Below are 72089 nucleotides of genomic sequence, written 5' to 3' on the forward strand. Positions count from 1 at the left end.
CCACGTCTCTTCTGAGGGGCATTAAAACCGTCTTGTTAAGTTACTGTGACCTCCACGTCTCTTTCGAGGGGCATTAAAACCGTCTTGTTAAGCTACTGGGATCTCCACGTCTCTTCGGAGGGGCATTCAAACCATCTTGTTAAGCTACTGTGACCTCCACGTCTCTACTGAAGGGCATTAAATCCGTCTTGTTAAGCTGCTGTGACCTCCACCACTTTTCCAAGGAGCATTAAAACCGTCTTGTTAAGCTACTATGACCTCCACGTCTCTTCTGAGGGGCATTAAAACTGTCTTGCTAAGCTACTGTGACTTCCACGTCTCTTCCGAGGGGCATCAGAACCATCTTGATAAGCTACTGTGACCTCCACCACTTTTCCAAGGGCCATTTAAACCGTCTTGTTAAGCTACTGGGACCTCCACGTCTTTTCCGAGGGGCATTAAAACCGTCTTGTTATGCTACTGTGAACTCCACCACTTTTCCATGGGGCATTAAAACCGTCTTGTTAAGCTACTGCGACCTCCACCTCTTTTCCAAGGGGCAGTAAAACCGTCTTGTTAAGCTACTGTGACCTCCACGTCTCGTCCGAGGGGCATTAAAACCATCTTGTTAAGCTACTGTGACCTCAACATCTCTTCCAAGGGGCATTAAAACCATCTTGTTAAGCTACTGTGACCTCCACGTCTCTTTCGAGGGACATTAAAACCATCTTGTTAAGCTACTGTGACCTCAACGTCTATTCCAAGGGGCATTAAAACCGTCTTGTTAAGCTACTGCGACCTCCACCTCTTTTCCGAGGGGCATTAAAACCGTCTTGTTAAGGTACTGCGACCTCCACGTCTCTTCCAAGGGGCATTAAAACTGTCTTGCTAAGCTACTGAGACCTCCACGTCTCTTCCGAGGGGCATTTAAACCGTCTTGTTAAGCTACTGTGACCTCCACGTCTCTTCCGAGAGGCATTAAAACTGTCTTGTTAAGCTACTGTGACTTCCACGTCTCTTCCAGGTGGCATTAAACCATCTTGTTAAGCTACTGGGACCTCCACGTCTCTTCCTCGGGTCATTCAAACCATCTTGTTAAGCTACTGTGACCTCCACGTCTCTACTGAAGGGCATTAAAACCGTCTTGTTAAGCTGCTGTGACCTCCACCACTTTTCCAAGGAGCATTAAAACCGTCTTGTTAAGCTACTGTGACCTCCACGTCTCTTCTGAGGGGCATTAAAACTGTCTTGTTAAACTACTGTGACTTCCACGTCTCTTCCGAGGGGCATCAAAACCATTTTGATAAGCTACTGTGACCTCCACCACTTTTCCAAGGGCCATTTAAACCATCTTGTTAAGCCACTGGGACCTTCACGTCTTTTCCGAGGGGCATTAAAACCGTCTTGTTATGCTACTGTGAACTCCACCACTTTTCCATGGGGCATTAAAACCGTCTTGTTAAGCTACTGCCACCTCCACCACTTTTCCAAGGGGCATTAAAACCGTCTTGTTAAGCTACTGTGACCTCCACGTCTCTTCCGAGGGGCATTAAAACCATCTTGTTAAGCTACTGTGACCTCAACGTCTCTTCCAAGGGGCATTAAAACCATCTTGTTAAGCTACTGCGACCTCCACCTCTTTTCCGAGGGGCATTAAAACCGTCTTGTTAAGCTACTGCGACCTCCACGTCTCTTCCAAGGGGCATTAAAACTGTCTTGTTAAGCTACTGTGACCTCCACGTCTCTTCCGAGGGGCATTAAAACCATCTTGTTAAGCTACTGTGACCTCCACCACTTTTCCAAGCGGCATAAAAACCATCTTGTTAAGCTTCTGTGACCTCCATGTCTCTTCTGAGGGGCATTAAAACCGTCTTGTTAAGCTACTGTGACCTCCACCACTTTTCCAAGGGGCATTAAAACCGTCTTGTTAAGCTATTTTGACCTCCACCACTTTTCCAAGGGGCATTAAATCAGTCTTATTAAGCTGCTGGGACCTCCACATCTCTTCCGAAGGGCGTTAAAACCGTCTTGCTAAGCTACTGGGACCTCCACGTCTCTCCCGAGGGGCATTAAAACTGTCTTGTTAAGCTACTGTGACTTCCACGTCTCTTCCGAGTGGCATTAAACCATCTTGTTAAGCTACTGTGACCTCCACGTCTCTTCCGAGGGGCATTAAAACCGTCTTGTTAAGCTACTGTGACCTCCACCACTTTTCCAAGGGGCATTAAAACCGTCTTGTTAAGCTACTGTGACCTCCACGTCTCTTCCGAGGGGCATTAAAACCGTCTTGTTAAGCTACTGCGACCTTCACCACTTTTCCAAGTGGCATTAAAACCGTCTTGTTAAGCTACTGTGACCTCCACCACTTTTCCAAGGGGCATAAAAACTAGAGATGAGCGGTGTTCGACTCGAACTGTTCGCCAATCTCAAATTAGAGCTGTTTTGAGCGGTGTTCAAGCAGTTTGGCGAACACGAACGATTGGAAAAAAATCCGGCTGTTCGAGGTTATGTTCGATAACTTTTCGTGCACCAAAATCATAACTGGATTTTTTCACACTAATGCTGATAATCAATCTTAATACGCAGTTTGAGTTTACAGCGGGGCAGGGGGAGGGGCAGGGGATGGATCTCTGCAGAAATAATGAAGATCTCCATTTTTTTTTCTCTTTCCCGCATTTACAGTGGAGAGGTGCAATCTGTCAGCCTATCAGCAGCGCACACACGGAGCGAACTGCTTTTTTTCACACAAGCAAGGGCATGTGTCATTGGCTGTGTATGTCACATGTCCTTGCCCTATAAGACCCAGCCATTTTCCCTGTCGCCACCATTTTCTCACTGCTGCAGCTGCGTGTTAGACGGCACCGCTGTTGCTGTGTGCGCTATACTTTCAGTGTTAATTTCAAGCCAATTTTCTCTGAAATATACAGATAGCTTGGGAGTAGAGAATAGTTGTGATTGCAGTCCTTTTGAGGACTAGGTTACAGCATTTCCTACGACTTTTAGCAGGCAGGTCTGTGCTATTAAATAGATAGGTTGGGAGTAGGGACTAATTGTAATTGCAGTACTTTTGAGGACTATTTTACAGCTTTTCCTAGGACTTTTTGCCAGGCAGGTCTGTGCCAGTGCTGTGCTACTGTTTTTCACAGCATTTGGCTAAATCTAGCTAAGCAAATCATTTTTGGCCTCTTGCAGTGTGTGTTAGTCAGTGGAGTAGCGTATCTGTGTTGCAAGCTACACCACCTGTGTATAGAATACAATTTTTTTTACTGCACCTAGCCAAGTAAAACCTTTTGGGCATAGCATAATTCTATTAGGCCATCTATACTAAGCTCCACCAGTTTGCAAATTAGTAATAATTTTTATCTGCATCTAGCTCGGAAAATAATTTTGGGCTTTTAGCAGTGTGTGGGACTTATTCTTAGTCCATCTATACTAAGCTCCTCCAGCTTGCAAATTACAAATAATTTTTATCTGCATCTAGCTCGGAAAATAATTTTGGGCATAGTAGTAGTGTGTGGTACTCATTGTATTAGGCCATCTATACCAAGCTCCACCAGCTTTGAAATTAATAATAATTTTTAGCTGCATCTTGCCTGTAAAATAATTTTGGGCATATTAGCAGTGTGTGCTACTCATTCTATTATGCCATCTATACTAAGCTCCACCAGCTTTCAAATTACTAATTATTTTTAGCTGCATCTTGCCTGGAAAATAATTTTGTGCATAGTAGCAGTGTGTGGTACTCATTGTATTAGGCCATCTATACCAAGCTCCACCAGCTTTGAAATTAATAATAATTTTTAGCTGCATCTTGCCTGTAAAATAATTTTGGGCATATTAGCAGTGTGTGGTACTCATTCTATTAGGCCATCTATACTAAGCTCCACCAGTTTTCAAATTACTAATAATTTTTATCTGCATCTTGCCTGGAAAATAATTTTGGGCATAGTAACAGTGTGTGGTACTCATTGTATTAGGCCATCTATACCAAGCTCCACCAGTTTTGAAATTAATAATAATTTTTAGCTGCATCTTGCCTGTAAAATAATTTTGGGCATAGTAGTAGTGTGTGGTACTCATTGTATTAGGCCATCTATACCAAGCTCCACCAGCTTTGAAATGAATAATAATTTTTAGCTGCATCTTGCCTGTAAAATAATTTTTGGCATATTAGCAGTGTGTGGTACTCATTCTATTAGGCCATCTATACTAAGCTCCACCAGCTTGCAAATTGCAAATAATTTTTATCTGCATCTAGCTCGGAAAATAATTTTGGGCTGGTAGCAGTGTGTGGGACTTATTCTTAGTCCATCTATACTAAGCTCCTCCAGCTTGCAAATTACAAATAATTTTTATCTGCATCTAGCTCGGAAAATAATTTTGGGCTTGTAGCAGTGTGTGGGACTTATTCTTAGTCCATCTATACTAAGCTCCTCCAGCTTGCAAATAACAAATAATTTTTATCTGCATCTAGCTAGGAAAATAATTTTGGGCTTGTAGCAGTGTGGGGACTTATTCTTAGTCCATCTATACTAAGCTCCTCCAGCTTGTAAATTGCAAATAATTTTTATCAGCATCTAGCTCGGAAAATAATTTTGGGCTTGTAGCAGTGTGTGGGACTTATTCTTAGTCCATCTATACTAAGCTCCTCCAGCTTGCAAATTACAAATAATTTTTATATGCATCTAGCTCGGAAAATAATTTTGGGCTTGTAGCAGTGTGTGGGACTTATTCTTAGTCCATCTATACTAAGCTCCTCCAGCTTGCAAATAACAAATAATTTTTATCTGCATCTAGCTAGGAAAATAATTTTGGGCTTGTAGCAGTGTGGGGACTTATTCTTAGTCCATCTATACTAAGCTCCTCCAGCTTGTAAATTGCAAATAATTTTTATCAGCATCTAGCTCGGAAAATAATTTTGGGCTTGTAGCAGTGTGTGGGACTTATTCTTAGTCCATCTATACTAAGCTCCTCCAGCTTGCAAATTACAAATAATTTTTATATGCATCTAGCTCGGAAAATAATTTTGGGCTTGTAGCAGTGTGTGGGACTCTTTCTATTAATCCATCTATACTAAGCTCCACCACCTGTGTATGTAATAAAATTGCTTTACTGCATCTAACCCAGCCAATCTTTTTGGTCTAATACCACAATTTGGCCACTCAGCTCTGCTCGGTTCCCATCCATCATTTTTTGTGCAAACAACTCCAGAGTTGTCAATTAGTTAACCACCAAAATGAGTGGAAAAAGGCATGCTGCTGGTGGAAAGGGGAATAGACATGTTAGGAAGGGAAAAAAAAGTTCTGTCCGTGGGGTAGGTGTTAAAGCAACAGTAACATCTGCAGAAGAAAGACCATCTTCCAGCCAAACTAAGATGTCTACTCCTTTTAGCGGACAATGTGATACGATCCCTTTCTTACGGCCACGCCAATCGCTACAAATTCCAGATGAGGCACAAAAACAGCAGGTGCTTCAACGGATATCAAGTGCTCCTTTAAGTGGGCTCTCCTCCACCTCAACTTCAACATCACAAATACTCCAGTCCTCAGAAGTGTCACCCCAATCGCACTTGCTTCCTCACAGCTCCCAAGTCTCCAGCTGCCCGTCTGAGTATGGGGTAGAACAGATGGTTGAGTCTGCAGAGCTGTTTACTCATACTATAGCCTGGGAATCAGAGGTCAGCTCCAGAGCTTCTGTGAATCCAGACGAGGAAATGATCTACACTGATGCCCAGAATCTTTATGAGTCGGATCCAGGACCAGACGCAGAAGGTTCTGACCATAATGTAGACCCTCGTTCCCAAACTGTAACTCCTGTTGGTGGAGACAATGAGGAAGACGATGATGAGACTCAAATACCTGATTGGAGCGACAACTTTAGTTTTTTGTCAGGGCAGGAAAAGGTTGGCTCTGAGGACAGCGGGTGTGATAACACACAGGGTGATGATGACGAGGTTGGAGATCCCACTTACTGTCAACCCACAGTCAGCCAGTAGATGAGGTCAGCAGAGGAGGTGGAGGAGGATGCTAGTGACGACGAGGTCAGGTTGCGCCTTCCTGGACAGAGAGGTAGTACTGGAAGCACATCAACAACTGCATCCTCAAACACAACTCTGCCTCTGACCACAAGTCGTGGTGGCTCTTCAGGTCGCATGGGTGCTAAGCCTTGCATAGCCTGTGCATTTTTTCAGATCGATAAGGATGACCCAACTCGTGTTATCATTAACATTTGTCAGCAAAAGCTAAGTAGAGGCCAAAAAATACATAGTTTGAGTACTTCATGCATGAACCGGCACATGGATATGAAGCATAAGTTGCAGTGGAAAGCTCACTGTGCTACAATGCGGCCTAGCCGGCCGGGCCAACCACCGTCTGCCACATCTTGTGCATCCGCGGCCTCTTCATCCTCTGTGACTGGGGGGACAGCAGTCACACCTGTTTTGGGACGCAGACCTGCCACCTCTTTACCCGCAACAGCCAGCGTGATTGGCAGGTCATCATTGTCTTTGGAGGTGGAAACACCAGCTGGTGTTCAGCGCTGTCCGACATCGATAGCACCACCTTTGGATCAAGGCAACCTAACATGTCCGCCTGCATCTTCCTCACAGACCAGTAGTTTGCCGGGGACACCCTTCTCAACCCCGTCTAATCACAACAGCCAGCCCTCGGTCCCTCAGATGTGGACAAGTAAAAGACCATTTCCTCCTAGCCATGAGAAAGCTAAGAGGTTGAATTTTACCATCTGCAAGCTCTTGGCTACAAAAATGCTGCCTTTCCGCCAGGTGGACACAGAGGATTTTCGAGACCTTATGTCCGCCGCAGTGCCCCAGTACCAGATGCCCAGTCGGCACTACTTCTCAAAGAAAGGTGTGCCTGCGCTCCACCAGCATGTCGCACACAACATCACCGCTTCTTTGAGAAACTCTGTGTGTGACAGGGTGCATTTCACCACAGACACTTGGACGAGTAGGCATGGACAGGGGCGTTACATGTCGCTGACTGGACACTGGGTAACTATGGTGACAGCAGGACAAGGGGCTGCTGTCCAAGTCTTGCCGTCCCCACGAGTTGTGCGTCAATCCTCTTTATCTCGAAGTTCCTCCACTGCTTCTGCCTCCTCAACATCCTCTCGGTCCTCCACCTGCACCCAAAGCCTGTCTAGTCATGCCACAAGCTTTCTAACAGCGCAGAAGGGATCCTGCACACCTACTTACTATGCTGGCAGCAGGGCTCAACGTCATCAGGCGGTTTTTACTTTGAAATGTCTGGGAAATGTGAGTCACACAGCTGAGGAGTTGTGGTCAGCTCTGGAAAACCAGTTTCATGAATGGTTGTCTCCACTGGCCCTGAAACCAGGGAAGGCAGTGTGCGACAATGCTGCAAACCTGGGTGCTGCCCTTCGCCGGGGCAATGTCACACACGTGCCTTGTATGGCTCACGTGTTGAACCTGGTTGTCCAGCAATTTTTAGCCCACTATCCCGGACTAGATGGCCTTCTGCAGAGGGCACGGTCGCTGTGTGCTCACTTCCGCCGTTTGCATCCTGCAGCTCAGCGACTTACATCTCTACAGAAGTCGCTGGGCCTGCCACTTCACCGGCTAAAATGCGATGTGCCTACCCGGTGGAATTCAACTCTGCACATGTTGCAGCGACTGTGGCAGCACCGACAAGCCCTGGTGCAATACGTTCTGACGTATAGCCTGGGCCAACGGGATCCAGAGGTGGGGCAAATCACGCTGGAGGAGTGGTCTCAGATCAGGGACCTATGCACCCTTCTGCACAGTTTTGAAATGGCGATGAAGATGTTTAGTGCTAACGATGCCATTATCAGAATGACTATTCCGGTGATTTACATGCTGGAGCACATGTTAAACAGAATTCGGAGTCAGGTGGTGTGACAAGAGGAGGTGGAGGAAGTAGAGGAGGAGGAGTTGTATGCGGAAGGGCTAACATCTGCAAGGTCCAGACGGTCGGCAGCACCAAGGTGGCAGGCATGTGAGGGTGGGGGAGATGGTTTTACCAGGGCGCGTGGTAGCAGCCAAACTAGTGAGGAAGGTGCAGGAGCCCAGGAAGAAGTGGAGGACGAACTGATGGAAGACTCATCAGATAAGGGAGACCTTGATCACATTTCTGTTGTGCAAGGTTGGGGGGAGAGGGCAGAGGAAGGAAGCATGATTGTTACCTCGCCACCAACACAACAGGGACTTGGTGCTCCTAGATGCGCAAGACACATGAGTGCCTTCTTGCTGCACTACCTGCAACATGACCCTCGAATTGTGAGAATTAGAAATAATCCTGACTACTGGGTTGCCACACTCTTAGATCCCCGGTACAAAAGTAAATTTGCAGAAATTATTCCTGCCATAGAAAGAGATGCACGCATGCATGAGTATCAGCAGAGACTGTTGCAGAATCTTACATGTGCTTTTCCACAAAACACCAGTGGTGCATGTAGTGAATCTCACAGTTCTAACTTGCCAACCGTGGGACTGTTGAGTGTTCAGCACTCAAAACGTAACAGAAACTCAGTATCTGCTGGTAACAGCAATTTTGCGGAATCATTTCACAGCTTTTTTAGCCCATCCTTTGCAAGGCCACAGGAGACAAGAAGTCTGACACATAGTCAACGCCTAGAGACGATGGTACAGGAGTATCTCCAAGTAAACATCGAAGCCATGACTGTGTCACTGGGCCCTTGCTCTTTTTGGGCTTCCAATCTGGATTAATGGCCGGAGCTCGCCACTTACGCCTTGGAGATCTTGTCATGCCCGCAGCCAGCGTTCTCTCTGAACGTGTGTTCAGCGCTGCTGGTGGTGTGCTGACAGATAAGCGCACGCGGCTGTCCACTGAGAATGTAGACGGACTCAAGTTCATAAAGATGAACAAATCATGGATCCGCAAGGACTTTTCTACCCCTGTGTCATCCTGGGGAGAGTAAAAGCTTGAGGATTTCGTAAAATCACCTCACCAACTGTTTTAAGCTTTCAAATTACTAATAATTTTTAGCTGCATCTTGTCTGGAAAATAATTTTGGGCCTGTAGCAGTGTGCTGTACTCATTCTATTATGCCATCTATACTAACCTCCACCAGATTGCAAATTACTAATAATTTTTAGCTGCATCTTGTCTGGAAAATAATTTTGGGCCTGTAGCAGTGTGCGGTACTCATTCTATTATGCCATCTATACTAAGCTCCACCAGCTTGCAAATTACTAATAATTTTTAGCTGCATTTTGTCTGGAAAATAATTTTGGGCCTGTAGCAGTGTGTGGTACTCATTCTATTATGCCATCTAAACTAAGCTCCACCAGCTTGCAAATTACTAATAATTTTTAGCTGCATCTTGTCTGGAAAATAATTTTGGGCATAGTAGCAGTGTGTGGTACTCATTCTAACCAACCGTTTTAAGCAACTCTGGGGCAATTGATGCCACTTAAGTGGTGTCTGTGCCACAAATTTTTGGAAAAAATGGAGACTCTTTTTGGAGTCCCCTTGCTTTGTTTTACCTGACGTTGCCATCGTCAATTAGAGGTGGGTTGGGTCTCCTCCCCCCTTTTAACCGTAAGAAAATACATACACTATGGCTTGGGGTAACACAGATGGTTGAGTCTGAAGAGCTGTTTACTCAGAGGTCTGCTCCAAAGCTTCAGTGTCTGCTAGTCAGCGTAGTAACCCAGCTGCGAAGCAAGCTGCACCGCCTGTGTATCTAATAATGATTTTTAAATGCATCTAGCCTAGGCAGACTGTGGGGACCCCTAACCAAACCCAGACGCTCAGCCCCCTAACGCCCCCCCTTTCATTGACAATACAATCATGTAACTCTTACAACTGGATGGGTGAGGATCGGTCACAGCTTTATTAACTGTTTATACTCATTCCATTAGAAATGCATTTTATTTCTAAAATAATTCAGCTTATTGCAGCATGCCCTGTGTCTCCAGTCTCCACAACGGCAAGTTGGCCAACAAGTGAACTCTCCAACATGTCCTTTATATTTCCAGGCCACGGAGGATCCGGCTTACTCGTATGCAGGACTCCAACCCCCATCCATCACTCTTAACGCTTGTTCCACTCCGTCCTGGAGTCCTGTCAGGAATATGTCCAGTCCAATATCCATTAAGTGAACACCGTCGGGCTTTATGAGGCCTGCTTTATCTCCTTCCAGTTGTCGGTGTCGTATCACTACACAGCCTCTGTCTCTTACAAATTTTGCCATCCGAATATTTATTACCTGCCTTGTCCATTCGATGGCCGTGATGTCTCACGCACCTTGCCATACCGTTCTCGGCACAATCTCTGACCATACTATAGTTAGTTTTGTGAAAAATTCTCTGAGGCGCTCAGTGTCTAGTTTCATTATTGCCATTAGTTATGCGCTCTTGTGATAAGCTATGTCGTTTCCCCCGGCCTGTATAACTAAGATGACAGGACCTCTTGCCTCTCTCCCTACCTTGATTACCTCCATTAGTACCTGTGGCCATTGCAGGCCTCTAATACCTCTCCAGTTCAAATATATATTATGAAACTCCAATTTCCTCCCGCCTGGGCGGACTTTCACCCTTCTTTCTGCATAATATATATATGAGTTCTTAATCATTGCATAGCAAAAAAACAGCAAGGAAGTGGTATTTATATGTCATGTCCTGCTATGCACCTGTTCAAGGTTGAGTTAATCAGAAATTTAAACACACATACCATGTTAAAATCATATAGCATAGAAGCAATGCATATAAATGTAAATAATCAAAAAGAAAAGAAGAAAAAAGGAACATATATAATAATGATCTATAAATGATCACTCATAATGATACATCAAATCCATGTCTGATGTTTAAACCCCCTGATACACATCTATTTAAAGTATAAATCCACCAACTTTCTCTATTAAGGAGCTTTCTCCTATAATCATCCACCAAATCTCCACCACGGCTTCCTTATTTGGTATAGAGTCTACCAATACTTTGGGCGTATTAGCCCAGCTGCGAAGCAAGCTGCACCGCCTGTGTATCTAATGAGAATTTTTAACTGCATCTAGCCTAGGCAGACAGTGGGGACCCCCAACCAAACCCAGACGCTCTGCATCTAACCCAGTCAATCATTTGATAGTATTGCTAGTAGCAGAGTCGCATGGGCTCTAAACCTTGCATAGCCTGTGCATTTTTTCAGATCGCTAAGGATGACCCAACTCGTGTTATCTGTAACATTTGTCACCAAAAGCTAAGTAGAGGCCAAAAAATCCATAGTTTGAGTATTTCATGCATGAACCGTCACATGGATATGAAGCATAAGTTGCAGTGCGAAGCTCACTGTGCTACAATGTGGCCTAGCAAGCCGGGACAACCACCATCTGCCCCACCTGTGTCATCCTGGGGAGACTAAAAGCTACTGCGTAGTCTTTTCCAAAAATTTGAGGGAATTACCACGGGAATGGTTTGAAAGAGGTTTAAGAGTTTAGGTAGGACGTTCATTTTTAGTATACTTATTCTGCCGAACCAGGAAAAATCCTTCACCGTCCAAGAAGTAAGATCTTTATGGAGTTGTTCAATAAAGGGCCCAAAATTAAGATAAAATAGACGTGAGAGGTCTCTATGAATACAAATTCCTAAGTATTTGATACCCTGTGAGGGCCAGGCAAAGGGAAAGTTGGACTGGACGGAATCCTGTATGGATTTGGGGAGGGAGACATCGAGGGTCTCAGACTTCGCTGCATTGATTTTAAAATTTGACCATGTAACAAAGTGATCTATTTCAGCCATAGCAGCAAGGATGGATAGATGTGATTGAGTGATATATACTAGGACATCATCAGCAAATGCAGAGCACTTGTACTCGGTGCCTCCCACCTCAATCCACCTAATATTGGGGTTATCGCGAATTGATGAGTGCAGGTGCTCCATCACTAGGATGTATAAGAGAGGGGACAGAGGACATCCCTGCCTTGTCCCATTGGTGATTATGAAAGGTGATGAAAATGTTCCATTTATCTTCAGTCTAGCTGACGGATTGCGATACAGGGCCATGATTTTGGCTATAAAAGGGTCCCCTAGACCCCTACCCCAAGCTTTTTAAGAGAATAATATATGGTGTGCCAGGAGACTCTATGGAATGCTTTCTCAGCATCCAACGAGAGTATCTAATTACAAATTTTTAACTGCATCTAGCCCAGGAAATACTTTGGACCTAGTAGCAGTGTCTGCTAGTCAGCGGATTATCCCACCTGTTAAGCAAGCTACACCACCTGTAGTTTGGACACTTAATTTTTTCAAAGGAAATGCTTCGGGCCCCCGGGACACTCAGTGAAGAGCATCGGGGAGGCACCCCAAGGCACAGGGGCTGGGACTGGCGGTAGGACGCCTTGCGGTGGACCGCCAAGCTTGATCCTTATAAAAGCTGTTTAACTGCAGCAGTTTAGTGGACGCTACTGGAGCTGGAATTCCCACGGCTGCTGGCATCAGACTTGCCCTCCAATAGATCCTTGTAAAAGGATTTAATGTGTACTCATTCAAATTACAGAGACAATTTAAATTAAAAAGCTTAGACCTGCCTCCACCACAGGGGGGCTCGCTCGATCCACCAGCGGTCAGGCACCAGTATTGGGAGAGGGGGGCTGGCCGTCAGGGTCCACCGCAGCTCTGGCACAAACCCGGCGACACGGAGGTCGCATGGGCAGGAACGGACTGGACGTGTCAGCTTCGCACTTTTTTGGTTTTAGATGGGCATGACATGCCTATATCTGTGTCTCCCCCTCCTTTTACTCCTCCACCTCTTTTCTTTTCGCATGACTATATGTACTTGTCACTTTTCCATGTCTTAGTTGTGTCTTCTAAGCAGTTTGTCAGCTTTTTGACACCTTTGAAGGTGTTTTCTATGTGTTTCTATATGTTTTTTTGCCTGCCATTGGTTTTAACGGTGTTCAACGGTGTTCGACGAACAGTTCGACGAACAGTTCGATGAACATACGGATGTTCGACGAACCGAACCGAACTCGCCCACTACGGGGGTGGCTCAACTCTAATTAAAACCATCTTGTTAAGCTACTGGGACCTCCACGTCTCTTCCGAGGGGCCTTAAAACCGTCTTGTAAAGCTACTGGGACCTCCATGTCACTTCCGAGGTGCATTAAAACCGTCTAGTTAAGCTACTGTGAACTCCACGTCTCTCCCGAGGGGCATTAAAACCGTCTTGTTAAGCTACTGTGACCTCCACCACTTTTCCAAGGGACATTAAAACCGTCTTGTTAAACTACTGTGACCTCCACGTCTCTTCCGAGGGGCATTAAGACCGTCTTGTTAAGCTGCTGTGACCTCCACCACTTTTCCAAGGGGCATTAAAACCATCTTGTTAAGCTACTGTGACCTCCATGTCTCTTCCGAGGGGCATTAAAAGAGTCTTGTTAAGCTACTGTGACCTCCACCACTTTTCCAAGGGGCATTAAAACCGTCTTGTTAAGCTATTGTGACCTCCACCACTTTTCCCAGGGGCATTAAATCAGTCTTGTTAAGCTGCTTGGACCTCCACGTCTTTTCCGAGGGGCATTAAAATCGTCTCGTTAAGCTACTGCGACCTCCACCACTTTTCCAAGTGGCATTAAAACTGTCTTGTTAAGCTGCTGCGACCTCCACCACTTTTCCAAGGGGCATTAAATCAGTCTTGTTAAGCTGCTGGGACCTCCACGTCTCTTCCGAGGGGCATTAAAACCATCTTGTTAAGCTACTGGGACCTCAACGTCTCTTCCGAGGGGCATTAAAACCGTCTTGTTAAGCTACTGTGACTTTCACGTCTCTTCCGAGGGGCATTAAAACCGTCTTGTTAAGCTACTGTGACCTCCACGTCTCTTCCGAGGGGCATTAAAGCCGTCTTGTTAAGCTACTGTGACCTCCACCACTTTTCCAAGGAGCATTAAAACCAACTTGTTAAGCTACTGTGACCTCCATGTCTCTTCCGAGGTGCATTAAAACCGTCTTGTTAAGCTACTGCGACCTCCACCACTTTTCCAAGTGGCATTAAAACCGTCTTGTTAAGCTACTGCGGCCTCCACCACTTTTCCAAGGGGCATTAAAACCATCTTGTTAAGCTACTGTGACCTCTATGTCTCTTCCAAGGGGCATTAAAACCGTCTTGTTAAGCTACTGTGACCTCCACCACTTTTCCAAGGGGCATTAAAATCGTCTTGTTAAACTACGGGGACCTCCAAGTCTCTTCCGAGGGGCATTAAAAGCGTATTGTTAAAGCACTCTGAACTCCATAGCTCTTCCAAGGGGCATTTAAATATTGTTTTTAATTAACTCTAACCTCCATGACTCTTTGAACGGGCATTGCATTTCCTCTTAATTTTTGGCAGCTTTTGCTTGGAAGGCATAAGCAAAGACTATGGGAGACCCACTCCCCAATAATGGGAATAATGTTTGTAATATACTGTACTGCATGGCTCTTTTAAGGGGCATTGCAAGTTCCTCCATCCTAATTTTTGGCAGCTTTTGCTTGGAAGGCATAAGCAAAGAATATGGGAGACCCACTCCCCAATAATGGGAATAATGTTTGCAATATGCTGTACTACATGGCTCTTGTAAGGGACATTGCAAGTTCCTCCGTCCTAATTTTTGGCAGCTTTTGCTTGGAAGGTATAAGCAAAGACTTTGGGAGACCCACTCCCCAATAATGGGAATAATGTTTTTAGGATGCTGTACTGTATGGCTCTTGCAAGGGGCATTAAAACCATCTTGTTAAGCGTCTGGGACCTCCACGTCTCTTCCAAGGGGCATTCAAACCGTCTTGTTAAGCTACTGTGACCTTAACGTCTCTTTCGAGGGGCATTAAAACCGTCTTGTTAAGTTACTGGGATCTCCACGTCTCTTCCGAGGGGCATTAAAACCGTCTTGTTAAGCTTCTGTGACCTCCACCACTTTTGCAAGGGGCATTAAAACCGTCTTGTTAAGCTATTGTGACCTCCACCACTTTTCAAAGGGGCATTAAATCAGTCTTGTTAAGCTGCCTGTACCACCACGTCTCATCCGCGGGGCATTAAAACCGTCTTGTTAAGCTACTGGGACCTCCACGTCGCTTCCAAGGGGCATTAAAACCGTCTTGTTAAGCTACTGTGACTTCTACTTCTCTTCTGAGGGGCATTGAAAGCGTCTTGTTAAGCTACTGTGACCTCCTCGTCTCTTCCGAGGGGCATTAAAACCATCTTGTTAAGCTACTATGACTTCCACCACTATTCCAAGGAGCATTAAAAGCGTCTTGTTAAGCTACTGTGACCTCCACGTCTCTTCCGAGGGGCATTAAAACCGTCTTGTTAAGCTACTGTGACCTCCAACACTTTTCCAACGGGCATTAAAACCGTCTTGTTAAGCTACTGTGACCTCCACCACTTTTCCAAGGGGCATTAAAACCATCTTGTTAAGTTACTGTGACCTCCACCACTTTTCCAAAGGGCATTAAAACCATCTTGTTAAGCTACTGCGACCTCCACCACTTTTGCAAGGGTCGTTAAAACCGTCTTGTTAAGCTACTGTGACCTGCACCTCTCTTCCGAGGGGCATTAAAACCGTCTTGTTAAGCTACTGTGACCTCCACGTCTCTTCCAATGGGAATTAAAATCGTCTTGTTAAGCTAGTGTGATCTCCACCACTTTTCCAAGGAGCATTAAAACCGTCTTGTTAAGCTACTGTGACTTCCACGTCTCTTCAAAAGAGCATTAAAACCGTCTTCTTAAGCTACTGGGACCTCCACGTCTCTTCCGAGGGGCATTAAAAGCGTCTTGTTAAACCACACTGAACTCCACAGCTCTTCCAAGGGGCATTGAAATGTTGTTTTTAATTAACTCTAACCGCCTCGACTCTTCGAACGGGCATTGCATTTCCTCCTAATTTTTGGCAGCTTTTGCTTGAAACGCATAAGCAAAGACTAGGGGATACCCACTCCCCAATAATGGGTATAATGTTTGTAATATGCTGTACTGCATGGCTCTTTTAAGGGGCATTAAAACAGTCTTGTTAAGCTACTGGGACCTCCATGTCTCTTCCAAGGGGCATTCAAACCGTCTTGTTAAGCTACTGTGACCTCCACGTTTCTTTCGAGGGGCATTAAAACCATCATATTAAGCTACTGTGACCTCCACCACTTTTCCAAAGGGAATTAAAACCGTCTTGTTTAGCTACTGCGACCTCCACCACTTTTAAAAGGGGCATTAAAACAATCTTTTTAAGCTACTGTGACCTCCACGTCTCTTCCAAGGGGCATTAAAACCGTCTTGTTAAGCTACTGTGACCTCCACCACTTTTAAAAGGGGCATTAAAAACGTCTTGTTAAGCTACTGCGACCTCCACGTCTCTTTCAAGGGGCATTAAAACCGTCTTTTTAAGCTACTGGGATATCCATGTCTCTTCCGAGGGGCGTTAAAACCGTCTTGTTAAGCTACTGTGACCTCCACCACTTTTCCAAGGGGCATTAAAATTGTCATATTAAGCTACTGTGACCTCCACCACTTTTCCAAGGGGCATTAAATCCATCTTGTTAAGCTGCTGGGACCTCCAACTCTCTTCCGAGGGGCATTAAAACCGTCTTGTTAAGCTACTGGGACCTCCATGTCTCTTCAGAGGGGCATTAAGAACGTCTTTTTAAGCTACTGGGACTTCCACGTCTCTTCCGAGGGGCATTAAAACCATCCTGTTAAGCTACTGTGACCTCCACCACTTTTCCAAGGAGCATTAAAACCGTCTTATTAAGCTACTGTGACTTCCACGTCTCTTCCGAGGGACATTAAAACAATCTTTTTAAGCTACTGTGACCTCCACGTCTCTTCCAAGGGGCATTAAAACCGTCTTGTTAAGCTACTGTGACCTCCACCACTTTTAAAAGGGGCATTAAAACCGTCTTGTTAAGCTACTGCGACCTCCACGTCTCTTTCAAGGGGCATTAAAACCGTCTTTTTAAGCTACTGGGATATCCATGTCTCTTCTGAGGGGCGTTAAAACCGTCTTGTTAAGCTACTGTGACCTCCACCACTTTTCCAAGGGGCATTAAAATTGTCATATTAAGCTACTGTGACCTCCACCACTTTTCCAAGGGGCATTAAATCCATCTTGTTAAGCTGCTCGGACCTCCACCTCTCTTCCGAGGGGCATTAAAACCGTCTTGTTAAGCTACTGGGACCTCCATGTCTCTTCAGATGGGCATTAAGACCGTCTTTTTAAGCTACTGGGACTTCCACGTCTCTTCCGAGGGGCATTAAAACCATCCTGTTAAGCTACTGTGACCTCCACCACTTTTCCAAGGGGCATTAAAACCGTCTTGTTAAGCTATTGGGACCTCCACGTCTCTTCCGAGGGGCATTAAAACCGTCTTGTTAAGCTACTGTGACCTCCACCACTTTTCCAAGGAGCATTAAAACCGTCTTGTTAAGCTACTGTGACCTCCATGTCTCTTCCGAGGTGCATTAAAACCGTCTTGTTAAGCTACTGCGACCTGCACCACTTTTCCAAGGGGCATTAAAACTATCTTGTTAAGCTACTGTGACCTCCACGTCTCTTCCGAGGGGCATTAAAACCGTCTTGTTAAGCTACTGTGACCTCCACCACTTTTCCAAGGGGCATTAAAACCATCCTGTTAAGCTACTGTGACCTCCACGTCTCTACCGAGGGGCATTAAAACCATCTTGTTAAGCTACTGTGTCATACACCACTTTTCCAAGGGGCATTAGATCCATCTTGTTAAACACTCACTGCACTGAGACGCCTCGCACAATCACCGACATCATTCACCTGCGCTGCCCTGAAGCTACACTCTTCCTGTGGGGAGTTATACTACACTTGCTGCGCATATCACCGGCTTCAGTGGATTGCTCCGTCGTGGCGGTTACCAATAACCTCAATCCACAGGTGGCGTAGTCGGACATTTAAATCAAATACACATAGACTGCCACTGGTTTGACCGCCCTGGGTCACGGACCGGGTCGCCGCCACGGTGACTACAACTCCCAGCCATATACAGCCCGGTTCCTGGTATCCCCACGGCCCAGGGGGCGCGTCAACTTTGGCGTAGTCGGCAGGATGCGTAACTCACCCGTTACCTTCGGGTATTGTGTGCCTAAGAGACTGTGTTTTCTACTGAATGTGGCGCCCATCCCTGAAGAATGGACGCCATTATGTGTAAGCCAAACAACAACCAAAGGTCACCTCCCATCGTGGGCCAGGTCCCAGAATGGCGCCAAAAGCGGAGCCAGCCCCCACCAGCAGTGATCATGTATGTGGATGTGTCCATTGACGTGGGGGTGCTGCCCTTGGAGGTGACCGACAGCAGACTGCCCTGGGACCGCTCCCGAAAGGGGAGGGGAGGCAAGAAAACTGAGAGACAAGGTGTGGTCTGGACCAGTCCAGGCAGGCCGCACCCGGGAAAGGAGATGGACCGTGGCAGCTCCGGAGACTCTGCCAGCGCCATGCTGCCGGTCGACGCACCTTATACCCTGGAGGAGCTAGTGACCAAGCTTCCTCGGGAAGATACCAAATTCCTCCGCGCCGGCATGAAAGATCTGGGCCGGAGGATGGCCAGGGCACAGCGAGATGCCATTGCGGACTGGAAGAAGGAGATGGAGCAGAGGATGGCGGCCCGGCAGCCAGCGACGCTGCCCAGCACCGGCAGCGCCCCAGCCTCCGAGGACAGGGATCGGGATCAGGAGACCGCGTCTGACGCAGGAGCGGCCGCAGGAGCAGGTAGGAGAAGTTCTCCTGTGCCGGACGCTGTAAGCATCGACCTGCCCCTGGGCCCCCTGGTGGAATCGCAGATCCCAGGCGTCACCGAAGCAGCCCCACTCCCGACCCCAGAGCCAGGCCCTTTAAACCAGGGCGAGACCGCCACGTGCCCACCATGCGCGTACCAGGATGCTCAAAGTCCAAATGCCCTCCAGACCCCGGAACCAGCTCCAGCCACCAGCGACGCCGGCCCGCTCCTCGGCCCGTTGCAAAAGCCGCCCCCTCCGACGCCCGAACGGGTGTGGGGGCGCTCCCCCTGGGACTGGTCCGTGGAGGTGGAGGACCAGCGGCCTTCACTCCTGTCCGCTCCCAGCCCGCCACCGCCGCTTCCCAGGTACCGGATGAGGAGGCCCAATTTGAGTGGGAGCACTCAGGGGAAGATCTAATGGGGTTCTCCCAGGAGACCAGGGTAGCTGCAGCACGCCGCAAGGAATTCTGCCGCCAACAGCTGCTCAAGTTTGAGAAGGAGCGGAAGCAACGGCGTGAGCGATGGGCGCGACTTGAGGCCAGCAATCTGGAAGAGAAGGCCCGGTCCCGCCATGACAAGCGAGCGGCTCATGGTCCCAGAATTACTGGGACCGTGGTGAAGTTCGACTTTGACGCAGGATGGGGTTTCGTCTGGGACCCGCCATCGGACACAGACCTCTTTGTAAACAGGAGGGATGTGGAGTCCCGCCTGCCAGAGGGACACCCAGATTGAGACCTGTATCCCGGGGACACTGTGTCCTACACCAGGCACCGAGGAGTCAGGGGCTGGTATGCCCTCAATGTCCACTGGGTGGAGCCAGAGTCCAACCGAGCTGAAGACACGGCTGTGTCAGCCAGTGATGCACCAGAGCCTCCCCGCAGGGAGCACCCTTACTAAGTACTGCAAGAGGAACTGAGCACCTAAAATGTAAATAAGTTACCCGTTAGGGTATGCAGGGACACTGCAAAAAGTTAATGTTTTCTTGTGTGCGGTTAGTTGCCCGGAACGGGTCCAGAGACTAACTGGCTGAGGACTGGGAGCAGCCACTTCTTGTAAATAGGTGCCCCTTATTGGTTTTATAAGAAATACAACGAGCACCGCAGAACAAAAACCCATTGGAGGTGGCCGAAGACGAGGTCCAGCATCTGGATCATCTAAGCCCTGCAGCCACCCGAGGGCCTCTGTTGAGGGTTTGGGACGGGTCCCTCATGTTCCTGTTTGCAAGTTTGCACCTTGTTACAAAATGGACACCTGGTTGCAGACATCAATGTGACCAGTTGACCAAAAGTTTACTTGAAAAGTTTATGTGAAAATTGTTTTTGATATGACAAATGTGTTGATATAAAGAATGTTTATGACGGAAGTGTTTTATACGCAAAAGAAATGTTTATAATGTTTAATATATGTGAAGAAATGTTTTATATGAAAAGTTTTATATGCAGAAAGTGTTTTATAAGATATCAGAGAAAAAGAGTTCCAGAATGCCTTATGTGTGAAAGAAAAATGTTATTAAAAGTGCATTTATAATGTTTTGATAACTAGTAACGTTAAAAGAAAAAGAGCCTCCCATAAAGGGAAGATGTGTTGTTTACAATCTTATATGTGGATGCATCCTAAAAGTTCTGCATGTCCTAATTTACCCTGTCTTTTACTCTGTTCCAGCCCGCAGACGTGCTGTGTTTTACCAGGGTGGTGTGTGGCGCCCCTGAGGGTTCGGTCGCCACAGAGGTATTGCATCTCACCCAGAAATGTGGTATCTCACTCTCAGGTAAGGAAGGAGTAAAGCTCAGGACCCTAATACTGCATCCACTACACCACATTTCCGGGGGACAGGGCGACAATGCTCCTATGGGGAAGCACAACTGTCCCTGATCCCTGGCTGGAGTGGGGAGGAACCACCTAGAGAGGGGGAACTAGGTAGTGGATGGGTGGAGGACGTAGATCCTGGGCGCACTGAGCAGGAGTATATAAAAGTAAAGAACCATTTTGGTTCAATGGAGAAGGGAAGAGAGAAGAGTGTGGAGAAGTGACAGGAGCAGGGGCTCTGTACGAGCTCTGCTCCACAGGCAGGCCTAGTCAAGAGGACTGAGCCTGAAGGAGGAAAGAGGGAGCAGGAAGGCTCCAGGAAAGGAACAGAAGGGACCCCAGGGGTACGGGCCGTGCAGCTGCCACCCGTAAGCCCGCCGCTGCCAGGAGGTAGGGGGGTCAGGCCAGAAGAAAGGGAACCGGATTCCTCAGCCAGCAGAGACTACAGGGCTCAACTGGGAACCGGAGGCTGCAGCACTTTAAGTACAGCAGGCCGCCCACACCAGCCATCAGGAAGGTAGCCACATAGGGCCAGGGGACGGAACACACGTCGCCCGCCAAGGCCCGAGGACACTGGACAGAGGTGCCGCTAGGTGTGAGGTACAAGGAGAGAGGCCAGAAAAAAGGTACACAGAACGGGGTCCTGAAAGTGCTCTGGACATACCTGATGGTGGACTGAGCCCCTCACTGAGTACGCACAGCACGAAGTGGGAAGTTATGATCTGCAGTGTAACTTGGAAACTGATAACCGTGAGTAAAGACCCTGGGACTGCATCATTTTGTCTCCGTGTTTCTTACTGCACCAGCACTCACTGCACTGGGACGCCCCGCACAATCACCACCATCATTCACCTGCGCTGCCCTGAAGCTACACTCTTCCTGTGGGGAGTTATACTACACTTGCTGCGCATATCACCAGCTTCAGTGGACTGCTCCGCAGCAGCGATTCTCCATAACCGCAATCCACAGGTTTCGTAGTCGGACATTTAAATCAAATACACATAGACTGGCACTGGTTTGACCGCCCTGGGTCACGGACCGGGTCGCCGCCACGGTGACTACAACTCCCAGCCATATACAGGCCCGGTTCCGGGTATCCCCACGGCCCAGGGGGTGCGTCAAATACACATGCAGACTTGCACATATACGGGTCGCAGAAATGTGCGCACACAAACATATACAGACATATACAAAGACACATACAGACATAAACATATTTGAAGACATACAGAAAAATACATGTAAACAGACATATCACATATTACAACTGTGCTGGTCTCAGAGATGGTCTGATGCTTACATTCATGTGATAATTTACCCCATACTGTAAATTATACTAATATTAGTGGTTTCCCTGGAAAGAAGCTAAACCACCCTAGCCACCGGTCTGAGGGTCCTTGGGATACTACAGTTTAGGGTAAGCGGTCATAGGCCCTTTGGTCCATTATTCTGATACTTATACATTTGTTGATGGTGACCCTGGGAGTTGGTATTTTAGTGGCACACTTAGTGCTTATACTCTCACCACTTGCCCTATATAGATTACCTGGGTCAACCTGTTACCACTAGCCTAAAACACTCCGCTTTTCCCAGCCTATACCTTGCATAGAGCTATATATAATCTCTGATTGGTTTTCCCCTGGGGGGGTTTCCTTACACTTACCCCTATGCACACTGTGTCTTTATTGTCTATTTGCTATTATGTATACATGTGTATTTAATAAAGATTTTGTCATATTTTTGCATAAGAAACTCCTAGTTTCTCTGTTTTTTTCCAAATTATACTAATATTAGTGGTTTCCCTAGGAGCATCAGGACCTAAGATGTTATTATACAGATGAGGGAACACTGCGAAAAATGTAATAATCTATAGTAAGGGGTATATTGGGCCTCATTTACCACAAAAATGGCCTTGTTACCCATCCCAAGAAGTCAGAGCTCAGTGTAATGAGTACAATTCCGCACGTTACTAAACCATTGTGACGTCTATAAACATGGACCAGTGCGTCCTACTGTAAATCCTAAACATATTAGCTGTCATCCAAAGAGTACCATGACCTAAAGAATCATGGCAATCTTGGGGTGATGGCTGATAAATCTGCTTTTTAAACATAAAATTAAAAAAAAAAAAAAATGAGGTTTTATTACTATTGATAACAAAGCCAATTTTAATATTAGACAGTTTTTCTGAATAAGACCTAATGTTACCCCTACTATTGTTAAAATATTAGCTGTCACCCCAAAGCCAAAACCAGGTGAGGAACAATCAGAAAAAAGGTGTAATAGAAACAAGTCACCAATTCTGCATTTATCACCCACTCCTGGTCTTGGCTCCCACTCCTGAGAAAAAATACTGACCGAATACTGACCAAATACTGATAGTGGGGCCGTGGCCTAAGAGCTAAAGTCGGTCTCAGGGGGTAGGTAAGCCTTTTTATCATGCTCTCCCACTGCTAACTTTTAAAGGACGCAGAAAAGCGTTTGCCGACATATGATGTAATAGCTCATCCAATGTCAGGTCTCTATGTATGGAGCAGGTTCAGGAGCTGAGCCCGCATCATACTTGGCAGATGCCTGTACACATAACACTGACAATGAATGGGGTATAGCTACACATTCAGGAAAAAGAATAGATGTGTATAATCATTAATGTCCACTGGACCACAATTCAAGTATGAAATGACCTACAACAATCCAGTAAGGATTAAATAATACAGCAGACATAAGTGGAGTAAATTCTTTATTTGGATAAATCAGTGATCAGACATGAAAAATACGTTAAAAAACATGTAATTGACAACTATACATTAAAACACATGTGGGGTGTAGAGACACGGCCTATGTATTGAATAGTGGTTCTCCCTAGGATGCACATATATTGAATTTCATGCAGTAAATACATGAATACAAGTAAACTAACACCATCGATATATTAAATACATAAAATGCATGTGCAGATATATATATGTATATACCAGAATAACATCAAAGAGAAAAACAGTACATCTAATATAATAAATAGGAAAAATCTCATTTAATTCATGTGACACATAACTTGAATATATGGCCGTAATAATGTACATAGTGCAAAAGTCATTGGCCAACATAAGAATAAATATCAGGATATAATGAAAAATTAAACATGGGATTAGCCAAATACAGAGGCAGTATGGCATGAGCAGGTTAGGGCTGTGTGACCTCCACCCCACGCGCGTTTTGCTCACGGTTCTACAGGGAGATGCCTGTACATAGCCTGCATCTGTAACCGCAGCCATCAGAGATTGTTCTGATCGCTGCTGTTACACTGATCACTGGGTGCGGATGGGTTATCATGGCAGCTGACTATGAGAACTACTAGGATGAGTTTAAAAATAAATGTTCCTGTGCTGAGATAATCTTATAAATGTGCCCCTGCTGTGTACTGTGTAATGGCCGTGTCTGACCGTGCAGGAAAATGGTCTGATCATACCAAAGCTCCTGGGCAGGGGAGGAAACAAAAGACAGGATACAGACAGGATCACAAAGGATTATTTCTTTCAGGAAAAATATTGCTTAAAAACAGACAGCAAAATGTTTTGCCTCACAAAATGAATCAGCTGTGATCCCGTGTTGTAATGTCTGTATACTCTTTTGCGTCCTCCCCTGCCCAGGAGCTGTGGTTTGATCAGTCCATGGCCCTGTACGGTCAGACACAACCATTACACAGTACAAACCAGGGGCACCTTTATAAGATTATCTCAGCACAGGAACATTTTTTTTAACACATCCAATTGTAGAACTTATTTTTACTCCAAGATCTCTTAGTTAAAATGTACTTTGTTTGTGGGAAAACCCCTTTAAATTCCATAAGAGGACTACAAAAATAAAGTAAACATACATAAAAACGTGTTAAAAATATAAACCAAATAAAAAATTATAATAATTTGAATCAACCCTTTTCCTTTATTAAGTATAAAAAAAATAATTATATTAATATCAAAATATTCAATTAAGTGTGTTTTTGGCTGACACACTTTCCTAACAAAATGCAATAAAATGTGATCAAAACATCTCCCCACCTCACAAAAAAAAGAATAAAACATTTGCAGGTCTTAGAAAATGGACGCACAAACCCAATGTTTTTTTATTTACAAATGTTCACATTTTTTTTCATCACTTAAATTAAAAAAAAAAAATAGACAAGTTTGGGATCTTTGTAAATGTTCAAACCTGGAGATTCATTTTACCCCGTCATTTTTATTGCACAATGAATACCACATGAACAAAAGAAAAAAATCAATGGTGGAATTACTTTTTTTCTTCTTTCTTTTTTTCACCATTTCAATGAATTTGGAGTTTGAAATTACAACTCATCCTGCAAAACGCAATCCCTCATACGCTATGTTGATGGAAAAGAAAAAAAGATATGGCTCTTGGAAGAAGGGGACGGAAAAAAGTAAAGTGTAAAGATGAAAATTGGCAGTGTTGGGAAGGGGCTTAAGTAATGGATATCTTACCTTGGTCTGGAATGCAAAGTCTGCGCGGACAAGGAAGGGGCTCCCAGATGCCAGCTGTAAAACTCGTCGCTCCACCATCCCAGAAGCATCACCGGAAGCAAGCAGGGCTCTTTTGCTGATGATCTTAGTAGCAAAATATTTGCGGGTAGATGTATCCTCCGCCAGCACGACCATGCCAAAAGATCCCCGACCGAGCACATGATGGAACAGTAGTCTCCTTTTGAAGTTATCAGAGACTGTGGCTTCACTGCTATCCTCTTCTTTCTTCAGATCCATGGCTTTCTGTCCTGATGAAATCCTTCATCGTTTTATACCCTGGATCTCCTTTGAAGATGTCTCTTCATCTCCCAATGAGCTGAAGATGGCTCCTCGCTTCTTGGCTCCCATCTTCGGATGTGCCTTCATCTCTTCCTCTCCATCTTTCTTCTGGACAGGTTGTTTTGTCCTCTTGACTGAAGACTTCCTCACATCATCAGATGTGCCATAGGTAGGTCTTCGTCTCTTCACTCCTTCTCTCCTAAAATTCGATTCCATTTTGTCGCTCTGCTCAGCAGACATCTCCTCAACTGTCGCCAGTCACCTCCAACTGTCACTCACTGCCGATCAATTGTAAGCATCTCAGCTAGCGCACGGCAATCCACTGGTCATGTGATCAGCCACTGACCAGTGACATTTATAAGATGCATAGCCTTTCACTGAGATTTAATACATGGGTATTTAAAATTATGCCAGGTGATCTGTGGAATACAAGGTGCAACTGTTACTAATATTACTAAATCTGCACCAAGTGCCCAATTTGACTGATGTTTGTTAATATAGATATGAGATATATATACATATATATATACACATACAAACTATATATACATACAGTATATATATATACAGTATATATATGTATATATATATATATATATATATATATATATATATATATATATATATATACAGTTAAAACCAGAAGTTTACACACATTATATAAAAAGACACATATGCATGTTTTTCTCAATATCTGACATGAAATCAGAATAAACCTTTCCCGTTTTAGGTCAATTAGGATTACCATAATTTTTAATATTTGCCAAATGCCTGAATAATAGGAGAGAGAGAAAGTTTTATAAACGTATATATACGTTTGTTCAAATTTTTTTTTCTTAAGGGGAATCTGTCACCCAGATTTTGCTACTTCATCTGAGAGCAGCACGATGTAGAGGCAGAGACCCTAATTCTGGGGATGTACAGGTGCATCTCACAAAATTAGAATATCATCAAAAGTTAATTTATTTCAGTTCTTCAAAACAAAAAGTGAAATTCATATATTATATAGAGTCATTACAAACAGAGTGAAATATTTCAAGTGTTTATTTCTGTTAATGTTGATGATTATGGCTTACAGCCAATGAAAACACAAAAGTCATTATCTCAGTAAATTAGAATACTTTATAACAACAGCTTGAAAAATGTTTTTAAAATCTGAAATCTTGGCCTACTGAAATGTATGTTCAGTAAATGCACTCAATACTTGGTCGTGGCTCCTTTTGCATCAATTACTGCATCAATACGGCGTGGCAAGGAGGCGATCAGCCTGTGGCACAGCTGAGGTGTTATGGAAGCCCAGGTTGCTTTGATGGCAGCCTTCAGCTCGTCTGCATTGTTGCGTCTGGTGTCTCTCATCTTCCTCTTGACAATACCCCATAGATTCTCTATGGGGTTAAGGTCAGGCGAGTTTGCTGACCAATCAAGCACAGTGATACTCAGGGTCGGACTGGGGTGCCTAGGGCCCACCAGGGGAACTGACTCTAGGGGCCCACACTACAGCCCACCTAAACGGTTTTATTACTTGTTATGTTTTTCTATAATGTACTATAATTACATGTTTGGCCGCGCTGTGGAGAACCAAGCGGCAGGACTTTCTTCGAACAGTCATTCCGTACTGCCAGAGTCCCTTTAATGGTAACTTGTCACCTTGAAAAATGCTATTTATCTGCAGATATAGGGGTAATCTGCAGGTAAATAGGGTGTAAAGCCTGGTTAGACGGCTTATTGGAAAAGCATTGGCTACACGGAGAAAATTACATTTTATTCTCCTTGCCGCCACTCGCTTCCTGTCATAGGGTCGGTGAGGGTGCTGCAATAACGTCCGGCACCTTGATTGTGACATCTTCCATGGATGCCAACCTCAGGCTGAGCTTCACTGAATGACTAACATGGCAGCAGCACCTGGCAACTAGTGCTGAGCGAACGTGGTTGGATAAGGTGTGATCCCAGCATGCTCGGGTGTTATCCAAGTATCTTGTAGTGCTCTGCTACTATGCTCGAGTCCTCGGGGTAGCATGTTTTACGGAGGTAGACAGACGCAACACATACAGGAATTGCCGGTTTGTTAGGTAATCCCTGCATGTGTTGCTTCTGTCTATCACCGCAAAACATGCTACCCCGGGGACTCGAGCATATTAGCAGAGCACTACAAGATACTCAGATAACACCCGAGCATGCTGGGATCACACCTTATCCGACCAAACTCACTCAGCACTAGTTGCCAGGTGCAGCTACCATGTTAGTCATTCAATGAAGCTCAGCCTGAGGTCTCATTTGTGAGACACAGGCAGGATCACAAATGAACATTTACATCCAGGTATCTTACCTGAGACGCCTTCTCTGATTAGAGTCGTTCTCTTTCTTTTCATCTCCATCTTGTCCAGACCCCTTGAGGACTTTTCTCATCCACAGCTCGTCTCTGCAGACTTCCATCTTCTCTGGTATTCTGCAGCACATCCCCACACAATGCCCTTAAAGATAGCAGTGTCATTATAATGCTCCTGAATAAAAATATCTACACTGAGCCCCTGAATAAACCTAACTCTTACAATGCTCCCTGCACAAAACATGACATACACTCTACCCCTCTTATGGTACCTGCTCTCCACACTGTCCTCTCCTTACTATACTGGGCCCCCTGTTCACATTGTCCTCTCACACTGTGTCCCCCCTATACTGCCCAGTCTCTATACTGTGCCCTTTCATCACACTCCCCCTCCTCAGCATACTGTTCCCCCCTTTCTGTGCCCTCACACTGTTTCCCCCATACTGCCGCATCTCCATACCTTCCCCCACACTACCTAGTCTCTGTGCTGTGTCACCTCACACTTTTCTCCCTCCATACTGTCTCCTCACACTATTCCCCCACTCTCAGTACTGTTTCCTCATACATCCCCCTTCCCCATTCTGTTCCCGCACCCATTCCCACACCTCCCCTAGTTATTTCACACATCTTCCCATTCTGTCTCCTAAAATTTCTCTCCCATCTCTCCCCAAATATAATAAATCTTTGGAAGAGCACACAGACATGCAGAAGCGCGCTTACACACACGAAAACAAGCGCACACAGACACATACTAAGGGCTCTTTCACACGTCAGTACATGCGATGACAGTTTCCACACATACCAGAGACATTGGTACACGTAGACCCATTCAAATGAATGTTTTTACCTGCTGCACCTCCCGCAAAACGTCCCGCACACTGATGACAGCGCTCTTCCCAAGCACCGGGTGCTGAACGCTGCTCTCATCATAGATCCCTGCCGGCGCTGCGATCAGCAACAGCAGGGTCAATGATGAGAGTAGTAGTCTACTCCCGCTGTGTCCAACTGTAAAAATAGGAATAAAATAAAAAAATCCTTATACTCACCTCTCCTAAGTGTCACCCGCTGTAATCCGTGCGAGCGCTCACGCCGAGGAGAATGACTCCTGCAGCGAGCGGGCCCCGGAGCTGCGCTCAACAAGGGGTGCCCTGTCAATCACTGAGCACAGCTCCGGGGCCCGCTCGCTGCAGGAGTTGTTCTCCTCTGCGTGAGCGCTCGCACGGATTACAGTGGGTGACACTTAGGAGAGGTGAGTATAAGGATTTTTTAATTTTATTCCTATTTTTACAGTTGGACACGGCGGGAGTAGACTACTACTCTCATCATTGACCCTGCTGCTGCTGATCGCAGCTACTTGCAGCGATCTATGATGAGGGCAGCACCCAGCTCTTGGGAACAGCGCTAACTGTACATTGATTCCCAAGCGCTGGTATGTGTCACACGGATGACACACAGGTGGACACGGATATCTCCAGTCCCGTAAATATCAGGACATGTGAAAGAGCCCTAATATACACACGCAGATACACATACAGAAATGGGGACACATACACACGCAGGCAAGCACACACAGAAATGCACACGCAGTCATGCACAGACACACTCAGACAATCACACACAAAAATGCAGACATGCAGGGAAGCATGCACACACGTGTGAAGACACATATACACATGTAGACATGCAGGCACTCAAATACATACACACACACGCATGCAGGCATATACACACACATGCAGGCAGGCATAAACACACACACTGTACACACACAGCCATATACACAAACTGTACACACATGCATATACACACACACACACACACACACACTGTACACACACAGGCATTTACACACACACTGTACACACACACGCAGGCATATACACGCACGCACCGCAGGCATATACACACATGCACTGCAGGCATATACACGCACCAGCAGGCATATACACGCACCAGCAGGCATATACACACACACAGGCATATACACACACACAGGCATATGACTCACCCATAAAAACGTTATTGAATATTTGGCACGGTGCTCTTGATATGAAATTGAAGCAGTGAGAGCTGTAGGCCTGCAGCCTTGTTTCCAATTCCAGGCCAGGTTGGAGAGTTGAACTGTAGAGGACGGTCACCGTACACATATCCAGCCCCGGAACCGGTATAAAAAAGCCCAGAGTCAGAGCACGAGAGAAGGGGGTGGTGCGCCGGTGCCACCACCTGGTCGGGAGCCAGTATTACTACAGGGGAGCAGGCCAGGGCAGATATGGAGCCGGGATGGGACGTATCAGAAGCCCGGGAGCAGGGAGAGCAGAGTGAGACATCAGCTTCGGTGGTGCCGGCGTCTCAGAGGCCAGCTCCGGAGCAGAGAGAAAGCACTGCAGAGGGCGGCCGCGGCGTATCAGAGGCCAGAAGAGAGCGGCGTCAGCGTCAGTGTCACCTGACACCACACCACAGTCTGCCAGCCAGCGGGAAAGCAGAGCGCGGTGCGTGTCACCGCCCAGAAAGAATCCGTCCTCTCAGTGTCAGAGACTCACGTGGTAAGTATGCGGCATGCACGTCACTGCAAGCCCGCTGTCACCAATGAATGTGACGTGCGCGCGATGCTACATTTGCTTCAGCCGCGCTTTTAAAGGGCCCCCGCCACCAATTTTCTCACTCTCATATCGGGGCCCACCGGGAAATTTCCCGATTTCCCGCCAGGCCAGACCGACCATGGTGATACTGTTGTTTTTAAACCAGGTATTGGTACTTTTGACAGTGTGGACAGGTGCCAAGTCCTGCAGGAGAAGGAAATTTCCATCTCCCAAAAGCTTGTCGGCAGATGCATGAAGTGCTCTAAAATGTCCCGGTAGACGGCTGTGCTGAGTTTGGTCTTGATAAAACACAGTGGACCTCCACCAGCAAATGACATGGCTCCCCAAACCATCACTGATTGTGGAAACTTCACACTAGACCTCAAGCAGCTTGGATTGTGTGCCTCTCCACTCAGGGCTGGCTCCAGGTTTTCGTGGGCCCCGGGCGAAAGAGTCTCAGTGGGTCCCTTTAGCACATACCACAATTCATGATTCATGATGCACAGATGCGGCAGAGAAATATATATATAGTACAATGCCAAAGATTTCACTCACTTCTTACATTATATGAGTGATATCTATTGTAAATTCTACAATATCTCAGAAACTGGTGAATCCTCGCAGCACACAGTGCAGAGCGGACAGTATAGTCCTCCATACAGTATTATGGGCCCCATATAATGCTCCATACAGTATACTGGCCCCCATATAATGCTTCATGCAGACTGGGCCCCATATATTGCTCCATCCTGTATGGGCCCTATCCTGTATGGGCTCCATATAATGCTCCATCCTGTATGGGCCCCATATAAAGCTCCATCCTGTATGGGCCCCATATAATGCTCCATCCTGTATGGACCCCACATAATGCTCTATTCTGTATGGGCCCCATATAATTCTCCATCCTGTATTGGCTCCATATATGCTCCATCCTGTATGGGCTCATATAAGGCTCCATCCTGTATGGGCCCCATATAATGCTCCATCCTGTATGGGCCATATATATTGCTCCATCCTGTATTGGCCCCAGAGACTGCTCTATCCCGTATGGGCCCCATATATTGCTCCATTCTGTATGGGCTCCATCCTGTATGGGTCCTATAGATTGCTCCATTCTGTATGGGCTCCATCCTGTATGGGCTCCATCATGTATGGGCCCCATATAATGCCCCATGCCTCCATACATAAAAAAACTAAAAAAATCAAATACTCACTTCACCTCTCCTGCTGCCGCTGCTCCGGACTCCTCAGCGTCGCTGGTGTCTTCCCACTGTCTGCACTGTGACTGCTCAGCACAGGGCACGCTGGAAAGACGTCATCGCGCCCTCTGACCTAAGATGTCACAGTCAAGAGATGGAAGAGACCAGAGCTGGGAGAGGTAAGTATTGTGCCGGGGCCCTGAGCAAGCGGGGGGAACCCACTCGCGAGCGCTGGCACCACACTCCTCCGCTCATGGGCCCCATAGCATGCTGGGTGCCCGACAGCGAGTGGGCCCCCGCCCCGCCTGCTCAGGGCCCTGCCACTTACCCGGGTGCTGACACTGGGACTATCTCCACTCTTCCTCCAGACTCTGGGACCTTGATTTCCAAATGAAAATTGTAACTCTGGGACCTTGTGGAGAGTGTCAATGACTGCTTTCAGGACATCTGTCAAGTCAACAGTCTTCCCCATGATTGTGGAGCCTACTGAAACAGACTAAGGGACCTTTTTAAATGCTTAGGAAGCCTTTGCAGGTGTTTTTTGTTAATTATTTACATTTACTGAGATAATGACTTTTGTGTTTTCATTGGCTGTAAGCCATAATCATCAACATTAACAGAAATAAACACTTGAAATAGATCACTCTGTTTGTAATGAATCTATATAATATATGAGTTTCACTTTTTGGATTGAAGAACTGAAATAAATAAACTTTTTGATAATATTCTAATTTTGTGAGATGCACCTGTATCACTTACTGGGCTGTGTGCTGCCGTTTTGATAAATATACTGTTTTATCTGCTGCAGATCTACCAGTTCTCTGAATGCGGAGCTCTGTATAACCCCGCCAAACCACTGATTAGCTGCTTTCTGTGTACACTGTGCAAAGGCAAAATCAACTAATCAGTGAGGGACAGGGATATACATAGCTCATGAATATGGAGGACTACCTGGTAGCAGGTGTACTAGTGATATATTCCTGCTGCTAAAATAGTGATTATATTAAAACTACAGCAAGCGGCCTAGTAAGTGACATATCCCTTGAATCAAGGTGAAAAAAATTATGACAGATCCCCTTTTAGATTAGTATTGCCTTATTCATACTGGCCTGGGAAATCATATTGACAGGTAATTTTTACTGCACACTGAATGCCACACATACATACAAATTATGGAATTTCATTTTTAACACCATTTTACCCCACTTTTTTTTTTTTTCGCTTTTTCAATATATTTTATGATAAAATGAGTAGTGACATATAAAACTACAACTCATCCTCCAAAAAAAGCCTGTGGTTCTTGGAACAAATGGATGAAAAAATGAAAGAACAAAAGAAAGTCTGGTTCAAGAGTTAAAGGGAATCTGTCGCTAGGTTTTTGCTACCCCATCTGAGAACAGCATAATATAGAGGCAGGGACCCTGATTCTAACGATGTATCACTTACAGAGCTGCTTGATATAGTTGAGGGAGGGCAATAACCCTTCACGGTTGACCAAGTGTGTGTCAAATTATTATGTTGATTGCGCAATCCACAGAAAACCAAACGGAGGCAATGCTCTGTATGGGAGGATTCAAAGAATCTCTGATCCCGTTTATTTTGCTTAGCATTTTATATTGTTTTGAGTTTATCAATAGCCAATCCCCTACAGCCATACTACAGTACTACAGGCTTGAGCCAATGTTAGTGCAATTATTACGGAAACACATATATGGTCATATTATCATCGTTAGTTCGAAGCTCGATGGAAATGTACAAGGTCAATCCTGGCCTAGACTAGTTAGATAACAAGAGCGGGTGTCTGACAAAATGTTCTTGAGATAAAAAGTTAGTGTGAGAAAGTTCCATGTAAAGCATGAGAAAAGCAGGAAAGAAGAATGTTATGCAAGGAGTGATAATAGCATGATTTTGAAACAAGCAGACAAAATGGAGTTGCTATAGCATGAATATCAATATGTCCTTTACAATATAATTTTGATAAAATCACAGTTTTATCTGCTGCAGATCTAGCAGTTCTTTGAATGCTGAGCTCTGTAAAACACCGCCCCCATCACTGATTGGCAGCTTTCTACTCATGTACAGTGTACACAGAGCTCATGAATATGCTTGACTACCTGGCAGCAAGTTTACTAATCCTCTAATGATAATCTCCTCCTGATAAAACAGTGATTTTATTAAAACTACACTAAGCAGCCCAGTAAGTAACACATCGCTGGAGTCAAGGTCTCTGGCTCTACATTATGCTGCTATCAGAACCTGGAGTTCAGGTGGACCCAAAAGGTACCTTTGTATCATATGAGTACACAAATCCTATCAAAGACTCGTGATGGTTGAGTCCCCTAGTGGAGAATTTGCATTGGAGCCCACAAGCTTAAAGTTGCTGAACTCAGGGAATTTAAACAATCTGCGATTCGCTTTGCAAAAGTTGCCTAAAATGGCTGCTGTGAGTTTATACAATGTAGAAGATTACATCAGCGACCGAAGGATCAAATGACGTGGGGCAGGTTTGCAGTTATCACATCACATTACATAGCACAACAAATAAAAAGGAACTATCATAGCCTGCATAAAAGCAGAAGCAGGAAATGAAGCAGCTATTTTAGAGTCATTCTGGATAGTGATAGAATGTCACAGTTCACAGCTTAGCTATAGAGATAGGGAGAGAAACTATGAAACACTAAGGTACCTATAAGGCTGCACTCACATGTTTCCGGAGTTTTGCTGCAAAGCTTTTGTTTTACCACGATTTTTGACTATTGCAGTAAAAATGTTGTGGCTCTACTGCAATTGGTGCAAAAATGGAACACGTCCACAATTATAGTGAAGTAAATTAGTGTGTCAGGAAAAAGAGAATAGTGTAATAGTGTCATACTTGTTTTTCAGGGCAATTGGAGGCTTTGCAGAGATTTTGATTTGATGCGAGGCTGTTTCCATGAGACAACTAGGGCAAATCTGTCAAATACAAATTTTAAAAGATTTGCTCATCTCTAGTGAATTAGAATTGGATGATAACGGAGGAGAGATAATACTGAAGGAAAAAGATGGGTGGATAATCCTAGAGAGGATATTAAGGACGAGAGAGATGATACTGGAGGGAATGTAGAGGTGATATTGGGGGGAAAGGTAACACCTGGGGAAATCGATACTTGGGATGGGAGAGTAAGAGCAGGTAGCAAACGAGATGATGGGTCGAAAAAGAAGGGAGTAAGAAGATACCTAAGGGGAGATATATCTGTGGAGGGGAGGTCGTGAGAACTTGGGGAGCCGATGCTTGGGGAGAGAAAGGAGAGCTGATGCCTAACAGGGATTAAACCCGGGGGAGAGGAGGTAGAAGGGGAAGAGGTGATATATTAGAGGGGCAGTGATATCTTTTGGATGGGAGATGATACCTCGTGGGAGGGGTTGAGATAATGCTGGGTAAAGTAGTAAAGAGACAAATTAAAACATGGATGTACTAGCTTTTTTGTCCAAGGTTCACATTGTCAGAATGAACCAATCCCAAGGACTACAATAAAACTTTAAGGTGTATTATCATCTGAGATAATGGCACATAGAACGTATATGGTACAAATGTTTGATATGTAGAAGTCCTGGAAGAGCAACCTAGCACCTATCGGGAGAATTGGGACCCGTATTCGCTGTAGTCCAAATAGTTAATGTGAGGTGCTGAATAATAATAATAATAATAATTTTTATTTTTTTAGCACCAACATATTCCGCAGCACTTTACAATTTTAGGGGGGACTTATACAGACAATACTGACGTTACAGAATAAGCATAACTCAGATATTAAAAGGAGTGAGGGTCCTGTTCACAAGTTTACAGTCTATAAGAAAATAGGGGAGACAGAAAAGGTAAAATGTACAAATATTGTATAATACAGCCATAATATGCTAAATAGGGTAAGCACATAACACTACATGAACTGGTCGCCAGCCAGTATGTGTACAGTACAGACAGAGGCTAATCAGTGCATGGATGGTATGAGCATGATTTTGAAGAAAATTTTAATATGGGCCAACTGGGACAGTTACAGTAGATAAGTGTGTTGAGGCGATAAGCCAGTCTAAAGAAATGGGTTTTTAGGGCATGCTTAAAACTGTGGGTTTTGGGAATTAATCGAATTGTCCTGGGTAGTGCATTCCAAAGAATTGGCGCAGCACGTGAGAAATCTTGGAGACGGGAGTGAGAGGTTCGGATTATGGAGGATTTTAGTTTTAAGTCACTAGCGGAACAGAGGGGCATGTATAGGGTGGTAGACTGAGACGAGGGAGGATATGTAGGGCGGTGCTGAATCGTGGATAGCTTTGTGGGTAAGAGTGATAGGTTTACATTGAATGGGCAACCAGTGCGATGATTGGCACAGGGAAGAGGCATCAGTGTATCGGTTGGTGAAGAATATGATCCTGGCTGCTACATTCAGGACGGATTGGAGAGGGGAAAGTTTCAGCCAAGTTTTTCACTACTTCTTACAAAACTCTGTGGAGATATCCATATGCATGCATGACCACTTCTCCACTTCATCTATATTTTTGGAGTGCTAGTTAGAGTTAAGGAGTCCACCAATTGTGCAAATATATGGGATCCCAGAGATGGAAACAGTGCACTGCTGGTACTTACTCGTTCTTGCACCAACTTATTTACTCTATTCTTTTTTCTGAAATGGTGAATTCATGTGAGAACTACCAGACACAGACAAGTACAGTGCCTTGAAAAAGTATTCTTTCCCGTGAACTTTTCCATATTTTATTCACGTTACACCCACAAACTTAAATATATATAATTGGTATTTTATATGATATACTAACACAAAGTAGCAATATTTGTTATGTGTAAAGGAAATGATACATGGTTTTCTAAAAAATTAAAAAATATGAATCTGGAAATTGTCATCTGCCCCCCTGAGTCAATACATTGTAGAACCATCTTTCACTGCAATTACTGCTGCAAGTCTTTTGGGGTATGTCTCTACCAGCTTTGCACATCTGGAGGCTGAAAATGTTTGCCAATTCTTCTTTGTAACTTAGCTCCAGCTCAGTGAGATTGGATGCGGATGGTTTGTGAACAGCAAGTCTTGCCACAGATTCTCAATGGGATTTAGATCTGGACTTTGACATGGTCATTCAAACACAGGAATATCCTTTGACTTTTCAACTTTCTCACCTCTCTCATATATCCATTTATGCAGTCTCCCCTGTTCCAAGTCTTATTTTCACATAGCGCGCCTTGGGTTCACTGCGCATGCGCACGGTGGAACGCAACTCACCTCTCTCTTTCAGTATGATACCGGCGCGTCACATCCGGCCGACGGTGGAACGCAGACTGCACTGCATCTTTCGGTCGCGGTGGTCCAGGTAACATCTATCAGCCATCACCATTCATACTTACCTCTTCCTGTTCTGATGCATATAAAATGGGACACATTTCCCATGTGCAAACACCGGCACAATGACTGTTAGTTATGCCGCATGGACGCACCCTGGTGGGACTCCTGGATTCAAATAAGTAAGTTGCACAGCTATATATTCAGTTTGATACTCTCTGATACGCACTCTGAGGACTCCAATTTCTTTTTACCTTTGGGGCATATTTATGACTTTTCATATATTTCACTATTTCTCCAAGTATTCTACCTCCTGGTTTGTTCTGAAATGAATACCTTTGGAATTCTAAGTTTGCCAATTCCCCTTTTTTTCATTATATGGCATTGGATGATTTCTTACTGATTATTTTTTATATTATAGGTACAATTTGCGCTTGAATATGACCACCTATGCTTAAAATAAGTGACCCACTACTTGGCAACCTTGCATATGAGCTTTATGTATGTTTGGAAAAAAATATATGTATGTAATATGTATGGCTCTATTATTTGTGTGACCATATTAAATGTAGTATTCATATTTTTCATTGACACAGATAACCTTGATAAAGGCAATTAGCCGAAACAAAACGTTCCGGTAGTTATTATCTTGTTACAGTCACTCTTTAGAATTAGAAAAAAATTTCTTGAAATGATATACAGTTGTTTTTTCACTTATTAGTGCCGGAGGTTTCGTTAAGACATTAATGGACTATTTTCCTCCTGAGCACAAATTTTTTTTTTTAAACAGTGCGAACCCTTATTGTTCTTCTGATATCCTTTGACTTAAACCAGGGATGTCAAACTCAAACTCAGAGGGCCAAAATGAAAAACTTGGACCAAATCGCGGGTCAACCGGTATACAGTATAATGGGCACCACATAGTCCTCCATACAGAATAATGGACCCCATATAGTCCTCCATACAGAATAATGGGCCCCACATAGTCCTCCATACATTATTATGGGCACCACATATTCCTCCATACAGAATTTTTATGGCTTGCTTTCAAAAAACGCTTTATTTTTGCCACTCTTCCATAAAGACCAGATTTCTGGGCTAGTAGTTGTCCTGTGGACAGATTCTCCCACCTGAGCTGTGGATTTGCAGCTCCTCCAGAGTGACCATGGGCCTCTTGGCTGCTTCTCTAATTAGTGCTCTCCATACAAGGCTATCACTTTAGGTGGACCGCCATGCCTTGGTAGGTTTGCAGTTGTACCATACTACTTACGTTTTTATTTATTATTGATTGAACTGTGCTCTGTGAGTTGTTCAGAGCTTGGGCTATTTTTTTTTATAACCTAACCATGCTTTTCTCTTCTCCATAACTTTATCCCTGACCTGCCCGGTGTACTCCTTGGTTTTCATGATGCTGTTTGATTCCTAATGTTCTCAAATAAACCTCTGAGACCTTCACAGAACAGCTGTAGTTATACTGACAATAAATTGTACGCAGGTGGACTCAGTGTACTCATTATGTGACTTCATTGGTCACTCAGGATTTTATTTAGGGGTAGTAGACTACAGGGGGCTGAATACAAATGTGGCGCCCTGCTGTGCATTGGTGCCTCAGATCCTAGAGGGGTGCATGAACGGATTCCTCCACAAGAGGCCCTCATAGCATACACACACCTCCACCTTCCACCTCAGACCACCAGAGGGAGCCCGTTAGGGATATAAAAAGGGAAGGTGAAGCTAGGCAGTCAGTCTGGAGAACAGTTTCCTCTGGGACAGAGCTAGTTCCAGTCTGTGAGGATCCAGTCTGTAGAAGGAAGCCTGTTGAGAGGAGCTCCTGCAGTAGCCATCCTGCAGTGGAGCACAGTCCAGACTCATTGAGCTCAGGTAATGAGCCCAATGAGCGGTGAAGAGTAGCGAGCCCTACTGCCAGTGTGAAGCCTAGTGAGGGCCCCGAGCAGGCCAAAGGCAAGTGGAGTAAGCGAGCTACATAGGGGGCAGAGGAGCTAAACCAGCTCACCCCACAAGCATTTATCGGATACCGGGTCTGTGTCTGCAAGGATCTCTAGGACCAGCAGAAACAACCGAGATCCCTGGCGAACTACATGTCCCAGGAATACCACAAGCTGACCGTAATACCAGGGTCAGGAGTCACTGAGGCCCAAGAAACCAGGGAGTGTGAACTCCAACAGAAGGCCCTACCACCAAGTCAGCAGGTGCAAGACAGAGACCAAGTTAGGCCTAGCTTCAGGCAGGTCATAAACTTACTAGGAAAAGGCAAGAAACAGGAGGCCCCACACCCGCTCACTGGGGAGAATCCTGAAATGCACCCTTCACCCTACAGTACCCCGGATCATGCCTGAAAACACCACCAGTAAAGGTACTGCAGTGAACTGTCGTGTGTGTGCCTATTCTTCCTTTGACCCGGCTGGGTCCCCTCTGTCCTGCATCCCTTCTCTTATGCTGCCCTGAGGCCCCGCTCCACCTGTGGGGAGCAGAACCAACTAAGTTGCCCACCACCGGCCTCAGAGGACTGTAGCAGCGCTCGTGAGTCTCACCAGACACCATAGGTGGCGTCACGAACTTTCCCCTTTTCCCATACACCTTTCCCCCAATTCCTTGCTTTTTTTTAAGAGTGACCCCAGGGTACGGCCCCGGGAGCCGGCCACCGCGGCATCCCCCAAAACTAACAGCAAGGCCCGGGCGACGAGTCCCCATCCCTTGGGCACGTCACAAATGCTCATCACAATTTACACTTCATAAATGCTTGCTATTTTATGTTGGTATATCACATATATTTCCCAATCAAATACATTTAAGTTTGTGGTTGAAATATGAAAAAATGTGGAAAGGCTCACTGGGTATGAATACTTTTTCAAGGCACTGTATATCGGTGACCAGATGTTTTGGGTGACACACAGAATAGCATTGTGGGATGCATTTGGTTCTCCAGGTCACAGGTTGTGTTCATCTCATTTAAAAAGAAGATAATCATTAGATGATACTAGTCGGTAGAAAGGAACTAGTTGGTAATTGGCAACACATCAACACATTTATTATGTCATTAATTGCAGTGGAGGAGTATGGTTTGGGATGTAAACCCCTATAAAAAAACTTTATTAGATCAGGCAAATTAGAATATATTTGTCATTCGCATCAGTGATTTCTATGAATGGATGAGATTGCTTAACCAAGACTGTGGCGACTGTGGTGCCTCTGGCTAATGATCAATGTGGAATGATATGACCACCCAAATCAGTGTTTTCTTAGTAGAAGGAGACTGTCCCTAGATATGGGTGTCTCTTAGAGACCTATTAAATTGACAACTTGGCTTTGCAGATACAGTTGAAACCAGAAGTTTACATACAGTACACTATATAAAAAGACACATATGCAGGCTTTTCTCAATATCTGACATGAAATCAGAATAAACGTTTCCCGTTTTAGATCAATTAGGATTACCAAAATTTTTAATATTTGCCAAATGTCAGAATAATGAGAGAGAGAGAATGTTTTAAGGCATTTTTATTACTTACTACAAAGTCAAAAGTTTACATACACTAAGATTACAATGCCTTTAAACAATTCTGGATTGCCCATATGATGAGGTCACGTGTTTGGAAGATTCTGATTTTTTTGGCAACATCTGAGTTAATCAGAGACACGCCTGTGTCTTCTTTTCTCATGATGCCATTTATTTTGTGAAGTGCACCAGACCCTCCTGCAGCAAAACAACCCTACAACATGATGCTGCCACCCTGATGTTTTACAGTTAGGATGGTGTTCTTATTTAGAAGGTGTGTATAACAGTTTACACTTTCAACATGTCAATTAATTGTGATCACCTAGGTCTGCTGCCTCTTGAATCTGATGAAGAAGAACAGCAGTAACTATTTCATACCAAAAAGCCTGGGTCAGTCCATTCTGTATATTGCCCTGGATTGTGTTTTTAAAGGTGCCATTTGTATGGCACCGGTAATTCCACTAGTGGAGAACCAAAATGCTGCAAAGGTCCTACTGATATAAAAATGTTACATTCTGGTCTGAAACTGCCCCAACTGCAACCTCTTTCATCAGGCGTCACCACTCTTACACTGTGGATGGGACTGTTGACGCAAGTGTGGTGCATGCATCCAAGCATATTAGTGAGGCTGGGGCTGGTGGAGATGTCCAGCTGAAGAGTCTGTGGACCCAGTTCATCATTCATCAAAGCTAAGCTAAGTGGCTAGCGCCAAGAGTGTTTGTGAGAGCCCTTTTTAAAGTTGCAAAAACTCCATGAACCGTCCCCTGTAACAACTTTTTCTAACTTTGGAAAACCAGAATTGGTTACCTCCATATAATAAAATGTTGAATTCACAGTGTCACTGCCAGTCAAGAGCTCATATACTATGGTATCTAATTAATACCTTTGAGATATGCTCTGGCATTTTTAAACAGGAGCTGAAAAGGAGCCTACTGTTTTCATATTTTAGCAAAAAAAAATTTTTTGTAAAAACTACTTTAATCATGCCTTAGACTAAAGGCCCCGTCACACATAACGAGATCGCTAGCGAGATCGCTGATGAGTCACGGTTTGGTGACGCAATAGCGATCTCGCTAGCGATCTCGTTATGTCTGACAGGTAGCAACGATCAGGCCCCTGCTGTGAGATCGCTGATCTTTACAAAGCTTCCTGGACCATTCCTGGGTCGTTGCGCTCCTGCTGGGCAGTGTGCATCGCTGTATTTGACACCTTGTCAACGACCTCGCTAGCGATTCAGAACTGAGACACGTAGAGGTGCATAAATTGGACTTTTCTGCGTTCATCATCCCCGATTGGTGGTCGCTACTGCGTCCTTGTTTTTTCAGATCCCACCAGCGCTCTCCGGCTGTGACTCCACTTTGAACAAATCATACATCTTTAGCGAAGTAGGTATTGTTTGGGGTCTCAAATGAGTTTCCATTTTTAATTCATTTATAGGACATCTACCAATTATCTGCTATCATTGCTCTTCAGGGAGGGAGGGCTTGGCTTCAATAGCGATCTCATTAGCGATCTCGTTATGTGTGACGGGGCACCAGGACCGTTAAAATACTGGCAGCAGTTGTCGCGGCAGGTCTTCGCATCGTGGGTGTTTCTGCCATGTCCCACTGGTTGAAGGCTGCAATTGCAGGATCGTTTGCACGCTATTCACCGAGCTCCACTTCCCCATTGGCTCGGTCCACAGAGTCCACAAAGCCAGGCGGACAGTACGTAATTGCATCACGTCGACGAAGAAAGTTTTGAAGCGTGCAACAGGCCAAAAGAACAGAGTCTATTGATTTAAGCTTCATGTTAATTGGCGTATGAAAAACTCTGAAGCGGTTGGCCACGACAGCATGTCAGAAAACGTGCTGTGTGGGTGTGTGTGCACGAGACCCCTAAAATATCTGCCCATGCAAAAGCATATATATACAGATAGAAGCCAAGCCCTCCCTCCCTGAAGAGCAACAATAGCAGATAATTGGTAGATGTCCTATAAATGAATTAAAAATGGAAACTCATTTGAGACCCCAAACAATACCTACTTCGATAAAGATGTCTGATTTGTTCAAAGTAGAGTCACAGCCGGAGAACGCTGGTGGGATCTGAAAAAACAAGGACGCAGTAGCGACCACCAATCGGGGACGATGAACGCAGAAAAGTCCAATTTATGCACCTCTACGTGTCTCAGTTCTGAATCGCTAGCGAGGTCGTTGACAAGGTGTCAAATACAGCGATGCACACTGCCCAGCGGGAGCGCAGCGATCCAGGAATGGTCCAGGAAGCTTTGTAACGATCAGCGATCTCACAGCAGGGGCCTGATCGTTGCTACCTGTCAGACATAACGAGATCGCTAGCGAGATCGCTATTGCGTCACCAAACCGTGACTCATCAGCGATCTCGCTAGCGATCTCGTTATGTGTGACGGGGCCTTAAGTCCATTGCCCACAGCAAGCAATGTAGTAAGATAACAGGATGTTAATAATAGTAACTATATCAAATAGTCACATTTCTAAAAATAAAAGCAAATTAAATAATAACTGCAGTAGTACAATAGGTAGTGTAATATTAAATATATAACTAGTAATAACATAATTAGGGTTGATCCAGGGTTCTCTGACTGATCGCCTTTTCTCGGGGTCAAGAAGGAATTTTTCCCTGTGATGCAAATTGGCTGAATGTGTCCTGGGCTTTTTGCCTTCTTCTGGATCAACAGATTTAGGCATAGGGATTCTAGTAAGAGTAATACAAAATATAAAATTAATTTAAAAAATTTAATTATAAACTGATAAAATATACTACCAATTTCCACAGTACACAATTATATTAAGAATAGCACACAATACGGATATACAATTAACCCCACCAATAACCTAATTATACTTCCCACCCACTTGCCTAAAAACATACAAACATTAATTACAAACCACCCGCCTATCACCTACTATCCCTACAGCATCAAGGGGTTTATGAGGCTATGTGCCCACGATGCAGAATTGCTGCATATTTTTTCCGCTTCTCCCTGGCAGGAAAAATGCATGCGGATTGTACATGCGGATTGTACATGCGGATTGTACATGTGGATTGTACATGTGGATTGTACATGCGTTTTTCCTGCCAGGTAGATGCGTTTGTCAAGCGTTTTTTGCATGCATTTCTGTATGTGGGTTATCAAGCGCTTTTCCAAGCGATTTTAGCATCACTTGGAAAGTGCTTGACAACTTGGTCACACTATATAAATCCATGCAACCGACATGGATTTTATATAGTGTGACCAAGTTAGTTAAAAAAAAAGAATAAGAATGGTAAAAAATAAAAAATTAATTTTATACTTACCTTCCGATGTCCTCCCGATGTTCTCTTCGATGGGTCTGGTGTCTTGGGCGGCTCGCGGTGGTGTGAAGCACCTGCAGTGACGTAATTGATTCATGTGACAGGTCACATGACTCAATGACATCATGGCCGGTCCTTCACAACACCGCGACCCATAGAGCAGACCAGACGGAGGGGAGAAAACATCGGGAGGACATCGGTAGGTGAGTATAAAATAAATTTTTTATTTTTTACCATTCTTATTCTTTTTTTTTAACTAACTTGGTCACACTATATAAAAACCATGTCGGTTGCATGGATTTATATAGTGTGACCAAGTTGTCAAGCACTTTTTCCAAGTGATGCTAAAATCGCTTGGAAAAGCACCCCCTGGTGCAGTTTCGGGATTTCTGGGTGTTACTGCTCCTTCCTTGTAAGTAATTGGCATGTTTAGAACTCATGGGGTTGATAGTGTTTGGGTTTTAGTCTATTGCAAGTCCTTGGATATGTCTTCATACCGCAATATGCCTAGGCTACTAGTACAGGATATCTCAGATTGGTATTTTACATAGACATTAGATATCTGGCCAAACAATGGCATAATTTGTATAGACTACTAGGTAATATTCTAGGTATATCTCCATCTGAATTATAAGGCTATTAGCACGTGACACTTTATACATTGGCACCTTACACACCCCGGATATTTAACTACCTCTATTTGGTATACAATCATTAGGGTAAAAAACCCAGGCTGCTTGCACTTGACACCTTATGGGCAGCTGCACTTTACATTCTTTGATTGAAAACCCACAAATACTCTATGAAATTGAACTTTATAGTTTAAATATCAGTAAAATATGTAGACTTTTCTTGCCTCTCTTATATTGAATTGAGACCCATATTTATAATCCTGGACTGTCAATAATTCTCCTGCTTAAATTTTAATTATTATTGTGTGATAATATGTTTTGTTTTTAATGAATAAATAAAAATTATTTTTAATAGTATAATGGTGTCTATACTACTATGCCCTCTACTGATGTGTGTAGTGGGTGACGTGTGAGCTACGTACTGTGGAAATTGGTAGTATATTTTATTAGTTTATAATTTAATTTTTTTAATTAATTTTATATTTTGTAATTTTGTATTTCTCTTACTCTTGTGATTCTAATAATGGTATTACTAGAATCCCTATGCCTAAATCTGTTGATCCAGAAGAAGGCAAAAACCCCAGGACACATTCAGCCGATTTGCATCGCAGGGAAAAATTCCTTCTTGACCCCGAGAAAAGGCGATCAGTCCTAGAACCCTGGATCAAACCTAATTATGTTATTACTAGTTATATATTTAATATTACACTACTTATTGTACTACTGCAGTTATTATTTTAATTTGTTTTTATTTTTATAAATGTAATTATTTGATATCGTTACTATTCTTAACATCCTGCTATCTTATTACAGTATTATTATAACTTTCCTATCACTACTAACACTACCCTATGCCTACATTGTTGATCCAGAAGAAGGCAAAAACCCCAGGACACCTCCAGCCAATTTGTGTCACAGGGGAAAAATTCCTTCTTGACCCCGAGAAAAGGCGATCAGTCCTGGAACCCTGGATAAAACCTAATTATGATACTAGTTATGGAATTACCGTACTATTACCGTACTACATGTACTACTATAGTTGTAACATTTTGTCTAATTTAACTGTAACCCTCAATGTTATGTGTATCGAGGAAATCGTCCAGCCCCTTTTTTGAAAGCTGTTATAGTGTCTGCCATTACTACCTCTTGTGGTCGGCATTCCACAGTCCCACTGCTCTGACTGTAAAAAACCCTTTCCTGTTTAGGTGCCTTAAAAAATGGATATATTCAAATTACACGTTTAACCCACTTCATTATGTTGTTATTTACAGATACAACTAAAAGCTCTTTCATTTTTCTTATATTAAAAAGCTTTGCAGTTTTTTTTTTTGTTTAACTATACGGAAGTTCCATGAGAAGGCTCAATGGCTTCTGGAATGGGTACCCCTGGCATGGACTGGAATGACATTGGCATGGGTGTCTTCACGGGACTTTGATGAAATAGTCCTCCATTTGGCGATCTGTGTTTACATATTATGGCGCCTATTTTTACCCCCAGATCATAGGTGGATCTGCCGCCTCTGCCATGGTCAAGGGTCTTAACAAAATGTACTTTTTAAGACTGCAGCTCTCATTTTACACTTACATCTGGAGGATGTGCAAGTCCACTAGCTGTAAGCTCTTGTGTTCTCCATAGGCCAAATTTTACCTATTTAAAAAAAAATAAAAAATCCGGCCTCCTGCCACCCCTTAATAGCCGGCCATCTCTCACCTTTTTCCCCACTCCTATGACAACACTGTCATAAGTATGAGGAAATCCAACTACCGGTAATGGTAAATTTATCATAGGCAAGTGCAAGATGTTGTTAAAAAAAAAAAATCCAACCTCCTCCACCCCTTAATAGCCGGCCATCACGCACCTCGGTATTTCATCATTGCCCAAGACAGCACCAAAAATTGGAGCTAAAATGAGCAAGACTAAATCCTATTATCGGTCAGAGAAAAATATTTGGCACATGACTATGATTGAGATAAAGCGCAGATATTAGTAATATTGTAACTTGGGTTGAATAAAGACCTAGCTCCATCAAGTTCAACCTTTCTCCCCCAATTGTACTCCCTACACTAACACTACACTAACTTACTAACTAACTGGCACTAGGCCTCACAAATGTATTATTATTATTATTATTATTATTACCATTTTTATTATTGCTGCACTATAACAATTAAGAATGTACCCGTTTATAATTAAATTTTTTAATTAATTTTATATTTTGTATTACTCTTGTGATTCTAATAATGGTATTTCTAGAATCCCTATGCCTAAATCTGTTGATCCAGAAGAAGGCAAAAACCCCAGAACACATTCAGCCAATTTGCATCGCAGGGAAAAATTCCTTCTTGACCCCGAGAAAAGGTGATCAGTCCTAGAACCCTGGATCAAACCTAATTATGTTGTTACTAGTTATATATTTAATATTACACTACTTATTGTACTACTGCAGTTATTATTTTAATTTGTTTTTATTTTTATAAATGTGACTATTTGATATCGTTACTATTCTTAACATCCTGCTATCTTATTACAGTATTATCCTAACTTTCCTATCACTGCTAATACTACCCTATGCCTACATTGTTGATCCAGAAGAAGGCAAAAACCCCAGGACACCTTCAGCCAAATTGTGTCACAGGGGAAAAATTCCTTCTTGACCCCGAAAAAAGGCGATCAGTCCTGGAACCCTGGATCAAACCTAATTATGATACTAATTATGTAATTACTATTATGGTATTAAATGTACTTCTATAGTTGTAACATTTTGTCTAATTTAACTGTAACCCTCAATGTTATGTGTATCGAGGAAATCATCCAGCCCCTTTTCTGAAAGCTGTTATAGTGTCTGCCATTACTACCTCTTGTGGTAGGGAATTCCACAGTCTGACTGCTCTGACTGTAAAGAACCCTTTCCTGTTTAGGTTCCTTAAAAAATGGGAATATTCAAAATACACTTTTAACCCACTTCATTCTGTTGTTATTTACAGATATAAGAAAAATGTTAGAGGTTTTAGTTGCCTTAAAAGCTTTGCAGGTTTTTTTGTTTTGTTTAACTATATAGATGTTCCATGAGAAGGCTCAATGGCTTCTGGAATAGGTACCCCTAGCATGGACTGGAATGACATTGGCATGGGTGTCTTCATGGGACTTTGATGAAATAGTCCACCATTTGGCGATCTGTGTTTACATATTATGGCGCCAATTCTTACCCCCCAGCTCATAGGTGGATCTGCCGTCTCTGCCATGGTCAGGGTGTTAACAAAATATACTTTTTAAGACTGCAGCTCTCATTTTACACTTACATCTGGAGGATGTGCAAGTCCACTAGCTGTAAGCTCTTGTGTTCTCCATAGGCCAAATTTTACCTTTTTTAAAAAAAAAAAAAAAATCCGGCCTCCTGCCACCCCTTAATAGCCGGCCATCTCTCACCTTTTCCCCACTCCTATGACAACACTGTCATAAGTATGAGGAAATCCAACTACCGGTAATGGTAAATTTATCATAGGCAAGTGCAAGATGTTGTTAAAAAAAAAATCTCGGCCTCCTGCCACCCCTTAATAGCCGGCCATCACGCACCTCGGTATTTCATCGTTGCCCAAGATAGCACCAAAAATTGGAGCTAAAATGAGCAGGAGGAAATCCTATTACCGGTCAGTGAAAAATGTTTGGCACATGCCTATGATTGGAATAAAGCGCAGATATTATGGCGCTTATACTTACCGCCAGCTCATAGGTGGATCTGCTGGCTCCGTCATTCTCTGTGTCTTCATTCGGGGTCCCTCGACGTCTCCATGGTCACCTTCATTCTTGCAGTGTTCCAGTGATGTCCAGTCTTCTGATTTTCAGTCTTCCGGAGGCTCAGGTGGGCCGCTCGCTCTGATGACTATAGAGCTGGGGTCTGGTCAAGGGTTTCCAAGTTGACAAATGAAAATCCCTCAAACAATGCCTGGTCGTTTGTTGATATAAGTGCTGTGGCCTCTGCTGCTTCTAGTTTCTCCAGATGGAATGGTTTATGACGACGGGGAGGCTCAGATGGCTATAAAGGAAAAAAGGAATTATAACATTAAAATTATGACTTTATATCCGAGTCTCCATTAAAACAAGTTGTGTTGATTGAAAACTAGTAAAAGAATAGACACAAAGATTTTAATACTAAGAAAGCATATCTGCTCATATACTTACTACAGGGACGTATGGTGGAGACAGTTTCAGGGCTTCCACAGAGACCCAGTCGATACGCTGAAAAAACCTGTGCTTTCTGATGTTACCGTTGGCTCCTAAGCGACTGGCAGGATCTTTCTGAAGGAGCTAATAAAGATAAAACCAAAATCCATGAATGTAATCTGGAGAGAAAATGATGACTACTATGCAGAGATGAGCAAATCGACTTGATGCAAACTGAATTTGGGTTGAATTTTTGTGAATCTGCTGAATCCGGTGAATTTCAACAATTTGTGATTTGCTTCTTGGGAATCACCTAAAACAATTGCAGCCAATTTTCATACAGTATTACTAAAAATGACATCAGCCAGAAAAGACTTATAGGACCTCTGATGTAAGCCGTCCAGGCTTCACCATAATGCTTTAAGGTGTCACATCACATGTTATAGCACAATCAGGAGGGACTATCATAGCCTGTATGAAAGCCAAAGCAATGAATGTAGGAGTCATTTTGTGGTGAATCTGGATAGGGAGAGCACATCACAGCTTAGCAGTAGAGATTGAGAGAGAAAGACATAAAACAGTAAAAGACTGCACAGATAGTGTGTGACAGCACAGCAGTAAAGAACGGTCACCACAAGTTTACCCATTTAGGTTGAGTACTTGCGATTTTAACATTTTGGGGAAAAATTTGGAACAAGCTGGTTAATTTGAATTTCAAAAGGTTTGCTCATCTCTACAACTATAATATTGTATACATCATAGTACTAATGACTGTTAAGACAACTGACCTGTTTAATGATGTTCCTGATGCCGGAGGATTTATCGTTGAGTGTCTGATGGTAGGCGCACTCATCGGTAACCATTTCTTTTAAGATGACACCAAAAGAATACCAGTCTACTCCGGCATTATACTCCTTCCCAGCCAAAATCTACATAAAGAAGAAGAAAATAGATAAAGAGTTGGTCAAAAAGTTCCATATCTTCAGTGTAACAAAGTTCTCACTATAATAATTGTAAGACTATGTAATATAGTGAGAGTGGATGATTCCTCTGGTTGTGGCATCACTTGAATATTATGATTACTACACTAATGACTGAAAGGAGCCACGCTGCTCTTCTGAGCACCAGAACCTTTGTTGGCTGACTTGTAACTCTTTGGGTCTCTATGGCAAAACATATAGCATGATCATGTATTGTGGCCGGACTCACAGATTCCGGAGAGATCATCTAATGTGTATGGAGACATCCCAATTCAGCTCAAACACTGGATGCTGAATTTCAGTGCCCAATCCATTGTGTCTGGCATGGTCATACTCCCCCCTCCCATTCAGAACGCATGTACACTCAGCTGAGCCAAGCTGCCTATCTAATGTGTATGGCATGCCAGATGTCAATGTCAGAATGTCCCATTTACTGTAATGGACATTTGTTGGATTATGTGTGTGATCCAGGCAGACATACAATTATAGTATGAAAAAAAGAGAAAATCCTTGTTCTTCTCACCTCAGGAGCCATGTAGCCTTGTGTTCCAGCGTATCCAGTGGCTGTTCGGTCTCCTAGCATGTTGTCAATTGCGAGACCGAAATCTGTGATCTTAATATGGCCCATTTCAGCCACCAAGATGTTCTCGGGCTTGAGGTCTCTGTGGATGACGCCCTTTGAGTGGAGATGTTGGATTTCACAGACGAGTTCAGCGGCATAGAATCTGACAGAGAGACAAGAAATTAGTGACTGTCTACAGAAATACAAGAAATCCTGCCCTATCCAGAGTGTAATAAAGTGGCCGGTCAGGATTCTGTCCAGGTTCTGATGACTAATATATTGCTTTAGTCTAAACCATATTGACATCAAAGAGCAATCAATACTGATGACAGAACTGCTGTTTATATATACTGTATATTTCTATTCGTGTATAATTACATAAAAATAAAACTTTACCTTGCACTGGGGATGTCAAGCTGCCCCTTCATCAGTAAGTAGCTGTAAAAGTCCCCGCAGCTCACGTATTCCAGACCAAGGAGCAAATGCAGCTGTTGTACAGAGCAGAGATATAGGTGAATTGCCAGATTATTACAGCACCTACACATCTACTACAGAATAGGACAGAAAACTATAGGCTACATATAGGCTCCACTGCCGACAGGAGCAAAATGGCAGCGTAGCTTCAGGGAACCGTCCTCTGCTTTCTGCCCGGCGCTTCCTCCATCACACAGACTTGCGCTGCTTGATGACGTCATCATGCAGCGTGGGCCTGTGTCAGGGAGAAAGATGCAGGGCAGGAAGCAGAGGACGGTGCTGTGGGGGAGTGCCCTGAGAGGTAAGTTTTTTGGTTTTTTTTGAGGGAGAGCAATGATGGTTGAGGAGGTGGGGGAAGATATGACATGGTGGGGGATATATGGCATGGCAATGGGGGAGGTGGGGGGAAATATCCATGGCATGGTGATAGAGTAGGTAGGGGGAGATATGACATGACATTAGTGATAGAGGAGGTGGGGGAGATATGGCAATGATGATGGAGCAGGTGGGGGAGAAATGGCAATGATGATGGAGTAGGTGGGGGGAGATATGGCAATGATGACGCAGCAGGTTGGGGGAGATATGGCAATGATGACGGAGCAGGTGGGGGAGATATGGCAATGATTATCGAGCAGGTGGGGGGAGATATGGCAATGATGGAGGTGGTGGGGAGAGATATGGCAATGATGATGGAAGTGGTGGGGGGAGATATGGCAATGATGGAGAAGGTGGGGGAGATATGACAATGTTGGAGAAGGTGGGGGAGAGCAATGATTGGTATGGGGGGGAGCAATGATGGAGGAGGTGGGGGGAGAGCAACGATGAGGATGGGGAAGAGCAATTCTGGAGGTAGGTGAGAGTATTGATGGGGAATTATTTGGACACTATTTGCTGTTAATATCTGGTCTGGTCATGGCATGGTGGAATTCCTCCCTTGTATGTAGTAATATTCGGTCGCTATGGGGTGGTAATATCTGGTCTGGTCAAGGTGTGGTGGTATTTCTACCTTGTGTGTAGTATTATTTGGTCACTATGTGGTGGTAATATGTGGTCTGGTCATGGTTTAGTGGTATTTCTCCCTTGTATGTGGTATTATTCTGTCACTATGTTGTGGTAATATGTGGTCTGGTCATGGTGTGGTGGTATTTCTCCCTTGTATGTAGTATTATTCGGTCACTATGTGGTGGTAATATGTAGTCCAGTCATGGTGTGGCAGTATTTCTCCCTTGTATGTGGTACTATTTGTGTTGGTACAGTGGATTGTGTTGTGTATGGCGGTCATTTGTTCTCTCTGATATTAATTAGGAGAAGATTCTTTATTTCCATTAGTGATTAAATACTTGGAACAAGATGCACTTACAGGGGTTCTCTGATGAAAACAAGTAATCACCTCTCCACAGGATAAGTGATAAGTTATTGATTAGTGGGGGGTCTGACTGCTGGGACCTGCACCGATTGGTAGAATGTGGAGCTTTTATCCCCATTAGACTGGAGCTCATGTGCGACTTGACCACTTATCTATTCATTCCCTCAGTGGCTGTTCTTGTTTTTTTTCTGGAAGCCCCAAAGAGAATGAAGGGAGCTGCGGTCAGACGTCCCACCTGCCGCTGCATTTTAAAATGGGGATAAGTATCCTGACAGGGATAAAACCTCCCCATTCTTCTGATCGGTGCGGTTTCCAATGTTCGGACCCAAACGATCAGTCAGTTATCACCTATCCTGTGGAGCCCTTGGATCGATGATAACTTGTTTTAACCAAAGAACCCCTTTACTGCAAACTACCGTAATTGTGCATCCTAGTTATAGCATGTGCACAGTAGATTTGCAGGAGCTGCCTGTGATTTACAGCAGACGCTTCACTATAACGGGGATATCAGCTATCAGGAATTTGCACATAGCTTTCGGGTGGGCCCTGAGAATCAATTCCTCCTGTTGGTCCCAGACACCCCAGTCCGACACTGTCTATATATATATATATATATATATATATATATATATATATATATGTATGGCTGGATGCCACAAATATAATAAAGCTCTGTCTGAGAGCAAGGGGGAGGTTCTCTAGTCAGGGGAACATTAGCATGCAATACCTCCTGTCTCAGGCCAGTAGGGGGAGCAGGCTGCCCCTATAAAAGCTGGAACTGGGGGCAGGGTTAGAGAGAACTGGATGACCTGTCTCTGGATTGAGAAGTGTCCCAGAGCAGGGAGAGACAGTTGTGTTGCAGCCTAAGAGGACGTGTGGCAGTAGGAGAGCCACGAGCCAGGGACAAAGGCGAAGTGAGCCTGTATTGGCAGACAAAGAGACTAATCTACCAGACTTTGGTGTCTGAGGCTGTGAGGATTCCACGTCCTACAGCAGATAACCAGTCCGCAGGGGACTGTATGTTCCTTGGCCTAAGAAGCCCGGAGGCTCCGCCACAGCAGAAGGGACCAGCAAAGCCGTATCAGGCCGGGAGTAGAAAGGGACCCACGTTGCAAGCCATACTGGCGAGAGGACACGGTGAGCTCGGGAATGTGGGCTGTTACCTTATAAGGAGGGAAGTAGCCAGAAGGAGCACAGAGAGCACGGTAGGCCTACACCCTCACCCTGACCAGGGCCAGCTTCCCGCTTGTTCTCAGACATCCAGGCCCCCTCCTAGCCGGGCCTGTTTCTGGGTCATATTACCTGTTCTAATAAAGACCCTGAACTGTTTAAGAGGCCTCCGTTTCCTGGCTATCGCGGTCAGAATCATCCCCTCCATCATCCGTCATACACTGCCCTGGGGCCCAACTCTTCCCGTGGGGAGTTGTACTATTCTGAGCTGCACATTCACATCTGCCCCAGAGGTCTGCGCTGCAGCGGCAGTTAGCACTGACCGCAATCCACGGGTGGCGTAGTCGGACATCACTTAAAACTTAAAAAGGACTGCCACTGGTCTGACCACCCTGAGCCACGGACCGGGTTGCCACTACTACCCCCATCGTCTCCCCATTGCCCGGCTCCGAGTGCCCCACGGCCCAGGGGGCGAGTCATATACACGAGGGTTGCCATTAAAATGGCATTTGTTGTATATCTCATACTTATGTACAAAGATATATTGATCTCTAGAACCATGCCACTACTACAAGCCCGCACAGGCCATCTGCCCCAACAGGCATATGCTCACTGGGCTGCAGCCCTCACCTACATTGTGGGCCATCGGCCATGGTTTTGCAGCTGCTGGCCTTTTAATATTTTTTCGTGTCCATGTCGTGTGTACCTGCCCATGCGCGCACATGCACGACACACACGCACAGCGTTCAGTACACCATCGTGGCGTACTCTTTGACAGGCCTAGTGCCAGACAGTGTTATCAGGATGCTCTTGGTGGGATGGGCTACCGCTCTGTGCGCGTCGGCTCCTTACTTTCCTGCAGGCTCATCTTCAAGCTCTGGGAGGGCTGTATGCTACACTGATTCATCTCCAGGCTATGGGTGACTTAACAAACTGAGGCCATGTAATGTATGTACATCAGCCCTAGTGTATCCTATATGATGTATATACTCTACATCAGCCCTAGTGTATCCTATATTATGTATATACTGTACATCAGCACCAGTATATCCTATATGATGTGTATATGTGGCGCCGGTGAGGGTTCGGTCGCCACAGAGGTATTGCATCTCACCCAGAGGTGTGGTATCTCACTCTCAGGTAAGGAAGGAGTAGGGCTCAGGACCCTAACACTACATCCACTACACCACATTTCGGGGAACAGGGCGAGATTGCTCCTACGGGAGAACACAGTCCCTGGTCCCTGGCTGGAGTGGGGAGGAACCACTTAGAGAGGGGGAACTATGTAGTGGATGGGGTGGAGGATGTAGATCCTGGGAGCACTGGAGTAGGAGGTATAAAAACTAGACACCATCTTAGATCAGGGTTCCGACAGTCAGAGGAGAAAGGCGACAGGAGCAGGGGCTCTGCATTAGCTCTGCTCCACAGGCGGCCCAAGTCAGGAGGCCTGAGCGAAGGGGAGCAGGAGAGGCTCCAGGACGAGAAGAGAATGGACCCCAGGGGTACGGGCCGTGCAGCAAGCCACCCGTACGCCCACCGCTGCCAGGAGGTAGGGGGGTCAGGCCGGAGAAAGGAAACTGGTCCCTTAACTAGCCAAGAGCTACAAGGCCTAACTAGAGAACCGGAGGCTGCAGCATTTCAAATACCGCAGACCATAAGTCCATACCAGTGTACTAGGAAGGTGGCCACATAGGACCCAGGGGACGGAACACACGTCGCCCACCAAGGCCCGAGGACACCGGACAGGAGTGCTACTAGGTGTGAGGTGCAGGGAGCAGGCCAGAGAGGACACACAGAAGGGAGTCCTGATAAATACTCTGGAGATATCTGAGGGTCGTCCGAGCCCCTCACTGCGTGAGCACAGGACGCCGTCGGCTCTTACACTGGCCCTGTAACTGGAACTGCTTTAACCGTGAGCAAAGGATCTGGGACTGCATCGTTTGGACCCTGTGATTATTCTTGCACCGCGACACCTTGCACCATCACCACCATCATCCATTCACACTGCCCTGAAGCTACACTCTTCCTGTGGGGAGTTACATCACCTTGCTGCACATACCACCAGCTTCAGTGGACTGCTCCGCAGCGGCGGTGCCCAATAACCTCATTCCACAGGTGGTATAGTCGGACTATACATAACAGACGTACATAAACTACCCCTGGTTTGACCGCCCTGGGTCACGGACCGGGTCGCCGCCACAGTGACTACAACCCCCAGCATCTACAGGCCCGGCTCCGGGTACCCCACGGCCCAGGGGGAGCGTCAACTTTGGCGTAGTCGGCAGGATACGTAACCCACCCGTTACCATCGGGTATTGTGTGCCTAAAAGACTTTGTTTTTCTACTGAATGTGGCGTCCACCCCTGAAGAACGGGCACCATTATGTGCCAGCCAAACAACAACCAATGGTCACCTCCCATCGTGGGCCAGGTCCCAGAATGGCGCCAAAAGCGGGGCCCACCCCAAGCAGCAGTGATTATGTATGTGAATGCGTCCATCGACGTGGAGGGGCTGCCCTTGGAAGTGACCGACAGCAGACTGCCCTGGAACCGCCCCCGAAAGGGGAGGGGAGGCAAGAAAACTGAGAGACAGCGTGTGGTCTGGAACAGTCCAGGCACGCCGCACCCGGGAAAGGACATGGACCGCAGCAGCACCGGAGACCCTGCCAGCGGCATGCTGCAGGCCGAAGAGCCTTATACCCTGGAGGAGCTGGTTGCCAAGCTCCCCCGGGAGGATACCGAATTCCTCCGCGCTGGCATGGAAGATCTGGGCCGGAGGATGGCAAGGGCCCAGCGGGACGCCATTGAAGAATGGAAGAGAGAGATGGAGCAAAAGATGGCAGCACGATAGCCAGCAACGCTGCCAGGCACCGGCAGCACCCCAGCCTCCGAGGACCGAGAGCAGAGTCGGGAGGTCGCGAGTGACGCAGGAGCAACCGCGGGAGCAGGTATGGGAAGTCTCCCTGTCCCGGGCGCTGCAAGCGTCGACCTGTTCCTGGGTCCCCTGGTGGAGCCGCTAATCCTGGGCGTCACTGAAACCACCCCGCTCCCAATGCCCGAGCCTGGCCCTTTAACCTTGGGTGACGCCGCTGCATGCTCGCTGCACTCTTACCAAAGTGAGCCCGTCCTAAGCGCTCTCCAGACCCCGGAACCATCTTCGGATGCCAGCAGCGCCGGCCCGCTCCTAGGCCCTCTCCAGGAACTGCCCCCTCCGACACCCGCATGGATGTACGGGCGTCACCAATGGGACTGGTTCGCGGAAGTAGAGGACCAGCAGCCTTCGCTCCTGCCCGCTTCGCAGCCCACCGCCGCCGTCTCCCAGTTACCCGAAGACGAGGCCCAATTCGAGTGGGATTGCTCTGGGGAGGACCTGATGGGGTTCTCCCAGGAGACGAGGGCAGCAGCAGCCCGCCGCAAAAAGTTCTGCCACCAGCAGCTGATCCAGTTTGAGAGAGAGCGCAGCTTACGGCGTGTGCGGTGGGAGCAGCTCGAGGCCAAGAATATGGAGGAGAAGGCCAGGACCCACAGAAGTCAGCAGACCACCAGCAGTTCCCGAATCACCAGGACCATAGTAAAATTTAACCTTAATAAAGGATGGGGGTTCATCCAGGACCAGCTGTCAGGCACGGATCTTTTTTTAAACAGAAGAGACGTGGAGTCCCACCTGCCAGAGGGACACCCAGGTCGGGACCTCTATCCCGGGGACACCGTGTCCTACACCCGTCACCGAGTAGTAAGGGGCTGGTATGCCCTCAATGTCCACCGAGTGGAGACAACACCCTACCCTGCTGATGACCCGACTGGGTCTGCCTGCGGTGGACCAGAGCCTCCCCGGAGGGATTACCCTTACTGAAGTATAGTAAGTGGAACAGAGCTGCTAATGTAAATAGGTTACCCGTCAGGGAATGCAGAGACACTGCGAGTTCATGTTTACCCAGTTGCCTGGAAGTGTACAATCAAAAGTTAAAAAAAAAAAAGTTTCCCTTGTGTGCACTTAAGTTACCCAGAACGGGTCTAAGAGACTAACCGGCTGACGACTGGGAGCAGCCACTTTTTGTAAATAGTTGCACCTTTTGAGGTACCCCTTATTGGTTTTATAAGAAGTACAACGAGTGACCTCAGAACAAAAACCCGTTGGTGGTGGCCGAAGACGAGGTCCAGCTTCTGGACCGTCTAAGCCCTGTTGCCACCCCAGGGCCTTCGTTGAGGGTTTGGGACGGGTCCCTCATGTTTGTGCTTGCAAGTTTGCACTTTAAAAGAAAAGGACACCAGGTTGCAGACCGTGCTGTAATCTTTTAAAAAAAATGTTTCATATAAAAAGTGTTTATGAAGAAGAATGTTTTATATACAACAATGTGCTTATACTAGAGAAGAGTTTTATGATGTTTTATATGTGAAGGGAAGTGTTATTAAAAGTGCACTTATAATGTTTTGCAGCAACGTTAAAAGAAGTATGCCTCCCATAAAGAGAAGAAGAGTTGTTTATGATCTTGTATGCGGACGAGTCCAAAAATTTTGCAAGTCTTTAAAATTTGTTTTTACTCTGTTCCAGCCCGCGAACGTGCTGTGTTTTACCAGGGGGGTGTGTGGCGCCCCTGAGGGTTCGGTCGCCACAGAGGTATTGCATCTCACCCAGAGGTGTGGTATCTCACTCTCAGGTAAGGAAGGAGTAGGGCTCAGGACCCTAACACTACATCCACTACACCACATTTCCGGGGGACAGGGCGAGATTGCTCCTACGGGAGAGCACAGTCCCTAGTCCCTGGCTGGAGTGGGGAGGAACCACTTAGAGACGGGGAACTATGTAGTGGATGGGGTGGAGGACGTAGATCCTGGGAGCACTGGAGTAGGAGGTATAAAAACTAGACACCATCTTAGATCAGGGTTCCGACAGTCAGAGGAGAAAGGCGACAGGAGCAGGGGCTCTGCATGAGCTCTGCTCCACAGCCGGGCCAAGTCAGGAGGCCTGAGCCTGAAGGAGAAGGGAGAGAGAAGGGGAGCAGAAGAGGCTCCAGGACGAGAAGAGAATGGACCCCAGGGGTACGGGCCGTGCAGCAAGCCACCCGTACGCCCGCCGCGGCCAGGAGGTAGGGGGGTCAGGCCGGAGAAAGGGAACTCGTCCCTTAACAAGCCAAGAGCTACAAGGCCTAACTAGAGAACCGGAGGCTGCAGCATTTCAAATACCGCAGACCATAAGTCCATACCAGTGTACTAGGAAGGAGGCCGCATAGGACCCAGGGGACGGAACACACGTCGCCCACCAAGGCCCGAGGACACCGGACAGGAGTGCTACTAGGTGTGAGGTGCAGGGAGCAGGCCAGAGAGGACACACAGAAGGGGGTCCTGATAAATACTCTGGAGATATCTGAGGGTCGTCCGAGCCCCTCACTGCGTGAGCACAGGACGCCATGGGCTCTTACACTGGCCCTGTAACTGGAACTGCCTTAACCGTGAGTAAAGGATCTGGGACTGCATCATTTGGACTCTGTGATTATTCTTGCACCGCGACACCTTGCACCATCACCACCATCATCCATTCACACTGCCCTGAAGCTACACTCTTCCTGTGGGGAGTTACATCACCTTGCTGCACATACCACCAGCTTCAGTGGACTGCTCCGCAGCGGCGGTGCCCAATAACCGCATTCCACAGGTGGCGTAGTCGGACTTTACATAACAGACGTACATAAACTACCCCTGGTTTGACCGCCCTGGGTCACGGACCGGGTCGCCGCCAAGGTGACTACAACCCCCAGCATCTACAGGCCCGGCTCCGGGTACCCCACGGCCCAGGGGGTGCGTCATATACATCAGCCCTAGTGTATCCTATATGATGTATATACTGTACATTAGCACCCGTATATCCTTTAAGATGTACTATATATACATCAGCCCTAGTGTATCCTATATGATGTTTGTACATCAGCCCCAGTGTATCCTATATGATGTATATACTGTACATTAGCTCCAGTATATCCTATATGATGTATATACATCAGCCCCAGTGTATCCTATATGATGTATATACATCAGCCCCAGTGTATCCTATATGATGTATATACATCAGCCCTAGTGTATCCTATATGATGTATATACATCAGCCCTAGTGTATCCTATATGATGTATATACATCAGCCCTAGTGTATCCTATATGATGTTTGTACATCAGCATGTCACAAGGAGGTTTTCTCCAACATCACCAACTGTGATGGCGGCGTCCAAGTCTGTGGATTCCACAGATTCATATACTGCTCCTTGTAACTCCATTGATAGCTATGGTCAGTGCAGGGTGACTAGGGCTTCGACTCTTAGAGCTGCAGCTCCTTGGCAGGTGAGCAAAAGTTAATCTTTGCTGGGCTGAGGTTGTTGACTGCCTTTGATCACATGCTACAGGAGAACCAGTCGTGTCTGCTGTTTCTCCATTTAAGCTGGCTTTGCTTTGCTGGCAATGTCAGTATAGTTTTTCTCTATCCTGTTCTGGAAAGGTGAACACATACTGGCTTAGTGGTTATTGCTAAAGTTGTTGCAAGCGGTGTTTGGTAACCCTTTCCTTTTTCCCTAGGTGTCTTTATATTACTTTGTTGCCTCTCGTGTTTTAGACTTTATATTCCTTTGTGCATTTCCCTGAGAGCGTGTTGTGTGACTGTGCTTCAGTTCTCTCCTATCTTGTTTAGTATTTCCCCCATACACTGTACAATCTAGTGCTGCTTAGGAGCATAGTAAGGAACGAGGCTCGGGCATCTCCACATTCAGGAGTAATCCTGGGAACAGAAATAGCTAGGGACCCCTAGCCTGAGAGTCAGAATAGGAGCACACTTGCTATCCCACAGTCACACCATGACACAGCCCCAGTGTATTCTATATGATGTATATATATCGGCCCCAGCGTTTCCTATATGATCTCTGTACATCACTCCCAAGGTTTCCTATATGATGCATATACACTGGCACAAGCGTATCCTATATGATGTATATACATAGTCTCCAGCATATCCTATGTAATGTATGTACATCATCACCAGTGTATCCTACATGACGTATATACATCAGCCCCAGTGTATCTTACATTATGTATACTGATCAGCCCCAGCATATCCTATATGATGTACAGGTGCTTCTCACTAAATTAGAATATCATCAAAAGTTAATTTATTTCAGTTCTTCAATGCAAAAAGTGAAACTCATATATTATATAGAGTCATTACAAACATAGTGATCTATTTCAAGTGTTTATTTCTGTTAATGTTGATGATTATGGCTTACAGCCAATGAAAACACAAAAGTCATTATCTCAGTAAATTAGAATACTTTATAACAACAGCTTGAAAAATGTTTTTAAAATCCGAAATGTTGACCTACTGAAATGTATGTTCAGTAAATGCACTCAATACTTGGTCAGGGCTCCTTTTGTATCAATTACTGCATCAATGCGGCGTGGCATGGAGGCGATCAGCCTGTGGCACTGCTGAGGTGTTATGGAAGCCCAGGTTGCTTTGATAGCAGCCATCAGCTTGTCTGCATTGTTGGGTCTGGTGTCTCATCTTCCTCTTGACAATGCCCCATAGATTCTCTATGGGGTTAAGGTCAGGCAAGTTTGCTGGCCAATCAAGTACAGTGATACTGTTGTTTTTAAACCAGGTATTGGTAATTTTGGCAGTGTGGACAGGTGCCAAGTCCTGCAGGAGAATGAAATTTCCATCTCCAGAAAGCTTGTCAGCAGAGGGAAGCATGAAGTGCTCTAAAATGTCCTGGTAGATGGCTGCACTGACTTTGGTCTTGATAAAACACAGTGGACCTACACCAGCAGTTGACATGGCTCCCCAAACCATCACTGATTGTGGAAACTTCACACTAGACCGCAAGCAGCTTGGATTGTGGCCTCTCCACTCTTCCTCCAGACTCTGGGACCTTGATTTCCAAATGAAAATTGGAACTCTGGTACCTTGTGAAGTGTGTCAATGACTGCCTTCTGGACATCTGTCATGTCAGCAGTCTTCCCCATGATTGTGGAGCCTACTGAAACAGACTAAGGGACCTTTTTAAATGCTTAGGAAGCCTTTGCATGTGTTTTTTTGTTAATTATTTTTATTCACTGAGATAATGGCTTTTGTGTTTTCATTGGCTGTAAGCCATAATCATCAACATTAACAGAAATAAACACTTGAAATAGATCACTCTGTTTGTAATGACTCTATATAATATATGAGTTTCACTTTTTGTTTTGAAGAACTGAAATAAATTAACTTCTTGATGATATTCTAATTTAGTGAGATGCACCTATATATACATCAGCCCCAGTGTATCCCATGTGATGTATATACATCGTCCCCAACGTATCCTATGTGATGTATATACATTGTCCCCAACGTATCCTATGTGATGTGTATACATTGTCCCCAACGTATCCTATATGATGTATATACACAGGGGTGGATTAAGAGTAGCCAGGGCCCCGGGCAGTTTAAAAGGTGTGGCCCCCCCAGGTACCGGATGTATCACGTGACATGTCACATGATCCCCTTTGATAGGTCATGTGATTGGTCATGTGATCAACACACAGATGTTCTGATCACATCTATAGACAGAGAATGAGGGGAAAAAAAATCCATAACATAGCACTATATATAGTAGAGTAGGGTGTGAGATTAATTTTCCCGAGGGGCCACATGAGAGATCGTGACTGTTATGGAGGCCGATCCAATAGGCTAAAATTAATTCTGCTCCATATTAATATTAACAATATAATAAAAAAAATTATATTAATTGTATGACTTAATATTGAGCAGAATTAAGTATGCTGACATCCCTCTATATACAGTATGAGCCCCCGCATAGCTCCCTAGATACAGTATGAGCGCCCGCATAGCTCCCTAGATACAGTATGAGCCCCCGCATAGCCCCTCTATATACAGTATGAGCCCCCACATAGCCTCCTATATACAGTATGAGCCCCACATAGCTCCCTAGATACAGTATGAGCCCCCGCAGAGCACTGTTCATATAGTATGAGCCCCCACACAGCCCCCTACATACAGTATGAGCCCCCGCACAGCCCCTGTACATAAAGTATGAGCCCACACACTGCCACCTACATGCAGTATGAGCCCCTACATAGTTACTTAGATACAATATGAGTCTGCACATAGCCCCTATATACAGTATGAGCCCGCACATAACTTCCTATATATAATATGAGCTCGCACATAGCTCCCGTATGAGCCTGCACATAGCTCCCTATATACAGTATGAGTGACGCGCCCCTGGGCCTGTGTCGCGCTGCGTTGCGCACGCGGGAGCTTACCTGGAGTCGGATCTGTTGAGGGTTGTAGTCTCGTGGCGGTGACCCGGTCCGTGCCCAGGGAGTCAAACTGAGCGGCGATGTATCAGCGGTAGATGTTGGACGACTACGCCACCCGTTGAGTACAGCTAAGGAGCTGCTGCTACAGGGCAGACCGCTGAGGCCGGTGGTAGGATTGTGCAGCGTGATAGTATAACCCCCAACGGGAGGGGTATGGCCTCAGGGCAGCCGACGTGGATGATGGGGGTAGCAGGAACCACTCGGAGACGGTACGGTGTAGTTCAGGGTCTTTACTGGTGACAAAGATAGACCCTCCCGGAGTACTGGCTAGCGATTGGGGCCTGGTCAGTCCTTGAGCAGATGGGATCTCCCCTGGCCAGGCGGAGTTGTAGGCCTCCCAAACTAACTGTACTCTTCTGGCTACCTTGCTAGAGGCGGGTATAAGTAGCCCACGTCCCTGAGTGTACCGTGTGGTGCTCACCCGTATGGCCGGTGACTCGGGGCCTTCTAGTAGCTTCCGCTCCACGACGGCGGTGCTGGTCCCATGCGTGTGACCGTGCCTTCGGGTTTCTTGGCCAGAGGACCTGGAATCCCCTGCCTGACGGATTCTGCTGCTGGGTAGGAGTTAGTCCCCACAGCCTCGGACTCCGGGTCCGGTAAGAAATCTTCTCAGTCAGGGCGAGCTCTGCAGCTGCCAGCCCCTGACTCCTTGTAACACTGCTCCCATAGAGCTCCTGATGTTCTGTTCCTATATTTGCTTCTTTTCTCTGTCTCTACTTCTTCTCTACTCACTAACCCTGCCTCAGCCCTAGGTTTATATAGGGGAAGTTCTTCCCCTCCCAGGACTGGGCGGGAGGTGTGGCATGCATAGGATTCCTGACCCAGAGACCTCCCACCTGCTCTCAGACATAACATTGCTGTTACTGTGGAAACCAGATCCCTGGGGTGCCACATGAGCCTGCACATAGCTCCCTATATGCAGTATGAGCCCGCACATAGCTCCCTATATACAGTATGAGCCCGCACATAGCTCTCTTCTCTGATCGACTGTCGGTTCCACAGCAAGCTCAGAGAATGGTCGACTCCCACTCTGGGGCGGCAAATTGCAGCTGCCTGGGAGACACCTCTGACCACCGCATGAGGTGGCCCGAAGACACCCCCTGAGGCTGTACCCAGGTCACATGCTCCTCCTCTTGCCCTAGGCCCTGTAGAGTCTATATGAGAATACATGACTATCTATAATATAATCAGGGATGTGTCCGTCTGTCCGAAGCCTCTATAGACTGTGCACGCAATGTGCCTGCACAGTCTGGCCGGAGACAGAAGAACACATCAGATGTTACAGGTGACAGGGAGGAGGACGAGGATAAAGGATTGTGATGCCGGAGATCACGGGGTGCGTAAACGCTGATTTCATACTGCCATCTTCGGCGCCATTAGGACACATACCTTGATGTCCGGCGAGGTTGGAGGAGTGTGGCGTTGTGGTTCATGCATGCGTAGGCGCGAACTCCGGCACCACACTCCTCCAGCTTTGCCGGTGTTCGAGGATGCGCTGCAAGGGAGAGGGGAAAAGGCGAGTAGGAGTGTTGTTTTTTTTTCGTATGGATGGAAGAACAGCAGAGCAGGCAAGATGGGGGAGCATATACCAGGATGGGGGATCAGGATGGGGAGGGAACATATACCAGGAAGGGGAGGGAGCATATACCAGGATGGGGGAGCATTTGGTTTTAGTAATGGGGTCTTGCCCGGCGCCGGTTCAGTCATTACTTTGAGTAAACAGAGCAACCGCAGTAATCCTAGCCCTAACTGACAGCCGGTCTCAATGTAGAGTCAGTGTCAGTCAGGGCCGGGGGCTCGGTTGCAGAGGACGCTCTGTATACTCAGAGTGGTGACCGAACCGGCACTACCCTCATGACTGAAACCGAATGCTGGCGAGGAGAATAAAGATCATTTTCTCCCCACTGCATTCAGCTACTGGGCAGTATAATAACGCTGTTTGCCTGAACGCAGGTTAATAGCGTTATTTCGGATGAAAAGATCCCTTTAATTTTGTAGCACATTACTTCAATGAAGTGGAGCCGGAGTCAGTGCATGCGCTTACCACGCTATTCAGCGCCATTTTATTGAAGATACTGTTTATGAGAATTCGCAGACACAGTGTCTTAAAAAAAATGGCGCCAGAAATGTATCACTAAAAATGCTTGTGACCCGTGTGTAGAACGGGTTCAATAGCTAGTATAATATACCGTGATACAGACATTAGATGTTATACTATACACATTGTTATATCCCATCTGATGTCTGTACCACAGTATACCATACACTAATCTGTTTACTGGATGTGTCATTTTGTACAGGGATATAGACTGTACTGATCACACCTGCCTACAGGACCTCACATATCATATATGGATCAGTACAGTATGTGATGTCCTGCAGGTTCAGGGTTGATCAGTCAGTGTGGAATCCTGTATGCTATGTTTGTGGTCGCTCTGCTGGGGCTCAGTGGGATTTATTACAGGACTCTGAATTTTCCAGCAGATCTGGTGATGCTGGAGCCGATTACCCAGAGTGACCTGATCTGCAGCAAAGGTGAAAGTCCTGCAATAACTTATACAGAGCCCTATCAGAGCGGCCGCTGAACTGACACTATGGAATCTTATGCAAACTCATCAGGAGTGGAGCAGCGTCCTGCAGCCCCCTCCTCACTCAAGACATCCTCTCCAGACCTCATATTTACCGCCATTCACTGATCTGATCCACCAGCTCCTCTCCCGCAGGATAAAGAAGCTCTAGGCACCGCTGTGTGATGTCAGTCCTGGAGACGCAGCACACAGCGTGCAGGGTGCGTGTCTGCCTCCCTGTGAAGTGGCCAGCATCTAAAAGGTACAGTGCGGTCCCCCTGCCAACCTGCCCTTGCCTCCGCACAAAACATTATAGTGAGGGCAATCTGGCCATGGGTCCCCCTGAAGCCTCGGGCCCCGGGCGGTAGCCCAAATTGCTCTCATTATAATCGGTATATACATCAGCCCCAGTGTATCCCATGTGATGTACAGTATATCCATCGTTCCCAGCGTATCCCATCTGATGTATATACATCGGCCCCAGCGTATCCTATGTGATGTATATAGATCGCCCCCAGCACATCCCCTCAGAAGTATATACATCGGCCCCATTGTATCCTATGTAATGTATATATATCATCCCCATTGTATCCTATGTAATGTATATGCATCGGCCCCAGATTATACTAACTGATGTAAACAACATAATTAAATACTGTATATAGTGTGTACCTGTGTATATAGCATGTAGTGAGGTGCTGTGTGTAATATATAGTGTAGATGTGATGTGAATATAATATGTGTGTATAGCATATAGTGTGGGCTGCACATTTTATATAAAAGGCACATCTCTACACTATATAGTATACACACAGCTCCATACCATGTTTTATAACACAGTATATAGTGTGGAGCTCTGTATATGGTGTGGACTTCCCACTAAAAGTTATGTACTCAGGCACAGCACCACACTAAATAACTATATACACAGCTCCATAGTTCATACTATAATATATATACTATAATATTTACTACATGTATATACAATGGTCCCAGTGTTTGTGTGGGTATATATATATTTTAGATGTTTGTAGCATATATTTTGGAGATATGTATGCTGTGTGTAATTCTCCCTATGGCCATGGCCCCACTATCAGTATTTGGTCAGTATTCGGTCAGTATTTTTTCTCAGGAGTTGGAGACAAAACCAGGAGTTTGGTGATAAATGCAGAATTGGTGACTTGTTTCTATTATACCTTTTCTCTGATTGTTCCTCACCTGGTTTTGGCTCCCACTAGAGATGAGCGGTGTTCGACTAGAACTGTTCGCCAATCTCAAATTCGAGCTGTTTTGGGCGGTGTTCGAGTTGTTCGACGAACCCGAACGATTTGCAAAAAATTCGGCTGTTCGAGGTTATGTTCGATAACTGTTCGTGCACCAAAAGCGTGTCCTGCATGTCTGGCGCTATTTAGAGCACCAATCATGCAGGAATTGTCTGCCACTCACTGTAATGCCACAGCCATGGTGGTTGTGGCATTACAGTGATTGCCCAAATCGATGGGAACAGTGCCAACAGTGAAACATGAAAAGCCGGCAATTCAGCAGCGGCATACACCGGTACCCGACAATTTAGAACCGAAAGAATAGAGCTTCACACATAGATTAGATAGATATAAACATGTCAGCCACATATATACGAAGTACAGTGAAAGTGCTGCTTACTGTACTTGTCATTTAGCGTAAAGGATTTATCAAAAACAATAATAGTGTTTTCATGCACTGTCTCTTTAAAAAAGCCGACCGGCAATTCAGCATCTGTACCCAACAATTTAGAATAGAAGGAATAGAGAATCACACATAGATTAGATAGATAGAAACATGTCAGTCACATATATATGAAGTACAGTGACAGTGTTGCTTACTGTACTTGTCATTTAGTGTAAAGGATTTATTAAAAAAAATAAGTGTTTTCATGCACCGTCTCTTTAAGAAAGCCGGCCGGCAATTCAGCATCTGTACCCGACAATTTATAACAGACAGAATAGAGCTTCACACATAGATTAGATAGATAGAAACATGTCAGTCACATATATATGAAGTACAGTGATAGTGTTGGTTACTGTACTTGTCATTTAGTATTAAAATAAAGGATTTATTATTAAAAAAATTGGCGTGGGGTTCCCCTTAATTTTAGGTTCTAGCGGAGGTTAAGCAGACGGCTGGGGCAGATGTTTGAAGCCTGGGAAGGGGGTAATACCCACGGAGCTTACCAGGCTACTAATATCAGCCCCCAGCTGAATACATAGGCTTTACTAGCTATTAAAATGGGGGACCCCCCAAAAAAAATGACGTGAGGTCCCCCCTAATTTAATAGCTAGCAAAGGCTAGGCAGACAGCTGGGGGCTGATATTAATAGCCCAGGAAGGGAGCCATGAATATTGGCCCCCTCCCAGGCTAGAAACACCAGCCGTCAGCCGCCCCAGAAATGGCGCATTCATAGGATGCGCCAATTCTGGCACTTAGCCTCGCTCTTCCACACTGCCCTGGTGCGGTGGCAGGGGGTAATAGGGTTGGGGTTGATGTCAGCTTATAATGCCAGCTGACATCAAGCCCAGGTTAGTAAAGGAGAGGCGTCTATAAGACACCCCCATTACTAACCCCATAGTCAAAGTTAAAAAAAACACAAACACCCAGAATAAAGTCCTTTAATTGAAATAAAGACACAATCCTTTATTGTTCTAAATTAAACCATACTTACCGCCACGCCCATTCCAGCTGAAGCCAACGATCTCCTGCAATAAAAGAAAAATAATAAAGCAACCTCATCCTTACCTTTCCATGGTTCCCACGACAGCTTCAGCTCTGCTACATCGAGATGACAGGCTGGACCGCAGCAGAACGCTGCCATCCAGCCTGTCATCCCGCAGACACTGAGAAGCGCAGGCTTGCTTGCGCTGCTCAGTGTCTCTCTGTGACGGCATCCAGATGAGCCGAGTTCATGTCCAATGAACTCGGCTCACCTCATGCACGTCACTGACAGCGTGGGAAAATTCTCACGCTGAAGCGGTGAGTGCAGGAGAATTCTCCCACGCTGTCAGTGACGTGCATAAGGTGAGCTCATGTCCAATGAACTCAGCTCACCTCCTGCACGTCACTGACAGCGTGGGAGAATTCTCCTGCACTCAGCGCTTCAGCGTGAGAATTCTCCCACGCTGAAGCGCTGAGTGCAGGAGAATTTTCCCACGCTGTCAGTGACGTGTACAAGGTGAGCTCATGTCCAATGAACTCAGCTCACCTCCTGCACGTCACTGACAGCGTGGGAGAATTCTCCTGCACTCAGCGCTTCAGTGTGAGAATTCTCCCACGCTGAAGCGCTGAGTGCAGGAGAATTTTCCCACGCTGTCAGTGACCTGCATGAGGTGAGACGAGTTCATTGGACATTAACTCGGCTCATCTGGATGCCCTCACAGAGAGACACTGTGGAGCGCAAGCAAGCCTGCGCTTCTCAGTGTCTGCGGGATGACAGGCTGGATGGCAGCGTTCTGCTGCGGTCCAGCCTGTCATCTCGATGTAGCAGAGCTGAAGCTGTCATGGGAACCATGGAAAGGTAAGGATGATGTTGCTTTATTATTTTTCTTTTATTTCAGGAGATCGTTGGCTTCAGCTGGAATGGGCGTGATGGTAAGTATGGTTTAATTTAGAACAATAAAGAATTGTGTGTTTATTTCAATTAAAGGACTTTTTTCTGGGTGTTGTGTTTTTTTTAAATACTTTACTAGAAATTCATGGTGGTCATGTCTAATATAGGCGTGACCCCATGAATTTCGGGCTCAGGGCCAGCTGATAATGCCAAGCTGGCCCTAACCCCTTTATTACCCAGTGAGCCACCGCATCAGGGCCCTGGATGAGTTGGGTACAGCGCCAGAAGATGGCGCTTCTATGAACGCGCCATTTTCCGGGGTGGCTGCGGACTGCAATTTGCAGCGGGGGTGGCCCAGAAAGCTTGGGCCTCCCTGCGCTGCGGATTCCAGCCCCCAGCTGCCTAGTTGTACCTGGCTGGACACAAAAACAGGGCGAAGCCCCACGTCAATTTTCTTTAAATTATTTCATGAAATAATTAAGAAAAAAAGGGCTTCCCTATATTGTTGTGTCCGGCCAGGTACAAATAGGCAGCTGGTGGTTGGGGGCAGCCCGTTCCTGCCTGCTGCACCCGACTGGACACAAATATAGTGCGAAGCCCCACGTCAATTTTTTTTTAATTATTTCATGAATTTCCTGAAATAATTTAAAAAAATTGAAGTGGGGCTTCGCACTATATTTGTGTCCAGCCAGGTACAGCAGGCAGGAACGGGCTGCCCCCAACCACCAGCTGCCTATTTGTACCTGGCCGGACACAACAATATAGAGAAGGCCTTTTTTTCTTAATTATTTCATGAATTTCATGAAATAATTAAAAAAAATTGAAGTGGGGCTTCGCACTATATTTGTGTCCAGCCAGGTACAGCAGGCAGGAACGGGCTGCCCCCAACCACCAGCTGACTATTTGTACCTGGCTGGACACAACAATATAGGGAAGGCCTTTTTTTCTTAATTATTTAATGAATTTCATGAAATAATTAAAAAAAAAATACGTGGGGCTTCGCCCTATTTTTGTGTCCAGCCAGGTACAACTAGGCAGCTGGGGGCTGGAATCTGCAGCGCAGGGAGGCCCAAGCTTTCTGTGCCCCCCCCCGCTGCAAATTGCAGTCCGCAGCCACCCCGGAAAATGGCGCGTTCATAGAAGCGCCATCTTCTGGCGCTGTACCCAACTCATCCAGGGCCCTGGTGCGGTGGCTCACTGGGTAATAAAGGGGTTAGGGCCAGCTTGGTATTATCAGCTGGCCCCAAGCCCAAAATTCATGGGGTCACGCCAGTATTAGACATGACCGCCATGAATTTCTAGTAAAGTATTTAAAAAAAACACAACACCCAGAATAAAGTCCTTTAATTGAAATAAACGCACAATTCTTTATTGTTCTAAATTAAACCATACTTACCATCACACCCATTCCAGCTGAAGCCAGCGATCTCCTGCAATAAAAGAAAAATAATAAACCAACCTCATCCTTACCTTTCCATGGTTCCCACGACAGCTTCAGCTCTGCTACATCGAGATGACTGGCTGGACCGCAGCAGAACGCTGCCATCCAGCCTGTCATCCCACGGACACTGAGAAGCGCAGGCATGCTTGCGCTCCTCACTGTCTCGCTGTGACGGCATCCAGATGAGCCGAGGTCATGTCCAATGAACTCGGCTCACCTCATGCACGTCACTGACAGCGTGGGAAAATTCTCACGCTGAAGTGCTGAGTGCAGGAGAATTCTCCCACGCTGTCAGTGACGTGCATGAGGTGAGCTCATGTCCAATGAACTCAGCTCACCTCATGCACCTCACTGACAGCGTGGGAAAGTTCTCCTGCACTCAGCGCTTCAGCGTGAGAATTTTCCCACGCTGTCAGTGACGTGCATGAGGTGAGCCGAGTTCATTGGACATGACCTCGGCTCATCTGGATGCCGTCACAGCGAGACAGTGAGGAGCGCAAGCATGCCTGCGCTTCTCAGTGTCCGCGGGATGACAGGCTGGATGGCAGCGTTCTGCTGCGGTCCAGCCTGTCATCTCGATGTAGCAGAGCTGGAGCTGTCCTGGGAACCATGGAAAGGTAAGGATGATGTTGCTTTATTATTTTTCTTTTATTACAGGAGATCGTTGGCTTCAGCTGGAATGGGCGTGACGGTAAGTATGGTTTAATTTAGAACAATAAAGAATTGTGTGTTTATTTCAATTAAAGGACTTTATTCTGGGTGTTTGTGTTTTTTTTAACTTTGACTATGGGGTTAGTAATACCATTACTAACCTGGGCTTGATGTCAGCTGGCATTATAAGCTGACATCAACCCCAGCCCTATTACCCCACTGCCACCGCTACAGGGCAGTGGGAAGAGCGAGGCTAAGTGCCAGAATTGGCGCATCCTATGGATGCGCCATTTCTGGGGCGGCTGACGGCTGGTGTTTCTAGCCTGGGAGGGGGCCAATATTCATGGCACCCTTCCTGAGCTATTAATATCAGCCCCCAGCTGTCTGCCTAGCCTTTGCTAGCTATTAAAATAGAGGGGACCCCACGTCATTTTTTTGGGGGGGTCCCCCATTTTAATAGCTAGTAAAGGCTATGTATTCAGCTGGGGGCTGATATTAGTAGCCTGGTAAGCTCCGTGGGTATTACCCCCTTCCGAGGCTTCAAACATCTGCCCCAGCCGTCTGCTTAACCTCCGCTAGAGCCTAAAATTATGGGGGATCCCACGCCAATTTTTATTTTAATAAATCTGTAGCACCCCGAGGACTCGGCTGCTACAGGGGTATTGCACCTCGAACCAGAGGTGTGGTATTCCACTCCCGGGTAAGGATGGAGTGTGGAACGGGGCTCAGTTAGCTGCATGCACCACACTCACCCCATTTCCGGGGGACAGATCAACGGTACTCCCACCAGATAGATGTGCAGGTACGACAGCATCTGTCCCTGGCTGGAGTGGGGAGGGGGGAGGAATATCCCAGTGGTGTAGGAGCAGACAGGGGAGGGACTCTGGGCATAGGTAGGAGCCCATTGGGTGCTGGTCACCTGGGCTCGGGTGTCAGAAGGAGGTATATAAGGTGGGCACCATCTTAGATCAGTGTTCAGTGCAGTGAGAGGAGAAGACAGGAAGCAGAGCCTCTGCATGGGCTCTGCTCCGCAGGCAGGCCTTGTCAGGAGGCTGGAGCCTGAGAGAGAGAGAGAGAGAAGTAACAGGAAGAAGAAACAGAAACACCAGGAAAGGCCCAGAGACGCAAGTAAAGAGGGAACCCTGAGATCCCACGGAATAACGGGTGAAGGGTTGGCAGAACAGGGTACCGGATCCCAAACTGGTGGAGGCCAATTATCCTCAGCCAGGAACCGGAGGTCGTGGTCAAGTCTTGGCGCGACCCCTCACCATATCCACCAGGAAGGCATACCATATAGGGTCAGGGAAACCGGGAAAGGTTTCGCCACCAGAAGGCCCGAGGGAGCCGGACAAAGGTGGGTCCCTGGTGGGGACGGCCAGTAGGAAGGAAGAGAGGGGAGCCCTGGACCACGCTCTGGAATTGCCTGGGAGTTGGCCGAGTCCCTGACCTGGTGGACGCAGCATGACTCGGGTGGTCCTTACTGTGCACAAGCGACCTGATAAAGAACTGTGAGTAAAGCTTTTGAAACTGCACTTCAAGCCTCCGTGTTTCGTCGCGGCACCTGCACCATCAGTA

Source organism: Phyllobates terribilis, unplaced genomic scaffold (assembly GCF_046119375.1).
Source record: "Phyllobates terribilis strain yellow unplaced genomic scaffold, ASM4611937v1 Scaffold_100__1_contigs__length_5926523, whole genome shotgun sequence".
Classification (NCBI taxonomy): domain Eukaryota; kingdom Metazoa; phylum Chordata; class Amphibia; order Anura; family Dendrobatidae; genus Phyllobates; species Phyllobates terribilis.